General features: G+C 40.9%; 3 protein-coding genes across 3 annotated transcripts; all 3 read right to left on the reverse strand.

The window, feature by feature from the left end:
- Positions 1-25608: 25608 nt before the first annotated feature.
- On the reverse strand, positions 25609-26244 carry LOC138889667 (uncharacterized). The gene is made up of 2 exons (XM_070173002.1): positions 25953-26244; positions 25609-25853 (listed from the first exon to the last, which is right to left on the reverse strand). The coding sequence occupies exons 1-2, from the start codon at positions 26242-26244 to the stop codon at positions 25609-25611; spliced, it is 537 nt and encodes a 178-aa protein (XP_070029103.1).
- Positions 26245-28363: 2119 nt separating this feature from the next.
- On the reverse strand, positions 28364-30190 carry LOC138889668 (uncharacterized). The gene is made up of 4 exons (XM_070173003.1): positions 30070-30190; positions 29628-29808; positions 29307-29577; positions 28364-29221 (listed from the first exon to the last, which is right to left on the reverse strand). Exons 1-4 carry the CDS (start codon positions 30188-30190, stop codon positions 28364-28366), a joined length of 1431 nt encoding a protein of 476 aa, XP_070029104.1.
- Positions 30191-30774: 584 nt separating this feature from the next.
- LOC138889669 (uncharacterized) lies at positions 30775-32463 on the reverse strand. Its single transcript, XM_070173004.1, has 2 exons — positions 31972-32463; positions 30775-31797 (listed from the first exon to the last, which is right to left on the reverse strand). The coding sequence occupies exons 1-2, from the start codon at positions 32461-32463 to the stop codon at positions 30775-30777; spliced, it is 1515 nt and encodes a 504-aa protein (XP_070029105.1).
- Positions 32464-72089: the final 39626 nt, after the last annotated feature.

Genomic DNA, 72089 nt, shown 5'->3' on the forward strand with positions numbered 1-72089 from the left:
CAAGAAAATGTTAGAAGCGACTAAAGGTAAATGGCCCGAGGAGCTACCCGGAGTTTTATGAACATATTGAACAATGGTCAAATCAAGCACAGGAGAAGCTCCTTTTTCACTTATGTATGGAGTAGAAGCCTTACATCTGGTGAAAGTAGGGGAACCTACCTTGAGATATTTCCCAACAAATGAAGAGTCAAACAACGAAGCAATGTTAGTTAACTTGAAGCTACTCACTGAGCGTAGGGACTTGGCACATATAAGAATGACAACCCAAAAGAGGAGAATGGAATGATATTATAATCGGAGAGCCAACCTCCATTATTTCAAAGAAGGAGACTTGGTATTTACCTTGAAAATGGTAATTACAATTAAATTTGATTGTGTGATTCTAAAAATACGTGATCTATTTTTATGCTAGTTGTTTAGGCAATAGATGCCAAGTAAGAGATTAGAAAATGAGATAAGAGTTTGTAGATAGTGTAAACCAAACCGAATGGCTGAAAATCGAGGCCTCGAGCTGGTGTATACGGGCCTCGAGGTCGAGTCTGATGCTCGACTGGGGGAAATCGAAGGGGGATTAACAGTTATGAAAGCTGCTATGACAGCTTTTTATGATCAATAATGAGCAATAAATGAAGAACAATAAACGAAACACAATAAATATAAGCAATAAATGGAATTAATGAGATCAAGAGAATGTGTTAGAGAGCAGAGAGAGTGTCCTAGTATATTCAATATTAAGCATCAGATCCCTTTCAAAATGACAGGGGTTTCCTTTATATATGAGGGGGAATCCCAACATAGTACAAATGCATGTATAATTATTACATAAAGTAGCCGTTACAATCACTCAATCAGCCTAGTGTAGACTATCACTGTTTGCGTAGGCGTTTCTCAGAAAATACAGCTCCTAGGGAACTTCCCACTTATCGGTGATAAACACCGATTCCTTCTACCCCGATACCGGGCGTGAAGAGGACTCCCTGAAGGCATCGAACCCCGGGCTATCTTCCGGGACCTTCGGGGCAAGATTACGCAATGCCTTATTGATTGTAAAATTGGTCTTCCCGATTTTAGCTGTATACAGATAGTCTCCACATTTCTTAGAGTAAAATGAAGAGAAAAATCCTCGAGGTCTTACCCCTCGGGAGCCTCCATCGAAGCAAATAGTTGTGCTCTACGAGGCGACTGATGTAATAGACACAGCTTCCAAAGATCGTGTCCATACAATCCTCAAAATCTTCGAATTAATTATATCGGTTGGCTGTCTTTTAGTCTGCACCAATCACACACGTTAGGCTTCTATAAATACTCATTTCTTTGCCCCTTCCTCTCTACTGTATCATCAGGCTCTCAACAGGGTTTTTCTCTTCTCTTACCTCTCTCCTATGTCTTTTCCTGAAACGTGATTTTTCATTTCTTCTTTGCAATCCTCTGGTAAAAATGGCGAACACTTCCACCCCTATCACTCATAAAGATGCGCCTTCCTCTTCTACGCTCCCCTCAGTGGGTAAAGCAATAGCGTTTCCCAGCGCTGGAGAATGCGCTCCAGAGGCCTTTGAGATGACCTCTGATTTTAAGGTCTAGGGACCTTCTTCGAAGCCGGGGTAATGCGAACCCGCGTCTCGATATGTCAGTTTAATAACGGACATCGAAAGGGTGAAAATCGACTGTCGCTGGGGAGATACGGTATTAGTGGAGGTTCCTTCTCGGTAGGAAGACATAACAACGTATAAGGCTGACTTACTCAGTGTGTATACTTATCCATTTACCCTTGGCCCAGCGGTGCCCTCCATGCCTTCAATAGATCCTGTGATCCTCGACTTTTGCGGATGATATCAAGTGACTCTTGGCCAAATTCATCCGTCATTCCGGCGCATCATTTACATGACCAGATATTACGTGAGTATGATCGAGGGGATGCCCTTTACCCTTGATCATTTGATCAGAATGTATAGTCCCCGACTCCTCCATAAGGGCCTGGTTAAGCTCCATTGCCGGGCCTCAAGGGCCCTCTTTTCTTGCACCGACGAGGTTAGGAACGGGGGGTGGATGAGCCACTTCATCTGAGTTAGGACTTCGGACTTAATTCCTGCAAAATAGGATGCCGTTCCTTAAAAGACGGAACATGAAGTGTAAGTAGACATACTTAATTAAGTGCCCATTTCTTTCTTTTGGATACATTTCTTCGTGGACTAACTTCCTCCGCTAATTCAGTTGTCGCGGCGTACCCTGATGCGGTATGGGATCTTTTAGGCTGGGTAGCTAAACTGGACTCGACTTGCCCATACATCGAGCGCGTGTGGCGTGATTTATCCTAGGCTCGATGGGAAGCCAAGTATCATGGTAGGAATTTATTTTCTGCTATAGTTTTAGTTTTACAAAGGTCGTTGCTAATTGCACTCTCATTCCCCATGCTTGTTTTTGTATTTGGGGAAGTCTGGGGGAGGTCTTCTTGATGAGAGAAACTCTGCTTGGGGAAGCGAGTGCTCCAACACCCAATGAAGTGAGGAAAAGACGAGGGGGATCACCGGCTTGTCCTCCGAAATCCAAGAAAACCAGAATAGAATATCCCAAGGATGGTTCAACGGTCTTAAATTCAGAAGGGTCGGGGAGTCCCCGAGATGGAGACGAAATGAAAGATGATCCTTTGTCAGTGCCCAAAGGGGTAGAGGACTTGACTATCTCTCATACTGTTGAGTCGGCGGCTTTCGAGTCGCGGCTCGGTTCTGTCGCTGCCCCGCCTCGGGCTAAAGAAGCTTGTGCGGGTGTATCAGATGTTATTTCCAACGACCAAAATTTCCCTCGAGCCGAAGTGCGCTTGGAGGGCGATCTAGGGGAGCCCAATTTTGAGGCTCTTCAGAAGCAAGGGGCAACCCCGATTGACCCAGTCGAGGTCGTTGAAGTGAGTTATTCCCCTTCTGAATCGGCCTTTCCTCCAAGGGAGACGCAAGATATCCCTAATATAGAGTCTCTCGGCATGGGGACGCTCGTGGGTGATAAAGATATGTTCGGAAAGCCTTCTGCTGCGCCTAAGGAAAAGTCTGAGCCTGATGTTTTGCTTATTTTTACCGAGATCGACAGGCTATGCAAGCAGGTAATCTATTTGTAAATTCTGCTCGACACCCCGACCTTTGCCCTTCTAACTTTGTTTCTTCCATGGTTCCAGGCCAAGGTGCTTTATGACCAAACGTTTACCAATTTTAAAGCCGAGCTAACTCACCGCAAGGGTGAACATATGAAGCTTACCTCGAAAGCCGATGAGCTCAGGGATCTTTATACCAAAAGGGAGGAAGAACTACGTGGCCTTTGGGATTGCTTGGATGCGGCGTCCCGGGAAAAGGCTCGTCTTACTAAATAGGTTACACAGCTTCTATCTATTTTTTGTCTATATGTTTGACTGAATTCTGTGTTTTAATATCTTTGGGTCGATTTTTGTAGTTTAAGGAGAAGGAGGTCCTTATGGTGAAGGGGCTCCGAGCCAAGGACTCCCAAATTCTCGAGCTTAAGCGACATCTAAGTGAGCTAATCTCTAAAAGAGATGTCCTCTAGGAGAGGTGGTTTCGATCGGTCATTGCCTTGAAGATGCGAGGGCCGAGAGAAGTAAGCATAATGATCTCCATACTGCATTGGTCCTACGCTGTCTGAGGTCAGGGATGAGGCTGAGGTGCTCGTGGCCTTGCATAAGGAGGACACCACTACTGCAAATGCTCAGGCCCGGAAGGTGTCCGAAGAGGTTGAGCTGTGACTGACGCGAGCAGTGGATCATGCCCGGTTAAAGTCTCGAAGACAGACACTCGAGGGTGTATATGCAGGGGACGTTGATTTAATTTCCAAAATTGAGAGGGTGAATACCCTAGAAGAGGAAGTTGCGGCCCTGCTTCCTTCCGAAAGCGAGTCGGGCAGCAACTCAGGAGGTGATGAAGATGGAGGCGAGGTCCCTGAAGGGGAGGAGGCCGTTGGAAACCCGGAGGCTATGACCGAGGCTGCTGAAAGCGTATTTTCTACCGTCGAAGGCGTAGCTCCGACGCTAGATTAAAGTTTTTATTTGCTTTTTGCCTTCGCAAGGGCTTTTAGATGTAGTCTTCGTACTTGTACTCTTATGAATCTTTTTGTATGTGTATCAAAGTTTTGCCTTTTTCTGACTTGTGGCATGCGTTTGGCGATTGATCCGGAGTTGTGGGTCTAAATTTTAGACCCTTGGATTCCTGCCACCTTCGAGCGTTTATCAATGGTTGAGAGTGGATCTGTAAGTCTGTCGTGTTGGCTCCGAGGCTACTTACGCAAATTTTTTAATTCTTATGCGTCGGGTCGGTACGACCTTTTAATGTAAGCTAGAGTCTTAGGCTCTTATGCTTTCGCCCTTAGTCACATACTGTTAACTTCTTCAGGTTCAGTCTCTGAATTGGGTTTCGACTCGTGCTTATTGACCCTTAAATTTTCGGACTTAAAGCTGGCCCTTAGGCTCTTACGCGTTGGGTTGGTACGACCTCTTGTACGGGCTAGTGATAGTGGCTCTTACGAGTTGGGTCAGTACGACTCTTATATGGGCTGGAGATAGTAGCTCTTACGCATTGGGTCGATATGACCTCTTATATGGGCTGGCGACAGTGGCTCTTACGCATTGGGTCAGTACGACCTCTAGTATGGGCTGGCGGCAGTGGCTCTTATGCTTTGGGTCGGTACAACCTCTAGTGTGGGCTGGCGGCAGTGGCTCTTACGCATTGGGTCGGTACGACCTCTAGTAGGCTTTAAATTTTCCCTTGTTAAGGACTTTTTGAAATTGTGTTTGCTTGACTCTTCGAAGGTTCGATAGGAACCTCGATTGTGAGTCATTATATGGTGATGATCAAGCACATCGGGAGGTTCGTCTCGGTGGCTGAGTATCTCAAAGCCTATAGTTTGGAGCTGACTTGGTCGAAGCTCTTTTGCATATGTCGAGGGTAACCTATTTAACCGGTTCTTTTCGAAGTATTTTCGAAGTAATTGAAGGTCTGTGATTTTATAGCGACGGTCGGGCATCCCCCACTCACGTTAGTTTGGTTGGTACATCCTTGTGACCGTAGTCATTGTGTTTGGCCGGAGCCTTTCAGTCCTCGAGTGAAGTAGTTTCGACGTATATATCGAGGGTATGCCTTTTTAGGGGTCTTATAAGTTCGATATATAGCCTTAACTTTAAGATCGGGATTATGCCTTGTGTAAGGGCTTACAAATTTTTACATGCCTTTGAGGTCTTATAGTTTTGATTACTTGGTACAAGTATGGTTCATGCCTTGCTTGAGGTCTTACAGTTTTGGTCACTTGGTACAAGTGTGGTTCATGCCTTGCTTGAGGTCTTACAAATATTGTTATTGCCTTATATTGGTCTTACGAGACCGAGGCTGCCCACATGGGGTCTTATGGCCTCTGGTTTTTTGATAAGTTGATGGGAGTGGCAATTGGCGGCAGTCTCCGAGTCATCGAAAGTTTCTTGGCTTGGGAACCATTCCTTGTAAACTTGGTATTGCCTCATCGAGGGCTTACGAGTTCTAATCTTCCGACCCGGAGGTCATGTGGCCTCGAGTTTCTAACGCCAGTCCTCGAGTGCACGGGACGTTTTTTGGCTCTGGGGCCGTTTTGTGTACTTGATGTTGCCTCATAGAGGGATTACGAATTTGAAGCTCCGACCCAGAGGTTGTATTGTTTCGAGTTGTTGACGCCAGTCTTTGAGTGTTCGGGACATTTTTTGGCTCTAGGGCCGTTTTGGCAAAAAATACCGAGCTTCTTTGAAATGCGAAATGCTTTGATGAAGGGGAAAATGTTCTTTGATTACTTGGTACAAGTATACACATTTTCTCTGTTAAGGGCTCAGTTATTCTATACGGACATGATTCATTCGACCGTTTGGCCCGGTACATTATTTTCCTATCGAGACCCCGTTTAGCACATCTTGGCTTCTTCGAAGAGGTGCCCTTCCGTGGGGGATGCCCCCTAGTTTTCGAGGCTGATTGAAAAGAAGCCTTGAATACTTGTTGAGTCTTCCTTACGTAGAATATAGATGTTGCCTCGTTAAAAATCTTGACGGTAAAAACCCTTCTTAGGATAAAAACCCGATCGAAGGAAAAGAGTAAAACACATGCTTTTGAAATTTAAGGCCTTTGAGCTTTTAGCAGTAATAGCGTTTAAACATTAATACATTCTAATTGCTTGGAAGTTGTTCACCTTCCATTGTGCCGAGTTTGTAGGATTCTTTGCCTACTATCCCGAGGAGGGGGATGCCCCTAGTTTTCGAGGCTGATTGAAAAGAAGCCTTGAATACTTGTTGAGTCTTCCTTACATAGAATATAGATGTTGCCTCGTTAAAAATCTTGACGGTAAAAACCCTTCTTAGGATAAAAACCTGATCGAAGGAAAAGAGTGCATCACATGCTTTTGAAATTTAAGGCCTTTGAGCTTTTAGCAGTAATAGCGTTTAAACATTAATACATTCTAATTGCTTGGAAGCTGTTCACCTTCCATTGTGCCGAGTTTGTAGGATTCTTTGCCTACTATCCCGAGGAGGGGGATGCCCCTAGTTTTCGAGGCTGATTGAAAAGAAGCCTTGAATACTTGTTGAGTCTTCCTTACGTAGAATATAGATGTTGCCTCGTTAAAAATCTTGACGGTAAAAACCCTTCTTAGGATAAAAACCCGATCGAAGGAAAAGAGTGCATCACATGCTTTTGAAATTTAAGGCCTTTGAGCTTTTAGCAGTAATAGCGTTTAAACATTAATACATTCTAATTGCTTGGAAGCTGTTCACCTTCCATTGTGCCGAGTTTGTAGGATTCTTTGCCTACTATCCCGAGGAGGGGGATGCCCCTAGTTTTCGAGGCTGATTGAAAAGAAGCCTTGAATACTTGTTGAGTCTTCCTTACGTAGAATATAGATGTTGCCTCGTTAAAAATCTTGACGGTAAAAACCCTTCTTAGGATAAAAACCCGATCGAAGGAAAAGAGTGCATCACATGCTTTTGAAATTTAAGGCCTTTGAGCTTTTAGAAGTAATAACGTTTAAACATTAATACATTCTAATTGCTTGGAAGCTGTTCACCTTCCATTGTGCCGAGTTTGTAGGATTATTTGCCTACTATCCCGAGGACGCGGTACGGTCCTCCCCAGTTCTGACCTAGCTTTCCTTCATTAGGATTTCGAGTATTCAAGGTGACCTTTCTTAGGGCTAAGTCCCCGATTCCAAAATGCCGGAGATTTTTTCTCCTGTTGTAGTATCTTTTGATCCTCTGTTTTTGTGCGACTATTCGGACAAGCGAGGCTTCTCGCTTTTCATCTAATAATTCGATAGCAGTAGCCATGGCCTTATTATTCGAGCTCTCGGTGGTGTGTCGGACTCTGGCGGTAGGTTCTTCGACCTTGACCGGTATCAAAGCTTCAACTCCATATACCAGGGAGAAAATCATTTCCCCCGTGCTTGATTTTGGAGTTGTTCGATATGCCCAGAGTACTTCGGGCAATATTTCTCTCCATCTTCCCTTTGCGCCTTCCAGTTTCTTCTTTAAGTTTTGAATGATGATTTTGTTTGTGTACTCGGCTTGGCCATTTGCACACAAGTGATAGGGTGTCCCCATGCTCGTACATTCCCAGAATTAAATTAATGAGCACACACACGGATTTTGCAAGACATTAACAACATAAGAGAGGGGAGGAAGGGCTGCTCTACTAGGTAGAGTATAGGATTATATCCAGGACATTACAGAAATTAATGAAATAGAAGAGTAGGCCCAAAATATAACTTGTATCCATGGTATGTCACACTAAAACACAAGTTTGCATTGCACATGTTGTATATAGTTCCAAAGGGTACCTGGATTTCAAAACAAAATAGAAATTGATGGTTCAGCAGCAGAACAACAACAACAATGGAGTTAGCCCAGAAATAACCAAAGAAAACCAGCTTTGAGCCAGTTTGAACCAGCAAATAAGATACAATAATCCAAACACTAATTTCAGTCACTCGATGAACCAGCAGACCTCAAGACAACTCGACTTTAACCCATCTTAAAACCAGCTGACCAGAAATTTGACTTAGCACCAAGAAAACCTCAAAAATCACCAAAAGAAATCAATGAAACAGTGTTATTCTAAAGTTTTCAGCCCTTTGCCTTTTCGTTTAAGAACTTTTAGCTCTTGAAGTCTATGAAAGTAGTAAACTTTTTGCAGCTTATGTATTTTTTGGATTTCCAGCTCTCAAAATATGACTTGAGCTCTAAGTAACAATACCTTTATAGGCAAGCTACTAGGGCAACCTCAAAGAGTTCAAAATTGCACTTAAAACCTTCTGAAATTTTCATCTTATGATCCTCGAGGAACTGAGTCACTTTGCTTCCAATGAATTGCTTCCCGTTATCACACGTTATCTCGAAAGGAATTCCGAATCAACATATGATGTGGTCCCAGATGAAATTAATGACTTCTTTTTCCCTTATTTTTTCAAAGGCCTGTGCTTCAACCCATTTCGAGAAGTAGTCAGTCATAAATAAAATAAATCTAGCTTTACCTGGCGCCGTTGGTAGAGGTCCGACGATGTCCATCGCCCATTTCATGAACGACTGTGGTGACAAAACTGAATGTAGTTTTTCACCAGGTTGGTGGATCATTGGGGCGAATCTTTGGCATTTGTCGCATTTGGTGACGAACTCTTTGGTGTCCTTCTCCATATTGTCCCAATAGTAGCCTGCCCTGATTATTTTTCGAATTAAGGAATCGGCATCGGAATAATTTTCGCAGGTGCCCTCGTGGATCTCTCAGAGGACATAGCTGGTATCTCCCATCCCTAGGCATACTGCTAGAGGGCCATCAAAGGTTCTTCTATAAAGACTTCTGCTTTCGTCGAGCAAGAATCGGGCTGCTTTGGTACGCAGGGTCTCGACTCTTTTGGGTCCGTGGGTAGCTTCCCGCTCTCCAAATAGTTGATATATTTATTTCTCCAATCCCATGTTAGGCTAGTGGAGTTGATCTCGGCGTGGCCTTCCTCGATCACTAACTTGGACAGTTGAACAACAGATTCGGGGAATATGTCATCTTCCTCGACGGACGATCCCAGGTTTGCGAGTGCATCGACTTTGCTATTCTCCTCTCTGGGTATGTGGACCAGGGTCCATTCTTTAAAGCAGTGCAATGTGATTTGAATTTTGTCTAAGTATCTTTGCATCCTGTCTTCCCCAACCTCGAAGCTCCCATTTATCTGATTTACCACCAGGAGAGAATCGCATTTTGTTTCGATGACCTCAGCTTTGAGGCCTCTGGCCAATTCCAAACCTGCAATCATAGCCTCATGCTCGACTTCATTGTTAGTTAACCTTATGGGTTTTATAGATTGTCTAATCAAGCCGTCCATAGGTGGCTTTAGGACTATGCCGAGCCCGGACCCTCTTACGTTCGAGGTGCCATCAGTAAACAGGGTCCATATCCCAGAGGATGTGCCTGTTTTTAGCAAAAGCTCTTTCTCGACCTCGGGTACGACAGAGGGAGTGAAGTCGGCTATGAATTCTGCCAAAATTTGAGACTTTATAGCCGTCCGAGGCTGATACTCGATATTGTATCCCCCGAGTTCGATGGCCCATTTGGCCAACCGGCCCGATAATTTGGGTTTATGCAATATGCTTCAAAGGGGATATGTTGTTAAAACGCAAATATGATGACATTGAAAGTAAGGTTTCAATTTTTGAGATGCACTTATTAATGCAAGAGCTAGTTTTTCCAGATGCGGATACCTGGTTTCGGCATCACCCAGGGTCCGACTTACATAATAAACAGGGAATTGCGTACCTTGTTCTTCTTGGACCAGCACACCACTTACCGTTATCTCGAATACGGCCAGGTACAAATACAATGTCTCAGCCTCTTTTGGGGTGTGGAGCAAAGGCAGACTCGTCAGATATTGCTTCAACTCCTCCAAGGCACCTTGGAACTCCGGAGTCCATTCAAAGTTGTTTTTATTTTTGAGCAAGGAGCAGAAATGATGACTTCTGTCCGATGATCTTGATATAAACTGGCCCAAGGCTGCTATCCGCCCAGTCAGCCGCTGTAGGACCTTTACGTTATTTACCATTGTAATTTCTTTGATGGCTTTGATTATATCGGGGTTGATCTCGATTCCTCTATTCGATACCATGAAACCCAAGAATTTGCCCGATCTTACCCCTAAGGCACATTTCTCGGGATTGAGTTTCATATTGTAACTTCTGAGGATGTCGAATGTTTCCTGCAAATAGGTCAAATGGTCCTTTGCGCACATGACTTAACTAGCATATCGTCAATATAAACTTCCATGGACTTGCCTATTTTATGTTCGAACATCTTATTAACTAGGCAATTATATGTGGCCCTTGCATTTTTTAGCCCGAAGGGCATTACATTGTAACAGTACATACCGTACTTTGTGATGAAAGAAGTCTTTTCTCTATCCTCGGGGTTCATTTGAATTTGATTATACCCTAAATAGGCATCGAAAAAAGTAAAGGTTTTTTGGCCGTCCATGGCATCGATCAATGGTCGATATTGGGCAGTGGGAATGAATCCTTTAGGCATGCCCTGTTTAGATCTTTATAATCTACGAACATCCTTAGTTTATTCCCCCTTTTGGGAACTATCACCACATTGGCCAGCCATTCCGGATATTTTACTTCCCTAATAGATCCTATCTTGAGGAGCTTTGTTACCTTGTCCTTGATAAATGCATTTACCTTGGACTGGGGTCTTCTTTTTTGCTTTACCGATTTGTACCTGGGGTCCACTCAGTCGATGGGTAATTATCTCTGGTGGGATCCCTGTCATGTCTAAATGGGACCAAGCAAAGCAATCGATGTTGTTAATAAGGAATTGGATGAGTTTTTTCCTGAGTTCGGGGGTTAATCCCGTCCCCAGGTATACCTTCCGATCTGGGAGATGCTCGACTAATACGGCTTGCTCCAGCTCTTCGACAGACGACTTCATTGCGTCCGATTCTTCGGGGGGCAATGAAGGTTCTAGGAGCGAGAAAATCCTCTTCATCATCCTCGTGGGTCTGTTGGCTTTTCGATTCCTCCGAGGCGGAGTGTACAAAATTTGGTACCTCTTCGTGGACCACGAACATTTCTTTTGCTGCAATTTGCTCTCCGTATATCGTCTTTATTCCATTCTTTGTTGGAAACTTTATCATCTGATTGAGGATCGATGGTACCGCCTTCATGTTATGTATCCATGGTCTACCGAGCAAGGCATTGTATCACCTTTAATGATGTGGAACCTGGTGTATCTTGAACTGCATCTAATATGTTAACCGAGAGAGTGATTTCTCCTTCTGTTGCTTCGCCGGCCATATTGAAGCTGTTGAGGATTCGGGAGGTAGGTATGATCTGATCGACCCATTCGAGCTGCTCTACTATCGTCGATCTAATTACATTGGCCGAGCTACTTGGATCCACGAGCACACGTTTAATTTGGATGTTATTTAAGAGAAACGAGATTACTAGTGCATCATTGTGTGGATGAGACAGAGTCTCGAAGTATTTTTCGCTGAACGCGAGGATGTCCTCAGACGCCTAGCCCCGGGTTTGCCCTTGTGTTGCTGTGGAAACCTTTATCTGCTTGATTACGGGTCCCTGGGGAACGTCGATTCCCCCAATAATCATATGAATGGTGTGCTGAGGTTTTCCCATTTCGCTTCCCTGTTTGCCTCTCTTTATTCCCGGGTGGGGTTTTTTCGAGTGTCTTGTTGATTTTCACGGCGCATACTCCTGTTGGTGTGGGAACTTATGCCAATGTATCGAGTATTGCACGAGACCGTGTCCACGGGAATTGGTTCTGGTGCATTCTTAGGGTTTCGTGGGGGTATACCAACACCTGGAACATCCACATCATTCTCTCAATGGTCCTCAAGATTGTTGTTTTCACGTGCGTTTACTGAGTTAGACATTTGACCTGAAATCAAAAGATCTTGGACAAGAAAAAGTGTGAAATATAACTTGCGTTATGTAATAAAACCAGCAAGAAAATAATCACTATTATCTTTAGCCTCACGGTGGGTACCAAACTGTTTACCTTGAAAATGAAAATTTCAATTAAATTTGATTATGTGGTTCTAAAAATATGTGATCTATTTTTATGCTAGTTGTTTAGGCAATATATGCCAAATAAGAGATTAGAAAATGAGATAAGAGCTTGTAGATAGTGTAATGACCAAACCGAATGGCTGGAAATCGGGGCCTCGAGCTGGCGTATATATGCCTCGAGGTCGAGTCGGATGCTCGGCTGGGGGAAATCGAGGGGGGATTAATAGTTATGAGAGCTGCTATGGTGGCTCTTTATGATCAATAATGAGCAATAAATAAAGAACAATAAATGAAACACAATGAATATAAGCAATAAATGGAATTAATGAGATCAAGAGAATGTGTTAGAGAATAGAGAGAATGTTCTAGTATATTCAATATTGAGCCTCAGATCCCTTTCAAAATGACAAGGGTCCCTTTTATATATGAGGGGGAATCCCAACATAGTACAAATGCATGTGTAATTATTACATAAAGTAGCTGGTACAACCACTCAATCAGCCTGGTGTAGACTATCACTGTTTGTGCAGGTGTTTGTCAGAAAATACAGCTCCTAGGGAACTTCTCGCTTATCGGCGATAAGCACCGGTCCATTCTGCCCCGATACCGGGCGTGAGGACTCTCCGAAGGCATTGAACCCCGGGCTATCCTCCGGACCTTCGAGGAGAGATTGCGTAATGCCTTGTCGAGGGAAGCTAGGTGCAACATGGAAAGGCCCCTACCGGGCTTTCACTATCACCGGGAAACGTTCATATGAATTGAAAAATCAAGATGGAGAAAAGTTGCCCAACAATTGGAACATGGCACACCTTAAAAGATATTATTGCCGATGAACATCACCTATACTGAAAGTATGTCCTGCACTATTTTTCCCTTCATTTAGGTTTTGTTCCAATTGGGTGTTTTCTAGAATGGTTTTAAATGAGGTAGCAACAAAAAGCATACTACGAAGAAAGGTTCATCAACAGCAATAAGACCTTTAGTAACAAGGCACACAAGCAAAGAGCCACTCCCGGATGGTTAAATAATCTTTGGCTTTATAGCAAAATTTCTACCGGGAAGTTAAGTTTGCTATCGAACAAAGATTACCCGGCCTGTTCACAAGTGCAAACACTAGAGGGTTGTTAGATAGTCCTTCGCTCGATAGCATAAGTTCCTAAGGGGAAGCAAAGTGTGTTACCTAGTTAAGGATTATCTAGAAATTCATTAGTGGGATCCTCGAAGGTGAAAGACTTGCAGTGTTCCAATTAGTATTCTTCACATTCGAACACTGTGGGAGTGGAATACGGCAACAATGACTGCAACATCGACCGAAAATAAAAACCGGAAACATAGTTGTATTATCAGGACCAAGGACTGTGTGGCCAGCCCCGTAGAAATAAGTTGTACAAGTTAGCCACAAGTAATGGCAATTTCTTTTTTTAGCATAACAAACACTTATGTACTTTTTGAAAATGGAAAGAATAAAATGAAATCCTTTTATTTCTATCTTGTTTCTTGTCTGAACAATGAATTGACTTCGTCATTTGAAAGTTAAACAAGTACTTCAAATGCTAGTGTCGTAATGAATAGGAGACATCCTCTTCAAAGAACCTTAAACAAAAGAGGGCTCTCTCTTATAAAAACCCTCTCGGTAAAGGGTTGATTTCAGAAGACTTTATGCCCGTAATCAAAATACCTTCAGGGAAAAATACACCGGAAGCCTTGCACAAAAAGATGCAAAGAGCAAACTTGCGCAAATACTTACAAAAGCCCTCACATCAAAGGGATGATTTTCGGACAATTTGTGCGCGAAATATAGATGCTTTTGGGGGGAAATACACCCAAGTCTTTGCATAATCAGACACAAACAGTAAAACTTGTGCAAAATACTTAAGCAAAAAAGGATGCAAAGGTTAAAACTTGCATAAATGTTCAAAATGAAAGAACGAAGAAAGACTCATGCAAATAAGATGTTTTATTCACAATAAACATGCGAAAATTAGCACAAGTACAAAAGTTGGCAAAAGAAAGGAAAAGCTAAACTGTTGCCTCTCTGAAAACTTGAGAAAAAGAAGTGTCCGTGCCCCTAGGGGGAGTAGTTAGATCCGACAATGGCTCAACATTTTGTCCTTCATCATTTGGGCCCTTTGCGTCATCATCTTCTGGTTCTTCTTCAGTTCCTAAGAACTCAGAACCGGAACTGGAACCAGAAGAACCAGGATCATCAGGCCCTGCTGGGAGACCACTTTTAGCAGCTAACTCAAGTTCACGGGCCTTAGCAATTTCGGCATCAAAGTCAATGATAACAACTTTGGCCTCTTCCAAAGTTTTTCTCCTCATGCTGTACATAGCGTAAGTTTTCTCAACAATGAGGGAAGCTACTCGACACTTAAGTTCTTCTTTGAGTTGGGTTACCATGGCAGAAAGATTTTTCTAGGTGGATCTGATGGACTTGAGGCTAAAATCAAGATCACTGACAGTAGAGCTGAAAATTCTATTATGCTCAATGGTCCTCTTATGCTTCTCCTCCAACTGGACATACTTTATCCTTGCAAAAGCTAGCTCTTCAGTCTTGGAATTCAAGGTTGTCTCTAAGTTGGTCAATCATTCAGCAGAGGCAGCCTCACGATTGAATGCAGCAAGAACGATATTATGAACTTCGACCCATTTGGCCTTAGCCTCTTCAAATTGAACCCTCAATGGGGCAATCTCTTGACTCCACTTCCTGCTCACTTTGCTGCAAACGAGTTTCCAACACAACAACCTCATCAACTTTGGTTTCCAATTCCAAGAGGCAGATAATGGCTTGATCCTGTTCAACCAAAAGTTGATCCCGCTCGGAGGTAAGTTCCTACTTTTCCAAATGAACCTCTGAAGGCCCTCGGAAGCAAGAAAGTTGGCCTACAAAGTAAGAAAGGCAAACTCAAGATATGTTTAGGCGAAAATAGAAGAAATAATAAAGGAAGTAAAAAATGTACTGAAGTGGCATTGTGCATGGTGTTGTTCAACAAACACTCTTCCGAGAGAGCCTGTATCTCTTCCCAATCTTTCTCTAAAGCCAAAGGCTTGAGGTAATTAGCAAGTTCCACCGGTCGGGATAGAAAGTTGCATTCGGTGTAGATCAAAAGAGTAATGTTCCTTCTCCTTTGTGGATCTTCAGAAGGGGCAGCATAATTTTGTCCCAAATTTCCATGAACTGGGGACTATGGATGAGGAACACTTTCTTCTTTGTTAGGTGCGACCGGTGGAGATGATGTAGCAGTAGCTGATGGAAGAGATGGTGAAGAAGGAGATGAAGCTGATGGCAGTGAAGAGTGAGAAACAGTTGTAGGGAAGGCAATGTTGGTTGTTGGTTGCTCATCAATCAAAGACGGCAGGGCCCAGTACTCTGTCTCACGATACCAAGCGCAACAACTGGGATTAGGCAACAAGAATTGGCATTTTCTACCATTTAAAACACCCCCAAATCGCCGAGACATCGTCCTCAGTTGGTGTAACTAACTCAACAGGTGGATCATCCTGTTTAGATGATAAGGATCGTTGTTTTCTATGTAGAGAAGCTCCTTCATCAATTAATTCTCCATCATCATCAATTATCACAGTGTCTATGACCATCCCGAGAGAAGGGCTAGTTACCACAACCTTCAGAGACGAATCAGGGACAATAGTCTTTGCCCTCTTATTCTTTCCCCCGGCCGCAGAGGAACGCCTTCTTTTTGGTTGCTTGTTCTCCGGTCGAGGACTCTGCAATGAAACACTTGTACTCGAAGTGGGCCCCAAGACACCAATTCAAGTAAGCGCCTTCTGAAGTAGCATCTCCACATCAGCATGGTTAGCCAAAACATCCTTCTCGAGGACGATTTTAGAAAAAAGGTAGAAGGGATCAATCAATTTCTTCACGTAAAAAGTTGAAACAAGGTGTGTCTAAGTTACCATGATTTTTGGCCTTCCACCCATATTTGAGGGCCAGTTCTTTCCACGTATGTGTTTCAGGTGTAGTAACGTCCAGGATTTTCTGGACCCACCGATCCAAGCCTTCAAACCTAGGTGGAACCGTTCGAGTTGCTAAAATAGGAGAAGAATGGAGGATCAATACGAGTATGAAAAATCTCTAATGAAAGAAATATTAGATAAGGAACTTACAAGTACGATTCCATGATCCTTGAAAGGATGAAGCCGTTTTCAGAATAATGTCATTGGTAGCAACTGCAATGAACCATTCCATCTACCCACAGTCGTTGTCATCATCCTTGCTAGATAATAGAGCACGGTGGCCGCGTTTGCCGAAATTTATCATTCCCCCGCAAAAGATTTTGGGGGAATAGAGATTCATCACATGAGCTAAAGATAGCTCCTCTCCCATTTCTTGGCATAAGCGTCGAAGACGGGCAATTGTCCTCCATACAGAAGGACTTACATGTGCCAAACATACTTGGTAGCGGAGACAGAACTCCGCAATAATAGAGTCAAGCTCTCCTCTTAAAAAGAACGCACCCAAAGTAAAGGGATACATGTAAAAATATGTAAAACCCTTCTAGGTAGGGTTACTCACTTTGTTAGATCAGAAGCAACAATGTCAAAATTAGGACAACGTCAATCTTCCTTCACAATAGAAATATTGGAAGGACAAATGGAAGAAGGGTATATGCCAACAGCCCACATGCCGGGGATAGTCGAAGGGAGTTTATCTTTGAAGTCTTTTGTTGTAACACACTTCTAGGGATGATGGAATCTACTATTGGAGGAACAACATCCTCGTCTTTGCTTTTGCCCTTTGAAAAGTTGGTGTTTTTTGAAGAAGAAGCCATTTGTATAAAAGAAAAGCTTTTCTGGTTGAAGGGAGCTAAAGAGAGATTGAAGAACAATAAGGAAGATTTTAGAAATCTTGAAAAGTTACGAAATACAAATGAATAAGAATGATGAGTATAAGTAAAAGTTTAGGCGGCTAAATTCATGGCCATGATTACCTCGAGAACCGACAAAAGCTATGTTGAATCGTGGGATGACGCATGTTCGGGGCATCAAATGCGGAGAGACGTGCGTCTAATAAACCGTCAGAAGCCTTTCAGAAGGAATCATAGTAATTCCCGACAAAAGAGTATTTCTATCAACTTCCGAGTGACACAAAGCTATGTCACCGGAAAGCATGGGGACTATCTATTTATGGTAAAATATGCTATGACAGGTGGTTGCTTAAAAAAATGACACGTATCTCGTTTGGCACCGGAAGGAATGACACTCATAAAGAGGCAATAATATCTTCCGTCCGGAAGCATTAATGAAGAATATCCACAATATTGAGTGCATTGCCTATTATAAAAAATTTGTCATTCATGCTCACCCTTACACCTTCATCAATTGCTCTCATAATTGGCATTAAAGTAGGGCACGATCCTAGGACCTTTTTCCCTAGACGTAGCTATAAATAATGAGCTCTGTTATCATTGGAAGGAGGAGGAATTTTCTGGCAAAATTGATACTATAATCTATACTAATCTCTATATAACTTTGTCTTCTTATTTTTTGTTCTTATTATTGTTGCGCCCAGAATCACTATTTCTGCTATTACATCTTCACATCAAGGCTAAGTATTACATATTTCTTTAATTATTTTATTATTTCAGGATTGAATTAATTTACTTGTCTAGAAATCACGTATAAATTTAATTGTAACATTTTATGAGTAAACAAATATGGCTCCAATTCCTTCCGAAGGTGGTGGTATATGAATCCCTATTATAGATTTCAATTCCGTCCCCTTTATGGTGGGCGTTGTATTTCAAGAATTTGTGCAGCTTTATATGCTGTTAAAACAACACGTCTAAACTAACTCCCATAATTTACAATAGGTGAAAAAATAATTTTTCATATTTCAAATTCATATTCATAGCCACTTCATGTATTTGTTTGTTTACTTGATTTATTTTGGTTCTCTCACAATGAAAATTGAAAAGGGTACGTCTGATCGTCAAGACGTAGACAACATATAGTGGTCTTTGTAACAACTAAATTTCGTTCCTGAAAAATAACAATTAAGACAAAAAGTATAGCGACAAATATTATATTCGATTTCAAGTGATGGGGTCACAATCTCTAAAATATCTCTAGATCTAAAGAGATATGGTCCTCTGATTCTTCTACTCATGGATGATGGTTCAAGATCTTGAGAGCTTGATCTTGAACTTGACGGATTTCAGATTTGTAGTACGTCACGAACAATTTGAAGGTCGTCACGAACCAGGATTTGGTGTTGGGTTATCATGAACGGAAGATTTGAAGCCGCCTGCCTATGATTTGAGTTCGCCTTTGGAATTTGACCATAGACGATGATTGCAGATATGGTTGAAGGTCGTCACGAACCAGGATTTGGTGTTGGGTTATCACGAACGGAAGATTTGAAGCTGCCCGCCTATGATTTGAGTTCGCCTTTAGAATTTGACCACAAACGATGATTGCAGATATGGATGGAGACCTAGATGCTATTCTTTAGAGTTTCTTTAGTCTTTCCTTCTATTTACTGGCTTGTCTCTTAGCCTTCTCCCTTGACCCCTTTATATAGGTGTGGGGTGGAGTAATCTCCAAGAAAATCCTAGTGGATCATTGAGCTTGAGGCTTATGGGCCGGTCCATTTAATAGAAGACCAACTGAGGGCTAGCCCAATAATACATTGGACTTTTATTTAAATCAATTTATTTTAGATTTAAATAATCAACCCAATTATACTAGCCCATAATATCATTTGGAATAATATGTATTTAATATATGATAAAATCTAAATTACTTGTGGATTCAAATTTAATAAAATTTTAATTGTCTATAAATGCCCCCTGCTTCAAAACTTGTCAAGGTGTAGGCTTATCATAACTTGAAGACATGATTTGAAGTAACCGTTGTGGAGTCAACGAACATTGTTAAGTGTGACATGGCATAATGAAGAAGGTCTTAATCCAAATTGAATGGACGATATCGCTTTGCCTTTTCTTTTTTAATTTTGAAGATAAGTTAATGACTTTCTCACAGCATGCAAGAACCTAGTAGAAGAATTACTCCTCGAATGGTTCATCTTAATTACCCATCAATGTACCAAATGTTCCTTATTTGGAATCTTTTTTTTTGGCAAGCTGATTGTCTCCGGGGTGACAAACCAATTTGATGGCTAAGTATAAGCTCATTATACGTAGATAATGACTTTAATTACAAATTAGCTCAGAGGAAACATTAATTACTTCTTTTGGATTAATGCTAAAACTTTCCATAATTTGCCCAAATTGTTCTTACAATGAAGCTTATTCCTATTATGAAGAGGAGTTGAAGATTTCCTTAAGTATCCTTGCCTTTTGAAAAATAGGAATTGGAGCTTTCCCTAAGCCTTTTGGCCGTCACAAATTTTACATGAGACCATCTTTTACTTCTTTTATGGCATAAATTAATTCATGTAGAATGGCTTGCCAATTCAAAAAGAATCGTACCATATTCCAAAGGAGAGGCCTTTCATATTTCCTTTTTTTCCTTTTACCATAAAAGACTTTCAAGTAAACTAGGAATTGACTTTTCTTTTAAGGAATTTTTTTTTCACCAAGCCAAAGAGCCGACTCATTATTCTATATAAGGAGAATACCATGCAGTCATGCTCACCACCTATTCTTGAAATTCCTTAAGTCTTCGCTAGCTTCCTTTGAAGGTCTTACTGGTAAGCTCTCTTTCCGTCGTTCTTTATTTGTTGCTAACTTTGGGCAATGCCTCGAACTCATACTTGAATATCTTGCATGTTGCTGGACTCAGGCTCAAGAACCTTTTGTGATGAACATACGATAATTTCACCCTTTTGGACTTGACTACGATTGACCCCCTTTTTTTCCTCTTTGTCGCAGAAGCTGCCTGGAATCATGAGCTTTGCGCATTCTAAAGAAAATCATTCATATCTCCTCACAGGGGTATCGGGAATACAAGACCTCTGATTCTTTTGAAACTAGACTCAGAGTGCTACAACATATCAAAAATTTGGATTTAAATTGGTATTGTATCGTCCCAGGAGATTTTCCTAAACTTGGTTCAAGTTCTGTCGTGCTCTACATTTCAGTTTTGCGCGTCTTAACCAAAAAAACCATATCTTGGCGTAGGAACGCTGAAATCATGAGCCATTTGTGTCTATAGAAACTAAACTCAGTGTACTACAACATATAAAAAAATTGGATTAAAATTCACAATGTATCATCCAAGGCAAGCTTCCTAAATGTGGTTCAAGTTCTGTCACGTTCAACATTTCAGTTTTGTGTGTCTTAACCAAAAAAGTCATATCTTGGTGTAGGAGGATCGAAATCATGAGCGGTTCACAAATATGGAAACTATACTTCTGGATCTACGACATAGGTAAAAATCATAATCAGAATGTACCGATATCTTCCCAGATATTTTCTCGAATTTAGGCAATATATTGTGACATGTTGCCCCTTTCAGTCTTGCTGATTTTCGGAGATTCTTCCCTTTTCTCTTTTTTTTGCAGACTCTCGGAGCAGCACATCGGACTGTGAATTCCATCAGCAAGGATGCCTTTTACCGACCACGATACACCATATCCACACCTTGAGGTTACTAGCGACAAGCAGAATTCGTGCGCCCAAGTTCTCTCTTTAAAAGTTCATCCTCCGGTGATAGGTGCTTTCGCACTCGCTAGGAAGCCGCTTGACGCCTCCCTTGATCTTGCAGAATCGTTGACTAGAGAGATGAAGGATGCATTGAATAGATTTTCGGGCAAAGTAACCAACATGAAGGTCCTACTTTTGAAGTCCTCCACCCATCAGAAGGTCGCGTTTGCTAATCCTCCTCATCGTGATCACGATGGAAGTCTCGCCACTTGGAGTGTTCCTCCTTCCGGTTTTGGTGAAGTTCGCTATACGTCCAAATATTGGGAGTGGGTAGAAGATGTTATTTCCTGCAACAAGTTGACTCTGGATGGCATCAAGGTCTATGACGCCATATTTGCTTCGTTGTTCACATATGACTATAATGAGAATGTCCTCCGTGCCTTTTGTGAGCTTTGGCGTCCATCTACCAACACAATTTCTACCTCTATTGGTGAACTCTCCATCTCTTTATGGGACTTGCGAGCAATCAGAGGCCTTCCGGTGCATGGGTCCTTCTATGACGAAGTTATCCCCTCGGCTAAGGAGTTGACACAAGCAGACAATAAAGGAAAACCTTTCCTCCCAAGAAGATTTATGCACCTATTCTCGGCATTCTACAAACTCATGAAGGATGATGTCCACGAGGTCTCCATTCATGATTGGGTGGAGTTTTGGTTTCGAGGTCCGAGTAGGTATGCCAAGCCTCCACAAAAGTCATTAAGGAATCAAACTACAAGGTCGAAGTTGAATCATAATCCTTCTGGGAATATTGACGCAAGCTTCCTACCACGAACCGATGAGGAGAATGCCCCCTTTATTGAGCTTGGCGTGGAGGAGTCACTTAAGGTTGAGACTTATTTGGTGGCTTTTCTTGCATGTTGGCTTTGCAAATTTGTGTTCCCCAATAAGAAGATCAACTATGTTCATGCTACTGTCTTCAAAATTGCAAGTTTGATGGCTCATGGAGAGAAGTTTTCCTCGGCGGTTCCCGTCCTTGCAAGTATTTATCATGGCTTGAAGGAGGTCTCCACTTCTCAAGATTTGGGCGCCTGCAAAGCACTCTTTCCTATTCATTATGTATATGGATGGATAAGAGCATATTTTGACACCTACTATCGTGTTAAGCATCCACAACGAGGTCCGCAAATGTGCAAGGTTTCTGGTGAGAAGATGGCCAAGCCTTTTGACCTTAGTAATGCCCGTGAGTTGTTTCAACAAGCTAGTGCGCGACAACTTCACCATTTGGCTATGCTACAAAGGAGGGAATTGCATCTTACTGATCGTGACGAACAATCTAATTCTTAGAGTGACTTTTTTATAAGTCTTCGCTCAAGCTTCATCACCCTTAGGCATGATGACATTCATATTGTGGGATCTTATAGCCCGCATAGGTTTAGTCGTCAATTCGGCTTTTGTCAAGATGTTCCTGGAAAACTCATAAAGCGAACCTATGACGGCTCACTGAAAATGCTAGTGCAATTCTGGGACTCCTGTGTTCGTCTTGGAGGTTTGTCAAAGGTTATTGTCCCTACGCGTCCATCAGAAGAAGGACCTCTAATGACTCGTGAGTATGCAGATTGGTGGTTAGCTTGTCGAGTGCACTCTTCCCGACAAAGTACTCATATCATTTTGAAAGTTCCAAGGAAATATGATATTCCTTTATCCTCCAAAGATGATCAACGTCAAAAGAACACTCACGAAGGGTCTTCTAAGTACAAGTTAAGATCGAAAGGTCCTTCACCAAGCATCAAGGTCTTATCCAAGTCTACCCTTTTGATGGGCGGGGATGCCTATGTGGTCAAAGGAGCTAAACATGTTTTTTTGACTTCCAAGACAACTACTGCCAATATGGAGGTGACGAACAATCCTTGCAAAAGGAAAGTTCCTCGTACTTCACCAAACAAAAATGTTGCGAAGACAACCAACATCGTGCCAACAAACGAGGAAAGGACTCAAGCTTCTGCTTTGTCCAATGATATTGTGAATGCTAGTGCAACTTCCAGTTCGAACAAGAGTGATGTTAGTCATGACATACGTTGGAATCGTTCAAAGAAGAAGGCTAAGGATACGAGCCATAGTGAGTTTGCTGACTTGGATGCTCTTAGTATCGATACTGGATTTTTCGTAGAGGGTGACCCTAGCTCAACGATACCGTTGTCTGAACTGGAGAAACGAGTAAATATTATTTCCTTTAAATTTACTCCCTTTCTTTTCTTTTCTTTTCTTTTTTTGAACACTAAAGGTTTTTTTTCCAGTTGGGCGTCGATGAGTTGTATGATGATGTACTTGGTAACAACATGGTGGAAGACTGTGTTACAAGCCCAAATTCCCTCGGCGTGGTCGCAAAAAGTCCTCACACTTCATTTGATGGCGTTGAACATCATGCTGCAAACAATGCTCCGTCGACAGATTTGAGTCTACCCAAAGAGTCGCACCTCGTTCTTCCAGAAGATGTTATGCTTTCCAAGCCAGCCATGACGAGGAAGATGGAGGTTTCTGCAAGTCAAGAAAAACGTCTAAAAGCCTTCGAGCCTACTCCATGGCCATTGCATCTCGATGCTCCAAACTTCAAATCACAAGAGACTATTTCCCGTATTAAACTTTCTTTTGTTAACACGATGTGGCATACCTTGGGTGAATGGATCGAAGAGTTCTCTCTTGATTCTCTGGATAGCTTCACAAAGTTGGAGGAAAGTATTGCTTTGATTCTTGAAGAAATTAAGAAACAAAATATTATTGATACTTCTATTTTAGAGGCTCTTGTCGAGGCTTTCTTCAAGACGTACGCAGATTATGATGCTTTAAGATCATCCAAGATGACTAAAGAATTTCACCAAGAGTCATTTTCTGATGCACGACGACGCCTTGATGATGCGAAACAGGAATATGAAAAAGTGAGCGAGTCTGTAGAGAAACTTCAAGCCAATCGTGCGAGTGCTGAACAACAGCTAGCTGCCTTGGCCTCCAGAAAGAAGAAGATCGTCGCGCTCTTGGATAAACAACAAGTGAAGTTGGCTAAAAGTCAAGAGAACGTTGACGTTACCGAAGGGGTGATTTATACCATTGAAGCCAATCATCCATTATCTGATGATGAAGCAGAGAAATTATCCCTTCTAAAAGGGGCAGTTGTGACAAGCCGCCAACAAATCCTTAGCTTCAAACCTTTTCCATGATTTTAGAGTTTCTCTCTTTCTCTCTCTCTCTCTCTCTCTCTCTCTTTTGCTTAGGATTCTCGACTTGCGATTTTTTTATTCATAACTAATAACATGTAATGGAGTACTTATGTCTTGGAGCAATAAAAGTGTCTTTATTTTTAATATGTGATATCTCTCTTTGAGACTTGGATTCCCTCCGTTACTCCTAATTATTGCTTTCTTAAATTTCAGTACATGTCTTGTATGTTGGCTTTGTTGCTTCGCGTGCTCTTGTTAAAGAAAGTCATATCTTAAGCTAGGAGTGTCAGAATTACAATCCGTTTGCACCGTTAGAAAGAAAAATCAGAGAACTAAATTACCTGCAAATTTCATGGCAGAACCTTTTTCGGTCTACCAACAGAAAATTCGCAAAGTGGATACAACTGCAGTGAATTTTTAGATTTGTGTACCTTCGGCAAAAATAATTGTATATTGAGCTCGGAGTATCAAAATTACAATCCGTTTGTAGTGTCAGAGAGTAGATTCATAAATATAAAACTCATATAAATTTCATAACAAAACGCCTTTCGGACTGTCAACAGAAAATTCATGAAGTCGACTCAAGTGCAGTAAATTTTCAGATTTGCGTACCTTAGGCTAAAATAATTGTATCTTGAGCTAGGAGTATCGGAATTAAAATCCATTTGTGGTTTCAGAAAGTAGACTCGGAGATCTAAAAACATATAAATTTCATAACATAACTCCTTTTGTATTGTCAACAGAAAATTCGTGAAGTCGACTCAACTGCAGTGAATTTCCAGATTTGCGTACCTTCGGCGAAAATAATTATATCTTGAGCTTGGAGTGTCGGAATTTCAATCTGTTCATGCCGTTAGAAAGTAAACTCATAGAGCTGAAGTATATACGAATTTCATGGTAGAACATTTTTCGATCTACCAACAAAAAATTTGCGAAGTCGACGCGACTGTAGTGAACTTCCATATTCGCATGCATATAGAAGTCTTTGCGGTATAAGACCTTATGGATTAGTCAAAGTTCCAGATCATGTATTGCTTGACCCTTTGGAACCCAAATTAGAAATTTCATAGTTAGGTCACATGATGGGGGAACAATTCACATTAGATTCAACTATGCAAAGCTTTATGATAGCATCATGTCTTGAAGAAATGAAGCGAACTTGGAAAGGCATTCAAGACAAGATAGGGACAATCTTTCTCGTCAATTGCTTTTATGACTTAGAATCTTCATATAGGAGGAAGTATAAATATCTTCATCCTTTTAGTCTCTTGACAATGATGTATCAGATCCTTGTAGCATTGAAGCAATGAAATGTCCATTTTGGCTCGACACAAATTTCCGTCTTTCTTTCTGCAATATGCGCCTATTTGAGTAATCAACGTGATGCTTCAGCTCGAATTTTGATGATCATGTCACGTTGAAACAAACCTTTTTTTAAGCTTATGCGACTGAACTTAGAATGAAACTCTAAGCTACCTACGTACCTCGGTGAAGAGGATCAAGTCATAACGTAGTTCAAAATAAGTGATTTTTAATTTTTTTTTATGTCCTAACTTTTGCCTAGGCCGCCTCTTTGGAAGTTTTCAACCTAGCGGACTCCTTTTTTTTGGGGTGCCATTCGCAGTTTAGGCTCATGCAGGCCAGGAGCATTGCAACATGCAGTTTAGACTCTTACGTTAAGGAGCATAGCAACATGCAGTTTAGGATCGTGCATTAAGGAACTTCATGACTTGCAGTTTAGACTTGTGCGTCAAGGATCGTTTATTATTCAAGGATAATACCTCTTCAAATATTTCTCGTTGATAGGGATAATTCTTATGCCATCTGCATCAACTAACTTGTAAGCTCCACTTGAATAGGCTTCTTGCACAACATATGATCCATCCCACTTTGAAGTGAATTTGCCCCCAGATTTGCGAGAGGTGATAATAGGTCTTCTTACTGCAAGAACTTGATCTCCAACTTGGAAGGACCTCAAGCGAACCTTTTCGTTGAAAGCACGAGAAAGACGAGCTTGATAACATTCAAGACTTTGTTGAGCCTCTAGCCTTTTTTCATCAAGGGACTCAAGTTCTTCAAGGTGCAGATGAGCGTTTTCTTATTTAGTAAGACCTTCTTGGACAGCGAGTCGCAAGGACATTATTTTACGCTCAAGAGGAAGAACTGCTTCAACTCCGTAAACAAGAGAATAAGGAGTTGCTTGTGTCGGTGTGCGATGAGTCGTACGATTTGCCCATAAAGCTTCTTCCATTCTGTCATGCCAATTTCTTTTAGACTTGGAGACGAACTTCTTTAACAAGTTGCAAAGTGTCTTGTTAAATGCTTCGGCTAGTCCATTTGCAGCAGCATAATACATTGACAAATTACGTTGCTTGAAGCCAAAAAGTTCACAGATCTTGGTCATCAATTTGTTATCGAACGGTTTGCCATTATCTTTTATTATATAACTAGGAATGCCAAAATAATATATGATGTTCACTCGAATGAAGTTTGCAAGATTCTCTTTCTTCACTTCCTTGAGAGCGACGACCTCGACCCATTTTTAGAAATAATCTGGCCAAGATGTATAGATGTCCTCCAGAAGATTTTGGAAGTGGTCCAACAATGTCTAATCCCCAAGCGTCAAATGGCCAAGATGCAATAGTAGGGTGTAACATTTCAGGTGGTTGGTGTATAAAATTTGCGTGAAACTGGCAAGCCTTACATCTTCGAGCATAATCTAAGCAATCTTTCACCATTGTCGGCCAGTAGTAACCCATCCTCTTAATGTGGAAGTGGAACTTCGGCCTGGATTGATGTGATCCAAAAACTCCAGAGTGTGCCTCTAGCATAGCTTGAGTTGCTTCATCTTCCCCTAAACAACACAAGAGAACTCCCTCAAATGATCTTCGATACAAAGTGTCTTTGTAGTAAAGGAAGCGAGGGGCACACCGACGAATTTCGGTCTTTCTTCTTGGATCTTCTGGAAATACCCCGTAACATAAGTAGTCGATCATGGTTTGTCGCCAATCAACCTTCACAGCTTCAGCGATGGCTACCAAATGCTCGAGCTTGCTTTCTTCAACCTTGTTCTTATTTGGTGGTACTATCCATTTTTGGCAGATAGTGATTTGTGTCTGGCCGGGCAGAGTCAATGTCGAAGCTAGAGTAGTAAGGGGGTCAGCTTTCTTATTATCCTTCCTTGGCACATGCTGAAGAGTTACATTGCCAAGCCATCCAATCAATTTTTGCGCATAATCATAATAAGGATGCAATTCTGGCTTTTTAACCTCGTAGCTACCTAGCAATTGATTGATCAGTAACTCAGATTCTCCAAAAATATGTAATTGGAGTTGTCTCATATCAACGACCATCTCAATCCCAAGTATGAGTGCTTGATATTCTGCAACGTTGTTGGTGCAATGTTGTGTTAAGGTGAAGGAATATGGCAAGACTTCCCCTTGAGAAGTGACAAGCACAACACCTGCACCAGCTCCTTCACGATGTGTGACACCATCAAAATACATTTTCCACGGTGGTTGCATTTCGATGACCATCGCATCCTCATCAGGTAGTTCATCAGTCAACTCCTAATCATCAGGAATTGGATGATCTGCCAAGAAATCTGCCAAAGCTTGTCCTTTCACAACTTTTTGTGGGATATACACAATATCGAATTGTTGAAATTGTAGGTACCACCTTGCTAATCGATCCTTGAGGACGGGTTTTGACATAACAAACTTGATCGGGTTCGCCCTTGAGATGAGACAGATGGAATGAGCTTGAAAGTAGTGCTTTAGCTTTTGAATTGCGAAAACCAATGCCAGACACAACTTTTCAATCGAAGAATACTTTAGCTTCTTTGGGGTCATCATCCTACTCAAGTAGTAGAGGGATTTTTCTTTACTTTCACCATTTTCTTGGGCCAAAAGGGCTCCAACTGACCTTTCTTGGGCTGCAATATATAAAATCAATGGCTTTCCTAATATAGAGTCTGCCAGACTGGAGGTTTCATCAAGTAGGATTTGATGCTTTGAAATGCATTGCTACAAGCATGGTCCCATTCAAAAGGTATGCCCTTCTTCATGAGACGGCTAAAAGGTTGGAACTTTCCTGCTAGATTTGAGATGAATCTTCTAAGGTACGCCGATTTTCCTTGTAGACTTTTCAGTTCATGTATATTTTTAGGCTCGGGCATCTTCAAGATTGCATCAACTTTGGCTTGATCTATCTTAATCCCTCGATGTCGAACAATGAAGCCAAGGAATTTTCCAGAAGTAACTCCTAAAGCATATTTCAACGGGGTCATTCTAAGTTGATATCTCCAGAGTCGTTCGAACACCATTCTTAAGTCTTGCAAGTGGTCTCCTCTCTTTCTTGATTTCACCACTAAATCATCCACATAGCATTCCACATTCTTGCGGAGGATGTCGTCAAAGATATTCTGCATTGCCCTTTGATATGTGGCACCAACATTCTTCAAGCTAAAAGGTATTACTTTGTAGCAATAAATGCCCTTAGGAGTGCGAAATGCAATAAGCTCTTCATTTTTTTGGTGACATACGTATTTGATTGTAGCCAGATGATCCATCCATGAAAGACATTGCCTCGTATCCGGTGGTGGTATCAATCATAAGCTCTGGAATGGGGAGCAGAAATTCGTCCTTAGGGCATGCATTATTGAGGTCTCTAAAATCGATACAAACTCGAATTTGTCCATTCTTCTTCTTCACAGGAACAATGCTTGAAATCCATGTAGGATATTTAACCTCTTGAATGAAACCAGCTTCGATGAGTTTATTGACCTTGGCATCGATTGATGGGATCAATTCTGGCCTGAAGCGTCTTTGGGCTTGCTTAACAGGACGAGCTCCTTTCTTGACTACGAGATGATGAACTACTACTTTAGGATCTAAACCAGGCATCTCTTTGTAGCTCCAAGCAAAGACATCTCTATATTCTTTGACTAGCTCCACATAAGTGCTTTCTTCATCTGTGGTTAATAGGGCACTTACATAGGTGGGCCTGGAGTCTTCTGTAGTGCCAAGGTTGACTTCTTTCAATGCATCAACAGTCATTTTAATTCCTTCTTCTAGTTCCGTAGGAGCGTCCTCGACATCTTCGTCTTCTTGAGGATCACCATCATTAAAAGATATATGGCCACACCAAGAGGCATTTCCCAAATTTTCATCAACTTTTCTTAGGGATGATGTGTATTGCTCCTCATTCGCATTAATGTGATATGAAGATCCTACGCTTTCTTCATCGTCATCATGCTCTCTAGTGTGGACCACTGTGCGAGTCTTCAGTTTGAGTACCTCTCCACATGAAATCAAAAGTTCTGATTGTCGCCTCATTCTGGGAGGATCAGGCTTTGACACTCTTTGGAGATACTTTGGACTCTAGATGGCAAAGGTCTTCTTATTTTTTCATAATTTCTTTGGGACTTGTTCTTCTTCTTTTTAAATGGCCCAACCTCTCAAATACATAAGTTCTTGTAGCTGGTTCTCCAAGTCGATCAAAGACAGAAGGCCTTTTATTAGGATCAACGGGTTCATCTTCCATCGTGATATAGTTAATACTTGCTCTTCTAATGGAAATGCGAATTGGTGGGGGTTGTTTGTAACTTAGACCCTCACGTAATTGCTTCACCATATGCTCCTTATCCTTCATCGTGCTTGCTTTCCTAGTAGCTTCAGGTGGGAGCTTCCCTAGCTTAGATGGATCATTGGGATCATATCCAGCCTTTGCGAACAACCTGTAAGCATTCAGATCAAAACCTTCATTTGTGTGTTTCGTGGGGAGTGCCTTTTTTGAGGCATATGAGGGGCCACAAAATTTTCCAGTAGCTTTGAAGATAACTTTATGGTATCAATCTGCTTTATAGGAAGTATTAATTCTCTTAGTGCACCTTTTTGGAGGCTTGATAATTCTCCTTCATCTTTCTTCACTTTTGGGACGTAACGAAATAAAGGAGCTATTTTCTTGCCTGCAATTGCAACATTCTTTTTGTGAGTTTTTGAAACTTAGCATGCTTCTATTGTAACTTTATCTTCAGCAGAAGCTACTTCAACCCTTTTGGACACAATATTATCACCTTTGGCCTTCGTGATGTCATCAACTTTTACTCCCTTCATTATGTGGTTCTTCAAGTAGATCTTTGCATTAGCGAATTATGCCTCGGCTTTCGCGAACGACTTGTCGTCAGCAACTATCTTCTTTTTGACTCCATCTTTATTATATTTCAAACATTGGTAGTAAGTTAATGGGACAACTTTGTTCTCGTGTATCCACGGCTTGCCAAGCAACAAATTGTATGAATTCTTTGCATCAATAACATGTATCCATGCAGTTGATTGCATATCTCCCATGGTGATTTCCAGTTTGATAGCTTATATGGCCCTTTGTCCCCCTTGATTGAATCCTTGAATCATTAGGCAACTTTCAGAAAGTTCTTCAGTTGAGATGTCGAGTTCTTTCATTATGCGAATGGGAAGAATGTTAACTGCAAATCCATCATCTATCAAGATTTTGTTTATCCTCCACTCGAGCACATAACCCACCATAAACAAAGGGCGATTGTGTGGTGTCTCACCAAGTAGGAGATCGTCTTCAGTGAAGGTGATTTTTGCATTACAAACATTTGCTTCTTGGAAGGAGGGCTCAACAAGACTATTAGACAGTGATAGAGAGAGTGTTAACTTGACTTCATTCTTTTCCACTTCTTCTTTATCAACATTACAACACAACGCCTTGTTATCATCGGGTGGCATGTATTTTGGTGATGGTGGGTCTCTATCTCCACCTTCTTTGGGTTCTTAACCATTTGTAGCTTCTTTAGTCTTCTCACCATCTTATTCCTCATAGGTTGCTTCGTTGATCCTTTTTGCAGACTTAATTTACGGAGTATTCGACGAGTTACCAGGGTCTATCCTTCTTCATCAAGTTGATCAACTCAGACTTTGTCATCCTCCAACAATTCTTCATCTTCATTCCCTTCACAAGTGCATATCTCAATCGGATTGAATGAGCCAAAGGTAGTGGACACATGGTTTATGCTTGCCTTTTTGTCTTCGAGCTCGATCTTCTTTTGACGAGCCAAATCCATAACTTTATCCTTGAAAACAAAGCACTTCTCAAGAGGATGACCTACAAGCCGATGGTATTTGCAATAATTTGGGTCATTGCTTTTTCCAGCTTCATCTGGTCGCTTCATCTCTGGCAGCTCAATAAGCTTTAACTCGAGGAGTTCTTCAAATATTGCAGGCACATCAGAGTCTAGAAATGGGTACTCCTTTTCTTGCATCTCTTTGAGAGTCAACTTCTGATTTGCATTATCTTGAGAGGAAGTTGTTTTCATACTCTGTTTCTTGCTCACCTTGGTAGTAAACTTCAAAGGAGAGGCATTGACGTTCATGTATTCTTTGCTTTCATTCTTGGGTACGAACTTGCTCCATTTCTTGACTTCTTGCTTATCCCTTCCCTTGCGAGGTTCGTAGATGGGTAGCCCTTCATTTCCCGCAGAAGCCATGCTCAACTCCATATCATGAGCGCGGGTGGCAAGTTCTTCAAATGTCCTGGGCTTAATTCCTTGCAAGATGTAATGAAGTCCCCAATGCATTCCTTGGATGCACATCTCTATGCTAGAAGCTTCGCTTAGCCTATCTTTGCAGTTAAGGCTTGCATTCCTCCATCGATTGATAAAGTCAATAACTGGTTCATCTTTTCGTTGGTGAGTGTTCGTAAGTTCCACCATGCTCACAGTATGCCTCGTGCTATAAACGCGATTGAGAAACTCTTGCTCCAATTGGTCCCAACTATCAATGGATCCAGCCTCGAGGCCAGTGTACCAATCAAAAGCATTCCATATTAGTGAGCGAACAAACTGCTTGACAAGGTAATCTCCATAAGTCCCTGCATTGTTGCATGTCTCAACAAAGTGCGCGACATGTTGCTTTGGATTTCCCGTGCTGCCGAACTGATGAAATTAGGGAGGTTGATAGCCGGCATGCATCTTCAAGTTGTCGATTCTTGCACTATACGGCTTTGCATACGTGAGAGAAGACTTTGAAGTGACCTCATACTTATCCTTGATAGTTCCCATAATGAATTCCTTCAATTATTCTATGGGAATTGATCCTTCGGAGGAGACATGAAGTTCTTTGGCGGATGACACTTGTTTTATTGGAGGATCAGCCTTCTCGTGGACTTCAGGAAGCTTTCCAAGTGCATGACTTGATTCTCCATCCATCATGCTTTCAACTATGCCTGTCAATTTTGCGATACAAACATCTTGATCTTGAGCATACTTTGTTAAGCCATCAATCGCCTTTGTCAGGTTTGCGAGTTGCTCCTCTATTGTCGAAGTGTTAGTCATCATTGTCTCCATGATTATTGCAGATAATGAAGAATAACCGAGACCTTCCCACAGATTGAACTCAGTTTGGAACATGTCATGTGGCGAGATTGGCGTGGAGCCAACACTTAAGACTTCATCATTAGTTTGGGTAAGCTGACTCTTGGTATTGTATAAAGTAAGTTGAGCAAGAGATTTCTCCACAACTTCTGCAATATTATCTCCTCTCTCTAACTTGCTAGCAGAGGACCTTTCTTCTTCGGATGATGAAGATCTCAAAGCATGCATTGGTGCAGACGACGTGCATGTTGTCCGAAGACGCTCACCTTGCTCCGGGTGATTGGCCCAAGACTCCCCATAGTAACGTTCAGGATACTTTCAACGTCAGAAGAAAACTTGGAGTCAACAACTTTTGAGTCGATCTTCTTTGAAGCCATCTTAGTGATCTTGAATGTTGAGAGTTGAGAAGAGATGAGAGGTAGAGATAGTCCCACTGGGCGTGCCAAAATTTGTAACAACTAAATTTCGTTCTTGAAAAATAATAATCAAGACAAGAAGTATAGCGACAAATATTATATTCAATTTTAAGTGATGGGGTTACAATCTCTAAAATATCTCTAGATCTAAAGAGATGTAGTCCTCTAATTCTTCTACTCATGGACGATGGTTCAAGAGTTTGGGAGCTTGATCTTGAACTTGACAGATTTTAGATATGTAGTACATCACGAACAATTTTAAGGTCGTCACGAACCAGGATTTGGTGTTGGGTAATCACGAATGGAAGATTTGAAGCCGCCCGCCTATGATTTGAGTTCGCCTTTGGAACTTGACTACAGACGATGATTGCAGCTATAGATGGAGACCTTGATGCTATTCTTTAGAGCTTCTTTAGCCTTTCCTTCTGCTTACTTACTTGTCTTTTAGCCTTCTCCCTTGACCCCTTTATATAGGTGTGGGGTGGAGTAATATCCAAAAAAATCCTAGTGGATCATTGGTCTTGAGGCTTATGGGCCGGTCCATTTGATAGAAGACCAACTGACAGGCTAGCCCAATAATACATTGGACTTTTATTTAAATCAATTTATTTTAGATTTAAATAATCAACCCGATTATACTAGCCCATAGTATAATTTGGACTAATATATATTTAGTATTTGATAAAATCCAAATTACTTATGGATTCAAATTTAATAAAATTTTAATTGTCTACAGTCTCTTTCCCTTATAATTTTGTAGGATTTAGGAATAGTGGCATTAACAAAAGGATGTGATGATGCCTAACCTATTTGTTAGACAAACCAACATTTAATAACAATAATAGAATCCAATTATTAAGTCACTAACAAAGTTATGATATAGATATGAAAGCCGAACAAGCCTCAAAATAGCATCATGATATACATAAGTCTCAGACATGATCTAAACATAACCACAATTATCTCACAACATCCTAAAACCCGGTGTCACAATACTACACGCATCTAACAAAAGGAAACAGTCTCAACTGAATAATAACATTTGTCTGAAAAAGAAGAAGGTAGAAATAGATAAGTAGGGAAGAGAGACTCCATGTGTAGCAGAACGAATAAAGTAAACCAGATCACCACGAAGCCTCCAATAGATACTCTTATTCTGTTGGATGGATACCACTATTTCCTGCCTCAGAATATGCACAAAAATATGTAAAAGTGTAGTATGAGTAAAAAATCACAGTACTCAGTAAGTATAAAGTCTAGCCTTAAAGATGTAATGGTGAGGATTAATATCGATACTTACTATCAATCAAATAAACAGGTGAGAGAATAAATAAAATATGAAGTAAAGCATGGTATCATCAACTATGTACAAAGTCTAGAGATACAATACATATGGAATTTAGGCATGCTTCACATATATAGGAGATCAAACCAGGTGTCAAATACCTCAATCCTCGCCTAATTGTTTTTGTAAATCCACTAATATTTATATAAAAGTCACTGTATAAGTCTAAGATTCATAAGTAGGCATGGTCAGGATCCCTTCTCATACTTCACATCACAAATTCATGAGCATAACACACGCCACGTGTCCAAACCAAGCACCAAATCTGAGTGCTTATGCTCACAGGTCCCAAAGTAACATGTGTAATCACTTGACTCCGAAGGGACGAATCCATATTAAGAGTTGATTATTTTACAATCATTAATCAATTTCCAATAATCAGTATCAGCTCATAGTTACTTTAGTATGAAAATTCTCAATTCTTCGCAATATCTAACTCTCCAACTCATGCATATGTGTATAAAATAATTAATTAAGAAGTACCAGCACATTATAATAGAGATGTAGATAAAAGCTCACACGGCTAAAAGATGGCTATGAGTATTCATGTAGTATAATTTATCACAACATTTCAATATGCTATTTTGCATTTAAAAGTCTAATCATAACATTTAGCAGGAGTAAATTAAACCATTTCACCATCAATTTGAGTTAAATAAGACAAGTGTACTTAATAAGAAATCTCAACATGCCAAAATAATTTTTTGTACCCAATTTAACAAGTCATAACCTTAAGCAAGCTTCTAAATCATAATTATGAGTCATCACGTAGTCATACAATTAATGGAACATGGACGATAAAGTCACATAGTCCAAACAAGGCATATCATAATCCAAAATTCTATCAGATATGTTTGTAACCTAGGTACGCATATACGCTCATCACGTCGCATATAAGTTACTCCTAAATTAAGCAACAAGTAGAAAATAGATCATCTATGAGGAGAATTTCCTCTTACAAAGATAGACAAGAGACACACCTCTTCCAGTCTAGCTTAAGACTTTCCTTTCAAATAAAACTCCAAACGACTCAAATCTAGTAAATTATTACATAAACGAGTCAATACAAGCTTTAGGAATTGATTCCATTGTAAAAAGATTCAATCTTTAACCCAAATCAAAAGTCAACAAAAATCAATCTCGAGTCTCAAGCCTGAAATCCAAAATTGATCATACATATAGTTCATCCATAACCCCATGATTTTAAATATATGATTAGATTCCAAATCGGGTTCCAATTTCATAATCAAAACCTCCAAAACCCCTCTCTTAAGTTGATACCAAAAACAATAATTTTTACACTTTAAATACTTGATTTAGGGATTAAAAATCCATGTATTTTCTTGGAATACAATCACAAATGAGTAGAAATCACTTACTCTCTTATCTTGTATGAAAAAATCCTTGATAAATTGCCCATCTCCAAGTCTAGGATTTAAAATATGAGAGAATGAACAAAAAATCCTGAAAACCACATTTATATAGTCTGTCTAGTTATGACCTTGGTAAATACAACTACTCCCTCGCGTTCGCGAAATACAATCTGCCTCAGCCCACAAATACCCCTTTGAAAATGCGATAGGAGTAGCGGGAACGCAAAGGCCATCCGCCCCGCCTCTTTCAAAACAACAAATAAAATCAAGAATCGAAGATCACATCCTTTCTTTTAACTTTCAAACATTCCAACTTCATTGTATGCGTCTGCATCACACTTAGACATTCCGGATTACAATCAAACTTCGCACATAACTTTATTTAGTCAAATAAACCTATCCAATGTCCCAAAGCTATAATCAAAGCTCATTGGTCCAAAAGTCAACTGCCTGTCAAATTTATGAACTCTTTAGGTTTTCAAATTACCAACTTTCGGCGATTAGATTTAAATTTTTTAAGAACATCCAAAATTAAATATGAACATACTAACAAGTCCAAAATCATAATACAAACCTATTTAAAGCATCAAATCAAGATTCCGAGATCATTTACTCAAAAGTTAAACTTTGATCAACTCTTACAATTTAAGCTTTCCAAAATGGATCTAAATGTTCCACTTCACTCTCACAGCTTCCTGAAACCAAATCAACCATCCCCTTAAGTCCAAAAACACTAAAAAAAAATGAAAAGTATCAAATTGGGAAACAGAATTCTATTACACAAAATGACCGATCTGGTCGTTATATTCCTTCCCTATTAAACAAACGTCCATTCATTAACGGGTTTAGAATCCTCTTGGAATGCCAAAAAAGTAAGGATATATGCTCCACATACCATGTGTAGTCTCCCAAGTCACTTCCTTGGCCGTTTGGCCTCTCCACTAGAATTTTATTGATGCAATCTCTTTCGATCTTAACTTCCGTACATGTCTATCCAAAATGGTCACCGGCTCTTCTTTATAAGCCAGGTTCTCATTCAACTGCCTTGAACTAAAATCTAACACATATGACTTGTCTTGATAATAGCTCTGAAGCACAAAAATATGAAATATCAGATGAACTCCCCACATTCTAGGTGGCAAAGCAAGCATGTAAGCCACCTCATCAACTCTCTCTAAACCATCAAATAGGCAAATATACCTAGGTCTCAACTTGTCCTTCTTCCCAAATATCATCACACCCTTCATAGTTGATACTCAAGAAGTAGTTTCTCACTTTCCATGAAAGCGATATCACGAACCTTCCTATCAGCATCACTCTTTTTCCTGAATTGTGATGCACGAAGCCGCTCCTAGATCAACTTCGCCTTCTCTAAAGCATCACGAACAACATCTATGCTAAAAAACCTTGCCTCACCAATATCAAGCTAACTAACCAGAAAAAAACACCGTCTAACCATATAAAGCCTCAAACTACGCCACATGAATAATGGATTGATAGATGTAAGAAACTTTTACCAATGGTAAAATTTGATTCCAATGCCCTCCAAAATCAATAATACAAGATCTTATAATGTCCTCAAGGATTTGAGGGGTCTGTTTGGACTGCCCATCTGTCTAGGGATAAAATATAGTGCTAAGCTCCACTTATGCCAAACTCTCATTGATGAGCTCTTTAAAAATGCGATGTGAACTAAGTACCGCAATTTGAGATAATAGAAATAGGCATGCCATGCAAATAGACAATCTCTCTAGTGTAGATCTGAGTCAACCTCTCTGAAGTGTAAGAAGTCATGATTGGAGCGAAATGTGCAGAATTGGTCAATCTATTCATAATGGCCCAAACACGTCAAACTTCCTAAAGGTCCCTGACAATCCTACAACAAAGTCCACAGAAATGTGCTCCCACTTCCACTCCGATATATCTATCTTCTGAAGCAGACAAACCGGTTTCTGATGCTCATACTTTACCTACTGATAATTCAAGCACCACGAAACATGCCCAACAATATCCTTCTTCATCTTCTGCCACTAATAATGCTGCTTTAAATCATGATACATCTTTGTAGCATCTGGATAAATAGAATACCTTGAGTTGTGTGCCTCCTCAAGAATCAACTTCATCAAACTATCGACATTAGGAACACAAATTTGACTCTCAAGTCGCAATATACCATCATTACCAATGATCACTTTCCTAGCACCACCTCGCAACATCGTGTCCTTAAGGACAAGCAAATGAGGATTATTCGCGATCCTTAATATACTCAAACAAGGACTAATGTGCAACAACATAAAAGTAAGAACTCTAATAGGCTTGGAAATATCCAATCTCACAAATCTATTGGCCAAGGCCTGAACATCTATATCCTAAGGCCTTTCCACAGCTGGAATATATGCCAAACTCCCCATACTCTCCGTCTTCCCACTTAAAGTATCCGCTACCACATTCGCCTTACCCGGATGATTCAAGATAGTAATATCATAATCCTTCAATAACGTCAGCCACTTTCGTTACCTCAAATTTAAATCTTTTTTCTTGAATAAATGTTGAAGACTTCTATGATCAGTGTAAACCTCACATAACACACCATTCAAGTAATGCCTCCAAATCCTAAGTTCATGTACAATATCAGCTAACTCCAAATCATGAACCACATAATTCTTCGCATAAGCCTTCAACTGTTGTGACGCATAAGCAAACACCCACCATCCTGCATCAATACACAACCAAGGACAATGCACGAAGTTTTATAATAAACAATTACATCCCCGATCTTAAGTGTAATACCAAAACTAAAGCTGTAGTCAAATCAGTTTGGAGCTTCTAAAAGCTCTCTTGACACTCATCAAACCATCTAAAAGGAATGCCTTTATGAGTCAACTTGGTTAGTGGGGCTGCAATAGATGAAAATCCCTTCACAAAGCGAAGATAGTATCCCTAAGAAACTCATGATCTCTATAGATGTAGAAGGTCTAGGACAACTCTAAAATGCCTCAATCTTCTTCGGCTCCACCTTGATACCATTACTAGACACCACGTGGCCCAAGATTACCACCAAATCCTACCAAAACTTACACTTGGAAAACTTAGCATACAACTTTTTCTCCCCATAATCTAAAGCACAATCCTCAAATGTTGCTCATGTTCCTCCCTGCTATGGGAATATACCAAGATATCATCAATGAATACAATGAAAAAAAGTCCAAATATGGCTGAAACAAATAGTTCATCAAATGCATGAAAGTTGCTGAGACATTAGTAAAATCAAAAGACACCACTAAAAACTCATAATGTCGTTACCGAGTCTTGAAAGTCTTCTTAGGGATGTCTGAAGCCCTAATCTCCAACTAGTGATAACCCGATCTCAAATCAATTTTTGAGAACACCCTGGCACCCTAAATCTGATCAAACAAATCACTAATACGAGGCAATGGATACTTGTTCTTGTTAGTGACCTTGTTCAACTGCCTATAATCAATGCATATCCTCGTGGAACCATTATTATTTTTCTTTTTCTTCTTCTTCTTCACAAACAACACCGCTGCACCCTAAGAAGAAACACTTGGCTTGATAAATCCCTTGCCAAACAACTCTTTAACTCAACTAGAGCCAACGATATGGGGGAATAGAAATGAGCTACGTGCTCGGCACAAAATCATTACTAAAGTAATATCCCTATAGGGTGGTGTTGATATCCAATTTTTCCCTATAATATTTTTAAAATAATGCATTGGCATCAATTAGTATTTTTTACATTTTCTGCATTTTTAAAGATTTTAATTAAATTATCCCAGTATTTGATTTATAAAATAATCACTGATTGCATCCCAAATAGTTTTATAATAATTTTGTAGCTTAATTTTATCATTTGCATTTGTACCAAGTTTCAATTATTGTACAAATAGCCACATTTGCATTTTTTGGGACAATTGTAATTACTTTGCAATTATAGCCCATGTATATATTATTATATTATTTTATCGGAAAATAGACTCTTATATTTTTAAAATATTAAGTAATTATTTTGAAATATTTCTAGGTAGGAAAATTATTTTTTATAATTTATTAACTATTTTTAAAAATTGTTTTAGCAATTAAATGGATATTTAACAAATGACCCTTTTTATTTCGGACCTAGCCTAATTAAATGGCCCAATTTCAACCCCAAATCCCTAACCCACTAAGACCAGGCCCAAATCAAATTAAAACCTGGCCCCCAAACCTTTCAATCCAGGTCATTGATTATAGAGATCAATGGCCACCATCACTTCTTACCAATTTTAACCAAACGACCCCCCCAAACCTAATTCATTCTCACCAAACGACCGCCATAGAATCTCTCATCCTCTCCATATCTCTGAGACCTAAACCTAACCCTAGCCGCTGCCACCTTAAACTAGCCCTAATCCCTCCGATTCTCACTCGACCCATGGATTTCCATGGGTGTTTGAGACCCTTGCGGGCTTCCTCCTTCCCTTGGTTGCTCAATTTTGTGATTTCATGGAAAAATATCGAAGAGATCTAACCATATCTGGTTCAAGACTCTCTGAGAGTCCGTTTATGGTTGTGAGTGTTACTATTCTGATGCTTTTACGGTTCAAATTTCTTGTTTGAGACTGGATTCTCTTTACCCTTTCACTCTTTCTTCAAAAGCCTCACTTCAAACAAGAATCCATCCATATCTTTGTAGATCTGGAAAGTTTCTGAGTTCGTCGTCAATTTTTCTTTAAAGAGTTTCTTGTTTTTTCACTATTAGTCGATTTCTGGCACTATGTTATCTTAGGTTTGATCTCTATATTATCTGTTGTTCGATCCTCTCCATGTTTGATATGTTTCCAAATTTCCATGGTTATTCTATAAGGTTCTTTTACTTTTCTACTACTAACCGATTTTTAGCACTAAACTACTTTAGGTTTTTGATTTCTTTGATTTCTTTTGTTCGAATCTCTGTATGTTTGAAGTGCTTTCTATTTCCATGGATATTTATTTAAATTTCTCCTAATCTTCCTGCTACTAATCGACCTTAAGTATCTTTCTAATTATCTAGGGTTTCCACTTCCAGTTTTACAAAAGGTTTTCTGAAGTTTTTATGTTTCGTTTGATCTTTCTCGCATGGTTATGTTCCTGGTCCAATTGTTTGACTATTCAGTGTTTGATTAAAACCTCTTGTACGTTATTGTTTGAATAATTGATTGATTAGCCTAATTATTTAGGGTTTCCTTTGTTTGCTAAACTAAATACTGATCTCTGATAGTTTTCCTTAATCCTGAGTTCTTAGTTGATATCTCTTATCTATCTATGGGTTGATTGACCCTTTGATTGGTGTCTGATTACCCATGTTGCCTTATTTGTGAAACTGATTATTTGATTTAAGGGTTCTAACCCTAGTCGACTGTTAAACCTACTTCTTGCCTTATTTGAAATTCAATTAGAGTTATTTATGGTATAATTCCCTAATTTCCTACCCCCCAATCAAGCTTGATTGATTATTTGATTATTTCCTTACCTTATTTTTGTAATGTCAATTTGCCTTACCTTACTTACCTATATATATATATATATATATATATATATATATATATATATATATATGCATTCTCATTCTACTTTAGACACGAACAATAGTTCACACAGACACAAAAAAAAACTTTCCTCTCATCTCTCTGCTGCTTGTGATTACTACTAGACCAGTCGATTGAAAGCCAAGGCTAGGCTGTTGAATCCTGCTTACTTTACCTTCTCTTTTTGCTTCCTTAACTGGTATGCCTCTACCATTGTCATTCAATTGAAATGCCTATTTATCAGCATGCTACTTCTATTTAAATTTGTGTGTTTATCAACATACTACTTCTGTTTAAATTATGTGTGTTTATCAGCATGTTACTTCTGTTGAATTTATGTGTTTATCAGCATGTTACTCATGTTCAATCTATGTGTTTGTTAGCATGACTACTTCTGTCCAATCTATGAGGCTACTTCTGCTCAAAACTATGTAGTCAATAACATGTCTAACTATGTGTTTCCTAGCATGTCTATTAATGTTTAACCAATAACATGTTAACTTTTGTTTTTAGTTAGAACTAGGTGTTCTGCCTTCAACAAGTTTGCATGTTTACTTATGTCTAAAATTAGATCTATGTCTTGTTTACTTCCCTACTAGCATGATCTCCTATTTGGATACCTAGCTCTCTAATTCCTATTACCCTTTACATGTGGCTGTTTGATCCACCTTGTTTATGTGTTTGGTAACTTTGTAACAACTAATAGGCTTAAGTAATCCTATTTCTGAATGATGTTTGTTTGGCTGGAACCTTTGCCTAGGTTCCAGGAACTGAATGACTCTGTTTACTTCTGATTTTCTTGAAAGTCTGAAACTGTTTCTCAAAACTACTCTTGTAAAACACTATCCACTTCAATTCCTAGAACACTTAGGCTCTTGCCCATCCAGTGTGAGCATTGCTTTGGAGTCCATGAGGCTACTCTGAACTTTGACACACTGGGGCTGGCTACTCCACACTGCACAAGTTGATGATTTTTTAAGAGGACTTGGTGTGAGCACTTCCCTAGTTCCCTGAGGCCCTTGAGAACATTGACACATCAGGGTACCCCTCTTTCACTATGAGATGTGGCATTTGAGACTGTTTGAAGGCCTGATTCCCCAGGTTTTGCTTTGGGCCTATCCAGGCTCCCTATAGTATACTGTTATCATTCTTGTAATTCATTTTTACACTTGGTTTGTAATATTAATTACTTTGTAAACAGATATTGAGGATTTTTAGTAAACATGGAGGGATTATTATACATATTTTGTTGGGAATGGGTAGATATCATGCCTATAGGGTTTAGAATCAGTGTTTACATCCTAGAAGCCATGCCTATAGGACATTGCAATGTTCATCACTTGTGTGCATTCTAGATATCATGACTATAGGGTTGAAATCTACTTCTGCAATCAGAAATCATATTGTTGTGCTATTTGACTATTTTCATGCATTCTAGATACCATGCCCATAGGTTAAAATCAAATCTTGCACTTTTAGATATCATGCCTATAAGCTAAAAATCAGTTTTGCATGTTTAGATATCATGCCTATAAGTCTAAAGTTAATTTCTGCATTTAGGATTCATGCTAAATAGGTTCATCGTATTTAGCACTTGAAACCATGCTTGTAGGTCTAAAACCAATCTTACATTCTGGACACTATGTTTGGTTAGTTTAAAATCAATCCTCGCATGCTAATCAGGTTTTAAAACTGCTGCATTGTCTAAAATCAGTCCTCACATCTAGACATCATGCCCATAGGATCTAATGAACCCAAACTACTTATTTAAAATGGTTTTATTGGTTATTGCACTTCTGATTGACGAATAGAGATCATGTCCATAGGATATCATTGGTACACGCCTAGGCAAGCCTGTAGGGCATCTAAAAATCATGTAAACTTTAAAACTGCGCTTCTGATTAACTACTAGATTCAGCAACCCCCTCTAAATCAGTAGGCAAACTGATTAGGTATTGGTTCCCGCTTTAATAAGGCTTTGCATATGTTCTGATTTGTGTTCACATAGATATCATATCATTAGGATTCTTTTCAAATGTCTAAAACACTGTTGTCTGAGACGTGCATTGGCTTGTTCTATGTGTGGAGGTATAATGTGAGCCCCCTTAATGGTTCTTTACTTGACAGTCCTAATTATTTTGTTTGTCGCCTAGAGTTTTCTCCTTTTAATTACTTTAGGAGAGTCTAGATCCATCCTAACTAGAAGTCCTAAAATACCTCCGGGACTATATAAGTAAAGGGATGGGTAGTGCACGCATAGGATATATCTTAAGGTTGCTAGAACGCTTTAGGCTATTACCAAGGAAAGGGAATTGGGTAGTAAAAGTATATGATGACATGTGCGCTAATGCCACCTGTAACCCCTCTATTTGAGGAAGGCTTACCGGGTATGTACAGATGTGATCCTATAGGCTAACAAACCTAGGACTTCCCTTACCTTATTTATATATGTGTGCTTAGACTGCCTATCTATTAAATATCCTTTATTTGCATATGTGTGCTTAGACTGCCTATCTATTAAATGACTAATTCACATAATTGAGTTCGGTCGGGACCCACCGTTGTGGACCGCGAGGGGTACCTAACACCTTTCCCTCAAGGTTTTTTCGAGCCCTTACCCAATTTCTGGTAATGCAAACTAGTTATATGAGTTAATTGATCTAGGTTCCCTAACGCACCTTAATCTATTAGGTGGAGACTCTTCAAATACCCAATTCCAAAAAGGAAACGAGTTGTTCCCAATGAATGTCGAAACCCAGACTTCGTGAGGAAAAAAGGGGCACGACAGCATGGTTACTCCGCTGGGGATTTTTTAGGCTCTTACCATAACGAACTTGTTTTTGTGAATGTCTTAAGCATTCTTTATCCTATGCACCCTCCTCTTTATTTGGATTTAACTACTTATTTTCAAGCATTTATGATTTCCTTTATTTCCTAAACATGACTTGTCTCTTTATTTTCTTTTCTCGTAAATGTCTTTCAATTATTTAAATACCGCATTTATCATTTTTTTAACGTGCAAATACTTGACAACATGCTATTTATTGTTGCATAAATCATGCTCAACATCATATTCCACTCGTGCGTAATCAATACTATAGCAATGCTTGATGAGTGTTTGCGCTCTTCCTATATATCACCCTTTAAATTCAGAAAGACATATTTGCAGTAAAATTAGTCAATCAGCGGTGCGTTCGATATTTCTGTGCCTTTCCCCCTCAAGTTTTCCACTTGAGGGTCCTAGTCTAGACCTCTATAACAACCTTACTCTGATTAATTGTGCATGCATCATGGTCAAACCTAGTCGGGTTAATATGTTGTCCACATGATAACCCTTTAAGACAAGCCTCACCCAAAAGTCCATCGGGTTTTCCATAATCCCAATGGATGCAACTATGATTGTGTGCATTGATTTTGGAGAAATAAGTGCCATTAGCACTTGATTTTGGAGAAATAAATGCCAATATGCTAATCGTTGTTGTATAAATAGACAAATCTGGAGGGGGGAAAGGGCCTAACCTATATTTTGTTCGCATAAAATGAGGCACGAAGTCCCCAGGTTTGGCATGGTCGGTAGAATACCTTCACTTTTGCTAGATTGGAGGAGGGATCTTCCTTCAAATGACCAAAATCATGTGAAATGAGTCTTAGGAAATTTGCCTTCTCTGTTGGATCTTCAACCAAAGAAAATGTTGATCGAGGCTGCCACCATATTTTGGGACAAAGAAAGGGCTGTGTTCCGCTTTGGGGACATAGAAATGACCCCTCTTCTGGAAGAAATATGGGGATTTGCTGGGTTGCCTTGGGATAGTCCTGGTTTATTAGCGCCTGAAAATCGCACCAGTAGAGGATTCCTTAAGATAATGGGACTGAAGAAAAATGATGACTTGGAGTGCCTGAAAAACTCTTACATACCTTTCGACTTCCTCTATGAACGATACAGTCACAGTAGATCTTAACGTATTTTTGATGATGTGTTCTCAATCATCTCCTTTTGCTGGGTTTATCGTAGGATCTTCGTGTTCATTATGTGTTTCTTGGGTGTGCTGGTATTCTCGATCCACGGGGATAGAATCCATACCAGGCTAGCCATGGTGGCCAGCACTTTGATAGAAGGGATCGAGGGGCAGACATATACCATTGTACATATGATCATTGCAGATATGTACCGGGCCTTGGAACACTGTCAGAAGGGATTCAGATTCTTTGAGGGTTTCAATTTGCTATTATAGGTTTGGTTGTTAGAGCATCTCCAAAGGGGTCAATACCGCCAAGAGTTTCTACGAAGGCCGTGGAATGATCACATAACTTTCCATCATCCTAAGAGAATTACTTATATTCTAGACATGTTTGCTCAACCTAAGGATGCTGTAGGATGGGTGCAATCTTTCAACAAGTTAACTGAGGACCAGGTTCAGTGGATGTTCGAGTGGTTCCCCACCAACGAGTTCATCATCAAATCCAGGGATGTTCCACACTTGGTGTTGACTGGGTTAAGGGGAATATACCCTTATGCTCCCCTCAGGGTTATAAGGCAGGCAAACAGGAGACAGGTCATACCACGAGTCGCTAAAATGAGTCACTTCATAGCTGATTTTCAGGGTGACACCATCCCATATAAGAATGAAGCACAACATATGGGGACTTTGAAGATTATCATGGAAAAGGATACCATCGAGCCGGACCAATATCATACGGGTCACTCATACTTTTACTCCTCATGGTTGGATGCTAACATAGTAGGGATCTTCGAGCCAAGGGTTGGTCCAGGAAACAAGGTCATAGACGAAGTTGCCGAAGCAGAGATGAAGTATAACAAACTGCGCAAAAGAATTCGTGAATCTGAAGCTGAGCATATGGAGAAGCATAAGGCCAACATGGAGATGATCAATGAGTGGAAAGAGAGGGCTGTTAAATCCAGTGAAAGGTTTGAATATTTGGAGTACAGTCTGATGGAATTGGAAGGGAAAATTAGAAAGAGAGTCACCGATTGCCAGAACGCTGAAGGAAATGAAGGAGGACATTTGGCAAGGGCATTCTTACTGCTGAACTTGCGCGAACTGGGGGAATTGATCGACAACAGCATCCGATCTAGAGAGGGTCCTTCTGCGACAAGTAGATTAGGTTTACTTGATTTTCTTTTAAATGTAAGAAGGCCAAGTTCCATTAGTAACATTATCTTATTTAGTGTCATTTTGGGTCGTCTATTTTTAGCATTAATGAAATGAGACAATTATTGGCACTGAATTTCTCCAAATCTATTTGTCGCTAGGCCTACCTCGGGCACAATGAGGCTCCCAAATTAGGACATGAATTTACATTCCTGCAATATGTATTTAAATACTGCAAACATTTTAGAACCCTTACTGACTTGTTTACCTTTTGTTTTTCTTTATCCCTTATTATTCTCATCCCCTAAGGTTGGTTCACACATACTGGCATCATCAGCATATCACACCGGATCTAGAGGCCCTCCACCTCCTCCTCCTCCAAGTAATATAAAGAGCGGAGGGAAAGCTAAAATGGATGACTTAAGTGGTATGCGAAAGGAAAATGCGGAGAATGTGGAAACTTTAGACGGTCGGAGTACTCCGAAACCAAATGATTTGGTTTTACGGTTGGAAGAAAAGATACTAGAGTTACAAGGAGAACTTGAGCAGGTCCGCAACTTAGCAAACCTATCCCTCACCCTGAACGTCCCCGATATCAACCAACAAAACACCAAAAATCTAGCACCTCTCTAAAATACACCAAACTAGCATCCACAAAACCTTCCCGCACCGCATCAATATGCAACTCCACCTCCAAATCCCAATCCCTTACCGATACACACTCCACCATAACACCATCATCAAATAATCCAATACCTACCAACCGCTACGTATCACACTCCTCAGAACACACCACAACCCAATCCCAATTCTCAAAACTCAACCAACGATCACCACTACACTCAAATCCCTGGCACTCATCAAAACAACCCTATATATGTGGAAACCGTACCTCACTCTACTCAACCAATCTCCTATGCACCAGAATCCACTGAGAAAGACCTGCTCATCAAGAACATGGCTGAGGAACTCAAGAAATTGACAAGTAGAGTTCAGGGTGTCAAATTAGGCAAACGGATATAAGGTCTGGATTATGAGGATCTATGCATACAACCGGATGTGGAACTACCGGAGGGTTACAAACCTCCCAATTCGAGATGTTTGACGGAGCAAGTGATTCCAAGGTTCATTTGAGAACTTACTGTGACAAGCTCATGGGGGTCGGATAAGATAAAAGGATCCAAATGAAGCTCTTCATGAGAAGTCTTACTGGAGATGCCCTATCCTGGTACATAAGCCAGAACCCTAAGAAATGGGCCAATTAGGTGAGTATGGCATCATAATTTATGGACCGGTTCAGGTTCAACACAGAGAATGCACCAGATGTCTTCTACATCCAGAATTTAAAGATGAAGCCAATTGAGACCTTCTATGAGTATGCTACCCGATGGAGGTCAGAAGTAGCCAAGGTCAGACCAGCACTAGAAGAAGAACAAATGAACAAGTTCTTTGTCAGGGCATATGACCCATAATATTATGAAAGGTTAATGGTCATTGAGAATCACAAGTTCTTCGATATCATCAGACTCGGAGAAAGGATTGAAGAAGGTATCAAAAGCGGAATGATGACAAATTTCGAGGCATTACAGGCCACGAACAAAGCATTACAATCAGGCGGCGTATCAAAGAAGAGACGTGGGGGCAGTAATGGTGGCTCAAGACAAAAAATCTCCACTCATATACCAAACACCTCCACTCATATACCAAACACCTCCACCCACATACCAAATACCTCCACCCATATACCAACCCTCATCTCCCAGATATTCCCAACTAGCCACTGCTTATCACACCTATAATTCCCAACCATCTCATTTTCAATCACCTCCGACTCGCCAAAACCACCCGACACCCCGACTTAACTTTGATCGCAAACCACCTATACAATACACCACTATAGCTAAACCTATCGACTAGCTGTACGAAAGAATGAAAGCTGCTGGTTATGTCGCTCCTATTCCCGCTGTGGTAGTGGAGAACTCATCTCAATGGGTCAACCCAAACAAAAACTGTGCATACCATTCCGGTATGAAAGGGCACACCATTGACGAGTTTCGAACATTGAAAGATAAAATCCAGACATTGATTGACAACAAGGTCATACAGGTGAAAGAAGCTACACCCAACGTCAGCAACAATCCTCTCCTAGATTATAGGGGCGGTGGGATACATGTGATAGAGATGGATGAAGAATGGGATCCTGAGGGGTCAATCGGGCTTATTCGAGAGGGTGATGACTTTAAACCTGCAGTCACACACACTCCTATTGTAGTACAAATGCAGTCGCCAGTCGAGGTTGAGATAGCCGCATCAGTTCTATTTGAGGTAGAGGTAGCTCCACCTGCAACCACACCTATTCCATTTGAGGTAAAAATGGCCCACCTTTCACAGTGATAGTATCAATCATACCTCCTTTCAATTCCAAAGCCATACCTTGGGCTTACGTTGCCGAAGCTAGGTGAAAGGCAAAGTAAAGATGTAGGAATCTGATGTTACACAAGGAATGACCAGAACAGGAAGGGTCTATGCACCTGAATACTTGGGAGGGTCGAGCAAGGAGGCTGCTACTAAGAAACCTGTCATTGAAACCATACCGGATGATCTTTGGAGGAAAGTACAGGCGAGGAAATTCTCCGTTGTCAATCATTTGAACAAAACACCCGCCCATATATCCATCTTATCATTATTGAAAAATTTAGAGGCGCACAAGAATTCTTTGATAACGGTGTTGAATGAAGCTTATATGCTTAACAATATCACCTGCGGAGAAATGGCCGATATGGTAGGGCAGGTGCTGGAAAATCATAAGATTACCTTCCACGATGATGAATTACCACCCGAAGGTTAGAGTCACAACCGGGCATTGCACATCACGACGCAGTTTGAAGATAAATTCATTGCCAAAGTCCTGATAGATAGAGGTTCAAGCCTGAACATTTGCCCATTGTCTACTCTAAAAAGATTGGGCAAAGGTTATCATGAGATACGAGCAGGAAGTATGAACGTGAAAGTCTTTGATGGGTCTCAAAGGACCACAATTGGGGAGATTAATAGTTGTCTGCAGATGGGGCCAACTTGGTTCGATGTTGAATTCTAAGTGCTTGACATATCAGCTACATACAATCTTCTGTTGGGTTGACCTTGGATACATGCCGCTAGGGCTGTGGCTTCCACACTACACCAGGCCGTGAAGTTCGAATGGAACCATCAGGAGGTGATTATTCATGGAGATGGGAGTAAACCATTTACACCAGTCAAACCATCCCGATTATCGGGAACAGAAGAAGGGAGGGGAAACTTATCACCACATTGAACATGTCAATGCCGTTGAGATAGACAAATAGTGGAGTAACAAAATAGAAAGCATACTAGCATGGTCTGGATATGAACCCGACAAAGGGTTTGGGAAGAATCTCCAGGGCATTACTAAACCTATACATATGAAACGTCATGGTACTACCTTCAGGCTCGGATACCAGTATACATGGCAGAAGTATGATGATTGGTTGCCTCTATGGTGTGGACCTTATTACCCTCTCAAGCAACCAGTGCCACATCTGGGTCAGACTTTTTACCATGCTGATACAATATGGGGAACTGCAGAAGAAGAAGCTTTAGCTGGGGTGAGGAATTTTTTCCTAGAGGACGAGGATATGGATTGTTGTGCAATAATTGAGGAGGAGGAAGAAGAAGGCTACACCATTCAGACTGTGGAGAAGGGAGCTATTCTCAGGAACTAGACTGTCATACCATCGCGGGCCCGCCGAGTCCCTGGGTAGCTTGGCATTTAGCCTAATTTATTTCTATAGCGATGCTAGGCATTTCAGATGTTTTCAGTAATTTTATTTTAAAGACGTGTTTTGTTTCAAAATAATTGCTTGATTCATCGAGCCGTACTTGTTTTGGATGTTTCAATTTTTAATCAATGCATTGCTATTTATTATTCATTATTATCTTTCACACTTTTCTTTTTACAACATTGTTATTACTTTTCCTGATGAATCGGTGACTGTGACATGTAATGAGACAACGCAACATAAGGATAGTGACTCAGAAGAAGAGGATGAAATACCTGCGGAAGTTGTCAATAGGTTGAGAACTTTGAGAATAAGCCTAAGTCCAACCTGGACGTAACCGAAGCAGTAAATTTGGGAGACGTCGAAACCGTCAAGGAGACTCGCATAAGTATTCACTTATCGCCGGTAGAGAAGGAGGAGTACATTCATTTCTTGAAGGAGTATAAGGATATCTTTGCATGGTCATATGATGACATGACTAGTTTGAGCACATCCATAGTGGCTCACAAATTTCCTACCAATCCAATGTGTCCGTCGGTGAAGCAGAAACTCAGAAAGTTCAAACCAGATATGAGCTTGAAAATCAAGGAGGAAGTTACTAAGCAAATCAAAGCCAAAGTCCTCAGGGTAGTTGAGTACCCAACCTGGTTAGCCAATATTGTACCAGTTCTGAAGAAAGATGGGAAAGTCAAAGTATGTATTGACTATCGAGACTTAAACAAAGCAAGTCCCAAGGACGACTTCCCACTTCCAAATATACACATCATGATCTACAATGGTGCCAAGCATGAGCTCCAATCCTTTGTAGATTACTTTGCAGGTTATTACCAGATCTAGATGGATGAAGAAGACGTAGAGAAAATAGCTTTTATTACACCATGAGGGGTGTACTGCTACAAGAAGATGCCATTTGGTCTAAAAAATGTTGGGGCCACTTACATGAGAGCCATGACAACCATCTTCCATGATATGATACACAAAGAAATAGAGCTGTATGTTGACGACATCATTATTAAATCCAAGTGGGCCGCAGATCACATAGCAGACTTGAGAAAGTTCTTTGACAGGCGAAGGAGGTACAACTTAAAACTGAACCTCGCAAAATGTGCATTGGGGTTCCCGTAGGAAAGTTATTGGGATTCATTGTCAGCCGTCGGGGAATTGAGTTGGACCCGTCCAAAGTTAAGCCTATTCAAGAGTTACCGCCACCAAGGAGCAAAAAGAACATGATGAGCTTCCTAAGATGTCTCAACTATATTAGTCGCTTCATAGCACAGTCCACAATCATATGTGAACCCATCTTCAAGATGCTGAGGAAAGATGTTGAAACAAGTTAGACTGAAGATTGTCAGAGGGCTTTCGAGAAAATCAAAGAGTACCTGTCCACACCACTAGTCTTAGTCCCTCCAGAACTTGGGAGACCTTTGCTACTCTATCTAGCTGTATTAGATGGAGCTTTCGGATGTGTTTTGGGACAACATGACGAGACAGGGAGAAAGGAGCAAGCCATATACTACTTGAATAAGAAGTTCACACCTTACGAAGCACGATATTCTCTGTTAGAACGTACTTGCTGTGCTTTGACTTAGACGGCTCAGAAATTGAGGCATTATTTCTGTGCCTATACCACATACCTCATATCCAAGATTGGCCCTCTAAAGTACATCTTTCAGAAGCCCATGCCAATAGGAAAATTAGCCAAATGGCAGATACTATTAAGTGAGTTTGATATCATCTATGTAACTCAGAAGGCGGTCAAAGGACAAGCATTAGCAGACCATCTTGCTGAAAATCCTGTGGGAGGAGAATACGAACCCTTGAAAATGTATTTTCCTGATGAAGAAGTGTCATTCGTAGGAGAGGACATTACTGAAGCATACGACGGTTGGAGGATGTTCTTTGATGGAGCTACAAATTACAAAGGAGTGGGCATTTGAGCGGTTTTGGTATTAGAAATAGGTCAACACTACCCTGTATCTGTGAAGCTTAGATTTCCATGCACCAACAATATGGCAGAATATGAGGATTGCATCATGGGGCTCAATCTGGCCATCGATATGAATATACAAGAGTTACTGGTGATTGGAAATTCTGATCTTCTAGTACATCAGGTTCAAGGAGAATGGGCTATAAAGAACACCAAAATACTACCATACTTGCATCAAGTAGAGAAATTGATGAAAAGATTCACAAAAATAGAGTTCAAACATGTGCCCAGAATTCAAAATGAGTTCACAGATGCACTGGCCACTTTGTCATTAATGATACAACATCCAAACAAGAATTTCATTGATCCCATCCTAATGAGAATTCATAATCAACTGGCTTACTACACTCATGTTGAGAAGGAGACGGATGGAAAACCTTGGTTCCACGACATCAGAGAGTACTTGCCCTTATAGATGGAAAAAGGATGAACGTAATATGTCAAGGTCAGCTTTACCAGAACAGAATGTCCAGAGCTTTCAACAAAAAGGGTCAAACCAAGGCAGTTTGCACTAGGACAGTTGGTACTGAAGAAGATCATACCGCATCAAGATGAAGCCAAAGGAAAATTCTCTTCCAATTGGAAAGGTCCCTACATGATTCACCGGGTGCTAGTAGGAGGAGCACTCATACTTGAAAAAATGGACGGAGAAGTCTGGCCAAAACCAATCAATTCGGACGCAGTCAAGAGATACTATGTTTAGATTGTTTACATTTTCTTCATTTGATGTAATTGAACTACGCTTGACCTGATTCCCGTTTAAGAGGGGATACGTAGGCAGCCCTATGGGTTCGTTCATATCATAATAAAATTTTCATTTCCCCCAGAACCAGAAATTGGGGCAAAATTTTGAGGAGGACCCTCAATATTCCGGAGCAACTCCAGCCAACGCCTTCATAGGCTAGCAAGTCAGCGGTTGATTAAGAAACTGAGGTAGAATTTTTAGAAGGATTCTCAAAATTCCAGAGGAAGGTCAGCAAATTTTGTCGCACGCCAACGGCCAAAGGATCATTTACTAAACTGGGGCAGAATTTTGAGGAGGACCCTCAAATTGTAATACAAGAAAGTTGTAATATCTCTGAAATTTGTTACAGTCATCAGTTCATCTAAACTACTTGATGTTTCACTATGATTCTTGAAAATAACTCTATTTTCATCAATAATTGCATAATTTCGAAAATTCTATTTCCGTAACAGCCAGATGTTACCCAGGGAAACTCAAACAAGGCCTCCAGAACGGAGTAGAGCAAAGCCAGCAGACGAAGGCACGAACCAACCCCCCTTTGCAAAATTTACAATTTTTCTTTGAGCGCAGGCACATATGACGTAACAGTAGCATTCGCAAATATATACACGCAACAAAATCATTATTAATCGGGCCACCAGACACTAAATATATCTCAAGCTAAGGAATATTCTACTCTTATTTGCTACCTCAATTTTGCATGAGGCTAAGCCCTACCTCCATATTTGCATAAGGCTAAGCTCTTCCATCCATTTGCATGGGACTAAGCCCTATCCCGAATTTTGCATGAGGCTATGCGCTGCCTCCATTTCTGCATAAGGTAAAGCGCTTCCTTCTCATGGGACTAAGCATCGTCCCTTTTTGCATAAATGTTGCTCTATTCCAACACTATCTATTTGCTCCTCTCTCAGGCTAAGCTCTGCCCTCAACCTCACAAGACTAAGCCTTGTCTTGTCGATTTTAGCATCATATTATTGCATCTCATGGGCTGAAACATCGCCAACTTGTCCAAAGGCGTCATTGTCTAGAGGCATCATCCTCATAGCCAGATGACACCATTCCATGGCCTGAGGATCTCTAAAATTTGCATATAAATATTCAAAGGTGTCATGGTTCGGAGGCACCATTTTCATGGCCTGAGAACATCATTTCATGGCCTGCGAATCTCCTATCATGGCCCAAGACATCATAGTCTAAGGACATCATCTGCACTGCCCAAAGACAATCTTTCATAGTCCAAAGCGAATTTGCATCATCTATATATTCGCATGCATTGTGTTTTTAAGTTTTGCATGTAATCCAGGAGGTAACCGTTCTCGAAATAGGTGCAGCCTTCACTCCGATTTTTGCTCATGGCATTTTCACTTTGCCATTCATGATCGATTCCCATCAATCACCCACCTACTCTGCGATATCCAAATATCTACCTCGCAATACCTTCATTACACTCCACACCCATAATCATAACACCATCCGACATTACCCTTCACAAAAGAACCTTTGTTGAAACTGGCTACCATTCCTATAACGACTCATCGGCTTCATTCACCGGTGGATCTAGAACTACACATGGCATGATTCTTGCAAAACTAGGAATATGTAGGCAGCTCAAAGACCAGGGTTCTGCCTCTATTTTTCAAAGCATCTCATTCGGTCAAAATTGGCCATCATTTCTTTATCCGAAAACTCTTTCATCCTTCCCGGGTAAAGAGGGGCAGTTGTTGATACCCAATTTTTTCCTATAATATTTTCAAAACTATGCATTGGCATCAATTAGTATTTTTTACAATTTCTGCATTTTCAAAGATTTTAATTAATTCATCCCAGTATTTTATTTATGAAATAATCATTGATTGCATCCCAAATAGTTTTATAATAATTTTTTAGCTTAATTTTATCATTTGCATTTGTACCAAGTTTCAATTATTGCACAAATAGCCATATTTGCATTTTTAAGGACAATTACAATTACTTTACAATTATAGCCCATGCATGCATTATTACATTATTTTATAGGAAAATAGCCTTTATATTTTTAAAATATTAAGTAATTATTTAAAACATTTCTAGGTGTGAAAATCATTTTTAATAATTTATTAACTATTTTTAAAAATTACTTTAGCAATTAAATGGGTATTTAACAAATGACCCTTTTTATTTCGGACCTAGCCTAATTAAATGAACCAATTTCAACCCCAAATCCATAACCCATTAAGACCAGGCCCAAATCAAATTAAAACCCAGCCCCCAAACCTTTCAATCCTGGTCGTTGATCACAGAGATCAACGGCCACCATCACTTCTTACCAATTTTAACCAAACAACCCCCTAGACCTAATTCATTCTCACCAAATGGCCGCCCTATAATCTCCCATCCTCTCCGTCTCTCTAAGACCTAAACCTAACCCTAGCCGCTGCCACCTAAAACCAGCCTTAATCCCTTCAATTCTCACTCGATCCATGGATTTCCATGGGTTTGAGACCCCTGCGGGCTTCCTGCTTCCATTGTTGCTCGATTTTGTGATTTCATGGAAGAATCTCAAAGAGTTCTAACTAGGTTCAAGACTCTCTGAGAGTCCATCTATAGTTGTGAGTGTTACTATTTCGATGCTTTTACGATTCAAATCTCTTGTTTGAGACTGGATTCTCTTTACCCTTTCACCCTTTCTTCAAAACCCTCACTTCAAACACGAATTCATCCAGAACTTTGTAGATCTGGAAAGTTTCTGAGTTCGTCGTCGAATTTTCTTTAAAGAGTTTCTTGTTTCTTCACTATTAGTCGATTTCTGGTACTATGTTATCTTAGGTTTGATCTCTTTATTATCTTCTATTCGATCCTCTGCAAGTTTGAAGTGTTTCCAAATTCCCATGGTTATTCTATAAGGTTCTTTTACTTTTCTACTACTAACTGATTTTTAGAACTACGCTACTTTAGGTTTTTGATTTCTCTAATTTCTGTTGTTCGAATCTCTGTATGTTTGAAGTGCTTTCTATTTCCATGGCTATTTCTTTAAAGTTCTCCTAATCTTCCTCCTTCTAATCGACCCTAAGTATCTTTCTAATTATCCGGGGTTTCCACTTCCGTTTTTACAAAAGGTTTTCTGAAGTTTTTATGTTTCATTTGATCTTTCTCGCATGGTTATGTTCCTGTTCCAATTGTTTAACTATTCAGTGTTTAATTTCAACCTCTTGTCCATTATTGTTTGAATAATTGTGTTTACCGTGAATATGGTAATAACAATTAAATTTGATTAAGTGGTTTTAAAAATATGTGATCTATTTTTATGCTAGTTGTTAGGCAGTTAATGCTATGTGAAAGACTTAGAAACGACATAAGAGCTTAAAATTGAGATGTTAATAAAACCGAATCGCTGTCAATTGGGGCCTCGAGCTTGCCTATTCGAGGGCCTCGGGGTTGAGTCTGAAGATCGGCTGGGAGCTATCGAAGGTGGTCGATAGAGACTAACTGTTATAGACAAATCAATGACGACTATTTATGGCCAATAATAAGCAATAAATGATGAACTTTAAGTAGAACACAATAAATACAAGCAATAAATGAAGTAATGAAATCAAGAAAATATGTTAGAGAGCAAAGAGAATGTTCTTGAGTCTTTAGTATTGAGCAATAGATATTTACAAAATGACAAGGGTCCCCTTTATATAAGAGGAAAAATTCAAACATAGTACAAGTTCATTTATTACAAAGATATGGATATAGGACAGCTAGTTAATGCCATGATAAGAGCTTAGACTAGCCTAACAGACTTTGTCGGTTCTAGCTTAGCGCCTTGGGTACTCCTCACTTTCTTTCTGTAACCGTCGCTCTCATACTGCCCCGAGGTCGAGCATCGATGTTCCTCGAGGGATGAAACTCAACCGTGGTCGCGAGCCTTCGAGACGTGCCTATGAGGCGTCGTAACAACGGAAAATAGGACCCTCTGATTTCACCGTGTACAGATAGTCCCCGCGTTTCTTAGAGTAGAATGATAAGAAATGACCTTTATAAGCATCTTTCTGAATTTCCCGCAATATTGTTATACTAATGACATCATACTTATGACATAGACCTTTGTGGTAACCGAGGTGTCCTCTTGACTTGTCTTTTCAGCGCCTCTCAATGCACTACCGATTCTCGTCCTTCTAAGCGATAATATCACCACCGATTTAGCTCCAAAAATGCATTAATTGTGCTTTCCGATACGTCTTTAAAGGACATTGATGGTGCCGTCAGTTGCGTTTTTCAAAGAGTATTGATTGTGCCCACCGGTTACTCTGCTCTTTCTCTATAAATGGGGGTTTTCTGGAACCAATTCTTTACTCAAGTGTCTTCCAATATCTTTCCATCCATTTTTTCTCACCATCCTCATCCATTGTAATCCACCATATTTGAGGTCCATGGCCTTAAGGTTATATGATGGCGTTCTCATCGGCCATGCCATGTCCTTTTTCTTGGGCTTTTCCTTGCTGAGCGAGATTACACCGTCTTGTCATAGTCGTCGTCATCATTGTTGTTATTGTTGTTATTGCTGTTGTCGTTGGCTCGAGAAGATGAGGTAGGGGGCCGATTTCTTCTGACTTGGGAAGATATGTGGACTCTACACCGTTACTCACGAGGGTGTTCAGACTATACACCGCTGCTCACCTTCTTACCCGGGCCTGGTGTGACACTTCATCCCTTTTGCTTTTCGTAGGGTGAAATGGCACCTCTGCCCGGTAGCTTGCACGGCACAATGTCCCAAGAAGTGGACTCAAAGTAGCCGTGCAAGTTAGGCTGACGCCCGCCAAGTCTTCTACCAGGTCGTGATCTTCCTAGCCTGGTGAAAGCCTTTGCTCTTTGGCGGGCTATGGCATTTTTTCATCCCTTTCTGCCTCTTCACTTTCCTCTTCTCTATCTTCCCACTTTCCTCTTCTTCATCTTCCCATTTTCCTCTTCTTCATCTTCCCACTTTCCTCTTTTTCATCTTCGCCCTCGGAGATATCATTCTAGAGGACCGAGATGAGACCCCTGATGAGGTGGTGCTTGAAGATACTGCCGTCGAGGTTGTACCCCCTAGGAGATGGTGCTCGAAGGTACTACCGCCAAGGATGTATCCTCGAGAATAGATTAGGCTCTTGGATTTTACTATATGTATACTTTTGTTTCTTTGTTGCTATGTAAGGACACCTCATGTGCTTTTGTAATCATGTGTAAGGACCCCTCGTGGGCTTTTGTATTCAAGTGTTTATGAATAAAAAATGTTTCTTTAATTTTTCTCTGATGTATGCTATTTTCCCTTTGTCTATGCTTGTGAAAAATTTGAGTGCATGACTCCATTGATTGGTGCAAATATCGAGTCCGGGTGTGAATATTTTTTATAACCTTTGATTGACTAGCACGGATCCCCGCAAACCCTTTGCCGTTCCTTGGACCAAGCCCGGGTTGGACTGATAAACTTAGGTCTCCGGGACCCTGACTTCAAGTTGAATGAGAGTAGGGTTTCGAACCCTTAGACCGAGACTTAGCCTTTATACCCTGTGATAATCTTCGAGGGGGGATTCGCTCGGAAGCTCAAGAATAGAGACTGCCTTTAGGCTTTCGAGAACAGTCCCCGATTGGGGGTTTGCTCAAACTCGAGCCATCCGGAAACTTGTTTTGAACTTAGTGTAGATAGCTTAAGGCATTGTAGATAGATCCCGGATGAGGGCCTTTCCGAGTATAAACGGTACCCCGAGGCCAAGCCCATATGTCTGGAGTTTATGCATTTATTTTCTTCTTGAGAGAAGCCCTCGAGGTCAGGTACCATCTCGAGTCTTGTAATGATATCAATGCCCCTTGGAGCACGTTTTATTCTTGGTGGAGGTCCTCGAGATCGGGTACCATCTCGGGACGTATAGTGGGGGCATTGGTCTCTTGGAGCCTGTTTTCTTTTCGATGGAGGTCCTCTATTGGGTACCATCTCGGGACTTGCACTGGTACCAATGGCTTCCTGGAGCCTAACTTCTTTTTGATGGAGGTCCTCGAGATCCGGTAACATCTCGGGACTTGTAGTGCTATTAATGGCTTCTTGGAGCCTTTCTTCTTTTTGATGGAGGTCCTTGAGATCGGGTACTATCTCAGGACTTGTAGTGATATTAATGGCTTCTTGGAGCCTTTCTTCTTTTTGATAGAGGTCCTTGAGATTGGGTACCATCTCAGGACTTGTTTGGTGCGGGGGTCTCCGACCCCAAAACGTCATACGACGTTCGTCAAATGGATGATACAGCTGCGAAGTGACCAAGGCGATCCCGCTGGCACATCTTCCCAAAGTGATTTCGGCCAACATTTTAATCGGCCTTTGAGGCAGGAAGATCGTCACCGCTTTTTCCACATATAGGGTTGTTTCGGCCCTTTTGTAGATTCCACCATTCTGAGTAGTTACCTTTTTTCCAGCGTTAGGCCCTTCATTATTTCAGTATTAACGCTCTTGCCTAAATTCCTGCTCCAGTTCTCTAATTTTGCTGCAGTCATGACTGCTACATCAGGATCCGTTCGGCAGGGAGGAGAGAGTTCCGCCTCTGGTTCTCACCCTATTAGCGGAGCGCTGCTGATGCTAGGCGGGCCCGACTCGGGGCATTTTGCTTCGAGAGGGGACTTTACGTTAGGAGAGTACCCCGATGCTCAGGATCAGCATGAGCATACCTTGAAGTTTACTTTTTCGATAGGAGAGGGACACCTTGAGTTATTAAGGAAAGACTGCAGATGGGGGGGAAAGGTAGTACTGTAGGTACCTTTCACGGATAAGAGCATCACGGACCGCGCCGAGGTTTTTTTGAATGTGTACACGTATCCTTTCACACTGGGCACTCTTGATAGGGTTGTGCTCGACTTCTATTTAAAGTATCGGGTTACCTTGGCGTAGATTCACCCGTTATTTTGGTGGATAGTGTTGATGATGAGGTTCTTTGCAGAAAAGGCAGGGCTTGAATTCATGCTTAGTCATCTTATCAGGTTATACCAGCCTTTTCATCATCGAGGTCTGCTTATATTATGATGCCGATCGACCACTCCTTTCATTGTTAATGATGAAGAAGTAGGTCGGGCGTGGATGAGTCGATTCATCCAAGTACGGACTGTTGATATTATCCCCGTGGAGTTTATGCCATTCCCTGAGGAATGGAATTATAGACGTAAATGGTACACTCGTGCCTTCGAAGTTTTTTAATTCGAAGGAGTGTTCCATAAATGTGCCTTCTTTCCCTCTTCTGCAGCAATTTCATAGATGTCGTGCAAGGTCCCCGATCTTCCAGATTGGGCTCGAGAGTTGGCGACCCACTCGACCTGCGATGAGCGTAAGTGGCGAGCTATGTCTAGGGGTAGATGGGAAGCAAAACATCATGGTATGCGATGGGCGATCTGTTCCCTTCCCTTCTTTTAGTTGAAAAAGCACTTTCTCTTTCTGCGTACTAATCTTGTTATTGTAGGCATCAGGGAGCCTTCTTAAAGGAGGTCGTGCCCCCTTAGAGACGGGGAAGGATTTCTAGCTTCTGGGATAAAGAATGATAACAATAAGTAAGAGATACCTTTGCAGGGCGACGGTGCTCGAAGCGAGGTGAACCTGGGCCGAGAGCCCGGAATGGAAGTATTGACTGAGCCTGCCGTGCCCGTGATTTCTGGTTTTAGAAAGGAGGTTTCTCCTCCGCCGTCATCTTCTTTTTCTATTGGAGGTACTTCGAGGGATACTCAAAACCCGGGATCATATGCACCGAGCGACTGTGCTCCGACCGGGGTTGACTCTTTCGGACCTGAGGGAGCTAGGCTAGCAGATATGTGCTCGACCTTCGAAGAAGCCCAACGGCTTCACTCTGTGGTGAGTTTTGGCACAGGCCTTTCAAGTTTTTCCCTTCCTTATTGAGTTTTCTTTTGCAGGCTTTCGACAAGCTTAATTTTAAGCTGCTTCGCCGATAGGCCAGGCTGCGAAAAGCTCTGGATGAGGAGAAATCCCTTAGGCTCCTTTGCGATGAAAGGGAAGTCGAGTTAGCTTGCTTAGGTATGAGGCGAGTCGAAGCTTGAATTATGAGAGCTATTTAAAGGAGTAGGTGGTTTTTGTTTTGAGCGAGTGTGCGTTCCTCCTTCTAACTACCGAGGCTAATGTTTCGTTTATTTCTGTTGCAAAAAAAGACAAAGGACTTGGAGCGCCTTTGGGAAGAGGTTGGCCGGTCCAAGCGCGAGTATGATGAGTTAAAGGCTCAGGCGGATGCTTAGGCTTCAACGGAGAAGGGTGCTCTGGCTAAAGATTCCGCCCTTGAGGTTCAACTTTGCTTAGCTCGTGATAATAGCTTGGTTCGAACAGATATGATTACGAAGCTTGAGTTTGAGCTCTTGAAGATAAAGGCCGAGGTTGTGGATGCTTCGGCTGAAGCTGTAATGAGGCGAACTAAGGCTAACTAGAAAGTGGCGATCTATTTGAAGGATACTGCTGATGTTCAAGCTGATTTGAGAAGGACTTTGGCCGCGAGGGCAGGAGCAAGGAATATTCTTGGTGTAAGTCTCGAAGGGAAACCTTCGAAGAGATTCATGTTAGGGGCTTTGACCTCTCGGAAGAGGTAAAGCGAGCGAATATGGATGAATTGGTGCTAAGTCACTTCTGTCCGACGTCGAGGATAGCGAGGATGAGGCCGATGGGCCATAGTCCCCAAGGGGGACGTAGATTTCCTTTTTGATTCTGTACATAGTACTTTCGAAGTATGTTGTACACAAAGCTTGTATTTTCTCGCGTATATGTATAAAAGGAAAGCCTCGCATTTTCTTTTTGCCTTGATTCTATTCAGATGAACTGGTTTTTGAGTTGAGAGGAATCCTTAGATTCACGGTATGGCCCTGAGGCTCATTAGGTTGGCCCATATTCTCTTATGCGCTTGGTCGATGCGACCTTTTATGTGGGCTTGCGACAATGGATCTTACGCTTTTTCTCTTAGGCATATTTAGTTAACTGTTTTGGGTTCAGTCTCCGAATCGAGTTTCGACTTGAGCTCATTCGACCCTCAAGTTTTTGGATTTCTATGGGCTGGTGATAGTGGCTCTTACGCCTTGGGTCGATGCGACCTTTTATGTATGTGGGCTGACAACAATGGCTCTTACGCCTTGGGTCGATGCGACCCTTTATGTATGTGGGCTGGCGATAGTGGCTCTTACGCATTGGGTCGATGCGACCTTTTATGTAGGCTTTATTTTTCCCTCGTTAAGGAATTTTAGAGATATTGTTTTCATGGCTCTTCGACGGTTTAATAAAAAATCTCAATTGTGAGTCATTATGTGGCGATGATCGAGCATCTCGGGAGGTTTGCCTCGGAGGCTGAGTATCTCAAAGCCAGTGTTTAGGAGCTGAAATGGTCGAATCTCTTTTGCCTATGTTGAGGGTAGCCTGTTTAACTAGTTCTTTCCAAAGTATATTCGAAGTAATTAAAGGCCTGTGATTTATTGTGACGGTTGAGTGGCCCTGAGTCGCGTTAGTTTGGCTGGTACAGCCTTGTGACCAGTGTCATTTGTGTTTGGCCGGAGCCTTTAAGTCCCAAGTAAAGTAGTTTTGATGTCTATATCAAGGGTATGCCTTTTTAGGGGTCTTACAAGTTCGATATATAGCCTAAACTTTGAGATCAGGTTTATGCCTTTAGTAAGGTCTTACAAGTTTTACATGCCTTTAAGGTCTTACATTTTTGGATACTTGGTACATGTATGGTTCATGCCTTGCTTGAGGTCTTACAGATATTGTTGTTGCCTTATATAGGTCTTAAGAGACCGAGTCTGCCCACATATGGCCTTATGGCCTCGGGTTTTGATAAGTCGATAGAGATGGCGATTGATGGCAGTTCCCTAGTCATCGAGGGTTTCTTGGCTCGGGAGCCATTACTTGTGAACTTGGTATTGCCTCATTAAGGGCTTATGATTTTGGAGTTTCCGACCCAGAGGTCGTGTAGCCTTGAGTTTTTGACGCCAGTCCCCGAGTGTTCGAGACGTTTTTGGCTCTGGAGTTGTTTTGTGATCTCGTTGTTGCCTCATTGAGGGATTACGAGTTAGGTGCTCCGACCCGGGGGTCACATTTTCTTAAGTTTTTGACTCCAGTCCTCGAGTATTCGGGACATTGTTTGGCTCTAGGGCCATTTTTTGCAAAAATATCGAGCTTTCTTGAGATGCAAAATACTTTTGGGAAGCATTCTTTGATTACTTGGTACAAGTATACATGTTTTTGCTGTTGCGGACTCGGTTGTTCTATGCAGACATGGTTCGTTCGACCGTTTGGCCTAGTACATTATTTTCCTACCGAGAGCCCACTTAGCGCATCTTGTCTTCTCCGAGTAGGTGACCTTCCGGGGAGGATGCCCCCCCAGTATTTGAGGTTGATTGCAAAAGAAGCCTTGAATATTTGTTAGATCTTCCTTAGGTAGCATATAGATGTTTCCTCGTTAAAAACCTTGCCGGTAAAACCCTTTTTTGGGATAAAAATACGGTCGAAGGAAAAGAGTGCAACGCATGTTTTTGAAACCTAAGGCCTTCAAGTTGGAGAGTGTTTTGGCCGTTTCGATCGGATACCTGCACTCAGGTCAGTGTAGAATGTAATTGAAAGAGAAAGGAGATGGTCATACCTTAGTGTAGAACGTGCCGGCGATGTTTCGAGCCGTTGTATGTTTCAGTCATTTGTAAGGAGGATGCAGTACGGTCCCCTACTTTATTTAGTCGGGGATAGCCGAGAGTGTAGCTTGGTATCGCTATTTTACTGTTTGCTTATCCTTTAGCTCTTTCGGAGGTAAAGGTACTGGTGTCGGGGCCACGTCGTGCATAGCGAACATTTCTCTCACCGCATGCTATTCCCCGTAGACGATCTTAATCCCATCTTTTGTGGGGAATTTCATCATCTGATGGAGGATGGACGGTACTACTCTCATGCAGTGTATCCATGGCCTTCCGAGCAAGGCGTTGTACCTCATATCTCCCTCGATGATATGGAATTTGGCATTTTGGGTTGTGCCAGCCACGTTGACTAGGAGGGTGATTTCCCATTTTGTTGTTTCACTCGCCATGTTGAATCCGTTGAGGAATCAAGAGGTGGGTACGATTTGGTCAAGCAGTCCGAGCTGCTCTACCACCCTCGACCTGATAAGATTGGCCGAGCTACCTGGATCCATAAGTACACGTTTAATTTGAAATGTATTTACAAGAAAAGAGATTACAAGTGTGTCGTTGTGAGGTTAAGACAAGGTATCGATGTCCTCGTCACTGAATGTGAGGGCATCCTCGGGTATGTAGTCCCGAGTTCGCTTTTCTCTAGTGATGGATATTTTTGTTCTTCTAATCATGGGCTCCTGTGGGGCATCGATGCCTCCCAAGATAATGTGGATGACATGTTGTGGCTCATTTGTTTCATTCTTCTTGGCCGCCTCTCTCTCTCGAAATTGAGTTTTGGCCCGGTCGCTAAGGAACTCTTAGAGGTGACCTTTACTGAGTAGTCTGGCTACTTCCTCTCAAAGCCGGTGGCAATCCTCGGTCCTGTGGTCGTGCGTGTTGTGAAATTCATATACTAAGTTATGATTTCTTTGCGAAGGATCTTATTGCATAGGCCTGGGACACCTGGCGTCTCTGATTTTACTGATGGCGAACACAATTTCTGATACGTCTCCGTCAAAGTTGTACTCCGACAAGCGAGGTGCCTCTATTGGCCCTGTGTTCTTGTTGAATCCGGCTTTGTTGATGAGTCCCTGAGGATTCTAGCCTAGGTCCATCCTTCGATTACTGCGGGGTATGTTGTGCCTTGGGGCGTTTCTCCTATCGTCGGTGTAATGCTGGTACCTTTCCTTGTTTGGCTTTGTCTCCTTCGCCAGAAGGCTTCTTGGGTATATTGAGCTCGAGGGGGCTCCTAGTTGGTCGTCCTCAACCCTGATCTTCGGTTGATATCGGTTGTGAACGTCCGACCAGGTTACAGCGGGATATTCGACCAGGTTCTGTTTCAACTGCTTTGAAGCCACCGAGCTTCGCTCATTCAGACCTTGACTGAAGGTCTGTACTGCCCAGTCATCGGAGACTGGTGGTAGTTCTATGAGTTCCATTTGAAAGCGAGATACAAACTCTTGTAGCATCTCGTTCTCCCTCTGCTTGATCTTGAAGACGTCAGACTTCCTCGTTGCTACTTTGATGGCAGTGGCATGTGCTTTTATGAATGAATCTGCCAGCATGGAAAATGATTCTATAAAGTTAGGAGCTAGGTTGTGATACCACATCATGGCCCCTTTCGAGAGTGTTTCCCCAAACTTCTTCAGCAAGACGGACTCGATCTTGTCATCCTTTAGGTCGTTGCCCTTTACTGCACAAGTGTAAGCAGTAACGTGCTCATTGGGATCTGAGGTTCCATTGTATTTTGGGAGGTCTGTCATTCTGAACTTCTTTGGAATAGGCTTTGGAGCCGCTTCCTTTGGGAACGACCTTTGTATGAACTTCTTCGAATCCACCCCTTTAAGGATTGGGGGTGCTCCCGGAATTTTGGTCGACCCTGGACTTGTAGGTCTCGACCTTTTTTTCATTGGCTTCTATCTTCTTTTCGCCTGATTCGATCTTCTTTGTGAGGTCCTCGAGCCTCTTTACGATGGTGGGGTTCGCTACTGACCCGTTGTTGATTAATCTCTCTAGTACCTGCTCGGCTGGGGGACCTATCCCTTGCGCTATCGTGCTGGGTGTTTTCTGGTAACTTTACAGCTGAGCAATCGCTAGCTGTTGTGCCTGCAACATTTCAAAAATAACATGAAGGCTATCCTCCCGTTCTTTCCTAGCCGGGGTTTTCTGAGCTTCTTGTTGGTCTCCTTGGTGCACGCTCCTGTTAGTGTGGGAGCTTACATCGACGTGTTGAGCATCGCGTGAGACCGTGTCCACGTGAATGGGTGCTGGTGCTTTTTCAGAGTCTCGTGGTGGTACACCAACACCTGGAACATCCACACATTTTCTCTGTGGTTCTCAAGATCGTTGTTCACTAAGTCGGATATTTTGACCTGAAATCAAAGATCTTGGGCAAGAAAAAGTGTGAAAGATAACTTGCATTATGTAGTTAAACCAACAAGAAAATAATCACGATTATTTTTAGCCCCACGGTGGGCGCGAAACTGTTTACCGTGAAAATGGTAATAACAATTAAATTTAATTAAGTGGTTCTAAAAATACGTGATCTATTTTTATGCTAGTTGTTAGGCAGATAAAGCTATGTGAAAGACTTAGAAATGAGATAAGATCTTAAAAACGAGATGTTAATCAAATCGAATCGATGTTAATCGGGGCCTCGAGCTTGCTTATTCGAGGGCCTGGGGGTCGAGTCTGAAGATCGGCTGGAAGCTATCGAAGGTGGTCGATGGAGACTAACAGTTATAGAAAAATCAATGACAGCTCTTTATGGCCAATAATAAGCAATAAATGATGAACTTAAGTAGAACACAATAAATACGTGCAATAAATGAAGTAATGAAATCAAGAAAATATGCTAGAGAGCAGAGAGAATGTTCTTGAGTCTTTAGTATTGAGCAACAAATATTTACAAAATGACAAGGGTCCCCTTTATATAAGAGGGTAAATCCCAACATAGTACAAGTACATTTATTACAAAGATATGGAGATAGGACAACTAGTTAATGCCATGATACGGGCTCAGACTAGCCTGACAGACTTTGTCGGTTCTAGCTTCGTACCTTTGGAACTCCTCACTTGTTTTCGTAACCGTCGGTCTCATACTTCCCCGAGGTCGAGCATCGATGGCCCTCGAGGGATGAAACTCAACCGTGGTCTCGAGCCTTCGAGACGTGCCTGCGAGGCATCGTAGCGATGGAAAATCGGACCTTCCAATTTTATCGTATACAAATTGATTGATTAGCCTAATTATCTAGGGTTTCCTTTGTTTACTAAACTAATTTACTGATCTATGATTGTTTTCCTTAATCTTGAAGTCTTAATTGACACCTCTTGTCTATCTATGGGTTGATTGACCCTTTGATTCGTCTATGATTACCTGTGTTGCCTTATTTGTGAAACTGATTACTTGATTTAAGGGTTCTAACCCTAATTGACTGTTAAACCTACTTCTTGCCTTATTTTAAATTCAATTAGAGTTATTTATGGTAAAATTCCCTAATTTCCTACCGCCAATCAAGTTTGATTGATTATTTGATTATTTCCTTGCCTTATTTTTGCAATGTCAATTTGCTTTGCCTTACTTACCTATACTATTCGACTCCTATATATATATATATATATATATATATATATATATTCACATTCTACTTTAGACACAAACAATAGTTCACACACACATACAAAACTTTCCTCTCATCTCTCTACTGCTTGTGATCACTACTAGACCAGCCGGCTGAAAGCCAAGGCTAGGCTGTTGAATCCTGCTTACTATACCTTCTGTTTCTGCTTCCTTAACTGATATGCCTCTACCATTATCATTCAATTGAAATGTATGTTTATCAGCATGCTACTTCTATTTAAATTTGTGTGTTTATCAGCATGCTACTTCTGTTTAAATTTTGTTTGTTTATCAACCTGTTACATCTATTGAATTTGTGTGTTTATCAGCATGTTACTTCTATTCAATCCATGTGTTTTTTAGCATGACTACTTCTATCCAATCTATGAGGCTACTTCTGCTCAAAACTATGTAGTCAATAGCATGTCTAACAATGTATTTCCTAGCATGTCTATAAATGTTCAACCTATGTGATTATGTCTACTCCTGTCTCATACATGTGTTTACTACAATAGCATGTTGACTTTTGTTTTTAGTTAGAACTAGGTGTTCTGCCTTCAGCAAGTTTGCATGTTTACTTATGTCTAAAATTAGATCTATGTCTTTTCTACTTCCTTACTAGCATGATCTCCTATCTGGATTCGTTGCTCCCCAATCCCTATTACCCTTTACATGTGGTTGTTTGATCCACCTTGCTTCTGTGTTTGGTCACTTAGTAACAGCTAATAGGCTTAAGTAATCCTATTTCCGAATGATGTTTGTTTGGTTGGAACCTTTGCCTAGGTTCCAGGAAATGAATGAGTCTGTTTACTTCTGATTTTCCTGAAAGTCTGAAACTGTTTCTCAAAACTACTCTTGTAAAGCACTATCCACTTCAATTCCTAGAACACTTAGGCTTTTGCCCCTCCAGTGTGAGCATTGCTTTGGAGTCCACGAGGCTCTTTTAAAATTGACATACTGGGGATGGCTACTCCACACTGCACAAGTTGATGATTTTTTAAGAGGACCTTGGTGTGAGCACTGCCCTGGGTCCCTGAGGCCCTTAGGAACTTTGACACATCAGGGTACCCCTCTTGCACTATGAGATATGGCATTTGAGACTGTTTGAAGGCCTGGTTCCCCAGGTTTTGCTTTGGGCCTATCCAGGCTCCCTATAGTATGATGTTATCATTCCTGTAATTCAATTTTACACTTGGTTTATAATATTAATTACTTTGTAAATAGATATTGGGGAAATTAGTAAACATGGAGGGATTATTATACATATTTTGTTGGGAATGGGTAGATATCATGCCTATAGGATTTAGAATCAGTGTTTACATCCTAGAAGCCATACCTATAGGACATTGCAATGTCCATCACTTGTGTGCATTCTACATATCATGACTATAGGGTTCAAATCCACTTATGCAATCAGAAATCATATTGTTGTGTTGTTTGACTATTTGCATGCATTCTAGATACCATGCCCATAGGTTAAAATCAAATCATTCACTTTTAGATATCATGCCTATAAGCTAAAAATCAGTCTTGCATGTTTAGATATCATGCCTATAAGTTTAAAGTTAATTTCTGCATTTAGGAATCATGCTAAATAGGTTCAGCGTATTTAGCACTTAGAAACCATGCTTGTAGGGTCTAAAACCAATCTTACATTCTGGACACTATGTTCGGTTAGTTTAAAATCAATCCTCGCATGCCAATTAGGTTTTAAAACTGATGCATTATCTAAAATCAGTTCTATCTAGACAACATTCCCATAGGATCTATTGAACCCAAATTGCTTGTTTAAAATGGTTTTACTGGTTATTGCACTTCTGATTGACGATTAGAGATCATGTCCATAGGATATCATTGATACATGCCTAGGCAAGCCTGTTGGGCGACTAAAAATCATGTAAACTATAAAATTGTGCTTCTGATTAACTACTAGATTCAGCAACCCCCTCTAAATCAGTAGGCAAATTGATTAGGTATTGGTTCCCGCTTTAATAAGGCTTTGCATATGTTCTGATTTGTGTTCACCTAGATATCTTGTCATTAGGATTCTTTTCAAATGTCTAAAACACTGTTGTCTGAGACGTGCATTGGTTTGTTCTATTTGTAGAGGTAAAATGTGAGCCCTCATAATGTTTCTTTACTTGACAGTCCTAATTATTTTGTTTGTCTCCTAGAGTTTTCTCCTTTGAATTACTGTAGGAGAGTCCAGATCCACCCTAACTAGAAGTCCTAAAATACCTCCGAGACTATATAAGTAAAGGGACGGGTAGTGCACGCATAGGATATATCTTAAGGTTGCTAGAACGCTTTAGGCAATGACCAAGGGGAGGGAATTGTGTAGTAAAAGAACATGATGACATGTGCGCTAATGCCACGTGTAACCCCTCTATTTGAGGAAGGCTTACCGGGTATTGAACAGATGTGATCCTATAGGCTAACAAATCTAGGACTTCCCTCACCTTATTTACATATGTATGCTTAGACTGCCTATCTATTAAGCTTCCTTTATTTGCATATGTGTGCTTAGACTGCCTATCTGTTAAATGACTAATTCACATAATTGAGTTCGGCTGGAACCCATCGTTGTGGACCGCGAGGGGTGCCTAACACCTTCCCTTAAGGTTATTTCGAGCCCTTACCCTATCTCTGGTAATGCAAACTAGTTATATGAGTTAATTGCTCTGGTGACCTAACGTACCTTAATCCGTTAGGTGACGACTCTTCAAATACCCAATTCTAAAAAGGAAACGAGTTATTCCCAATGAATGTCGAAACCCGGACTCCGCGAGGAAAAAAGGGGTGAGACAGGTGGCATGCCCGGTAGATCTGCAGGAAACACATCCGGAAACTCCCTCACCAGTGGAACTGGGTCAACAGCAGGAGCCTTAGAACTATCTCTAACAAAAGCCAGATACGCCAAACTACCCTTCTCAACCATCTGTTAAGTCTTCAAAAATAAAATCACCCTACTAGGGGTATGACCAAGAGAACCCCTCCATTCCAACTTCGGTATTCTCAACATACCCAATGTCATAATTTTAGCATGAAAATCAAGAATATCATGATACAGAGATAGCTAATACATACCTAAAATCACATCAAAATCTACCATTTTCAGATACAAAATTTCAACCTTAGTCTCATAACCCCTAATAGTAACCACACAAGATTGATATATACGATATACCATAATAGAATTATCGACAGGTATAGACAGATGAACAGGAATATCAAGAGAACCACTAGACATATCCAAATGAGGATAAAAATACAATGACACATATGAATAAGTACACAAAAATCGAGCAATACAGAAGCATCTTTAAGACAGACTGAAACCATATACGTGATCACAACATTTGAGGTCAGTGCCTCTAGTCTGCCAGGAAAAGCATGGCAACGGGCCTATCCGCCACTGGTAGGACCTCCACTAACCTAACCCTATCCTCTAGGGCGACCTCTCGCTACATGTCCTCCCCTTATATCTAACTAGGAAGGGTGTGATGTAACTAGTGCGAGAATCGTTAACTAAGCAATCTGCAAAGTTGTGCCTCTACCAAGCCTGGGGTAATACTTACTCACATGGTTGAAATCTCTACACTCATAAAACCCCCTAGCTAACCGAGGCTGATGAGCTTAAATATGCCTTGTTGACTTAGATACCCACTGAAAGAACCCTGAACAGACAGAGCACGGTATGAACTCACTGGAAGAACACTAAAAAATGATGAAATTAGTGCTGAAATATGGTTGAGCAATTGCCCCATGGGCTACATTTTGTGTTTAATAAGTTGAGTACCATGATGGCCTTTACCAAACTGACCTTACCTCCAAATGAGGTGCCACTGAACTATCAAAACGACGAGGCTTCTTATCTCTCATCATGGCCTCTCTTCCTTGACTGTGAATATGCTGGATCCTTCGAGCTATCTCTATGGCCTACTAGGAGGTAGTACCAATCTCTGACTCTTGATCCATAGCAACCCTTATGCCATAAGTCAAACTCTCAATAAATCGCCTCACCTTCTATGCCTCGGTGGGGATCAAGAAAGGTGCATAACAAGACAACTCTATGAACCTCACCTCATACTCAGTCACTGATATACAATCCATTTAAGGATTCTCAAATTGGCCTCTCAATTCATTCCTCCTGGTGAGTGGGACGTACCTCTCAAGAAACAAGTGCAAAAATTGAGTCTAATTAAAAAGAGATGAACATGCTGGCATTCACAACTCATAAGTCTACCACCATCTATTGGCATCACCTCTCTACTGAAATGCAGTGAAGTAACCCCATTAGACTCTACCAAACCAAAATTACGAATCATCCGATGACATATGTTAAGAAAATCCTATGCATCCTCTGAAGAACCACCATTGAAGTGAGGATGATGTAACCTCAGAAACCTCTACATCCTTTTCTTATCCTCAACAGACATAGCAAGCATAACCTCGGACCTATCTACTACAATAGGTTGCTGCTCCCAATTGGCAATACTCCCAGCATTTGAAACATCGCCACTATCTGCTCTAGAGTATAAGTGGCAGGGGTCAGAGCTCCCCCCCAAGGATGTGGCTGGGGCCACTGGAACCACTCCAACCTAAGTCAAGCTATCAATGAAGCTGACCATTTGGACCATAACCTCCTAGAATATTGGTACAACAATAAAACTCTCTGGATGTTGAATGGGTACAAGATCATCAACCAGATCATAAATAATATGATCCTTCACCTAGTATGTGGATGGGTCTGCTGACACTACCAAAGATCTATAGTAAGTGCTCTACCCCTAGCTATGATAGTGCGACTTGGCCTTGCTCAAGGCCTAGTCTCTCCCAGCCACAATTGGTGGTACTACCTCTCTCTCACCTACTACTGCTATTGAAGCACGTGTTCTCACCATCTGTGGAAAGAGTAGCACAGTAAAATTTAGACTTAGATAATAATAAATTCACGATAAAGAATCAAGAAAGGAAAAGTTCCTAAAGCTTTATAGTCTCTCGCAAATAGATAATAGCATTTATGTATCAATCCACAAGACTCTACTAGGCTTGATCATGACTTGCAATACGCTTACAACCTTAGCGAATGCAAAGGCCATCTGCCTCGCCTCTTTGAACATGCAAAAATCAATGATCCAGTAGCCCTTTACAAAGTGGTGAGGATCCCCTTTATATAGGAAGAGATATCCTAAACATAGTACAAGAGTGCATTAATTGTAAAGGCATGGAGATGGGACGGCCAGATGCGATACCAGGTTCTGCCAGTGCTGTCCG

Source organism: Nicotiana sylvestris, chromosome 4, assembly GCF_000393655.2.
Source record: "Nicotiana sylvestris chromosome 4, ASM39365v2, whole genome shotgun sequence".
NCBI classification, from domain to species: domain Eukaryota; kingdom Viridiplantae; phylum Streptophyta; class Magnoliopsida; order Solanales; family Solanaceae; genus Nicotiana; species Nicotiana sylvestris.

What these genes read in the sequence shown, in the direction of transcription:
- LOC138889667 (XM_070173002.1), bottom strand. Translation starts at nt 26,244, where the DNA reads ATGACCAAGATCTGTGAACTTTTTGGCTTCAAGCAACGTAATTTGTCA. An exon ending in GCGACTCGCTGTCCAAGAAG is followed by an intron (nt 25,854 to 25,952) that starts GTCTTACTAAAT and finishes AATGTTATCAAG; the next exon opens with CTCGTCTTTCTCGTGCTTTC.
- LOC138889668 (XM_070173003.1), bottom strand. Translation starts at nt 30,190, where the DNA reads ATGGGAGATATGCAATCAACTGCATGGATACATGTTATTGATGCAAAG. An exon ending in CCCATTAACTTACTACCAAT is followed by an intron (nt 29,809 to 30,069) that starts GTTTGAAATATA and finishes TTGCAATTGCAG; the next exon opens with GCAAGAAAATAGCTCCTTTA. An exon ending in AACCAGCTACAAGAACTTAT is followed by an intron (nt 29,222 to 29,306) that starts GTATTTGAGAGG and finishes TTTGCCATCTAG; the next exon opens with AGTCCAAAGTATCTCCAAAG.
- LOC138889669 (XM_070173004.1), bottom strand. Translation starts at nt 32,463, where the DNA reads ATGCATGCTTTGAGATCTTCATCATCCGAAGAAGAAAGGTCCTCTGCT. An exon ending in CATCCGCCAAAGAACTTCAT is followed by an intron (nt 31,798 to 31,971) that starts GTCTCCTCCGAA and finishes TAATTTCATCAG; the next exon opens with TTCGGCAGCACGGGAAATCC.